Source organism: Mustela nigripes, chromosome 14 (assembly GCF_022355385.1).
Source record: "Mustela nigripes isolate SB6536 chromosome 14, MUSNIG.SB6536, whole genome shotgun sequence".
NCBI classification, from domain to species: domain Eukaryota; kingdom Metazoa; phylum Chordata; class Mammalia; order Carnivora; family Mustelidae; genus Mustela; species Mustela nigripes.
This window is the reverse complement of record NC_081570.1, coordinates 43,708,500-43,778,026: the sequence shown is the minus strand read 5'-3', so window position 1 is coordinate 43,778,026 and position 69,527 is coordinate 43,708,500. Positions and strand designations below refer to the sequence as shown.

At 53.8% G+C, this 69,527-nt stretch overlaps 2 protein-coding genes and 1 non-coding gene across 5 annotated transcripts; 2 read left to right on the top strand and 1 right to left on the bottom strand.

Annotated features, from left to right (window-relative positions):
* The first annotated feature begins 9,570 nt into the window (after window positions 1-9,570).
* FAM151A (family with sequence similarity 151 member A) lies at window positions 9,571-20,359 on the top strand. The gene is made up of 8 exons (XM_059374843.1): window positions 9,571-9,840; window positions 10,873-11,019; window positions 14,586-14,738; window positions 15,649-15,808; window positions 17,214-17,438; window positions 18,132-18,271; window positions 19,005-19,148; window positions 19,598-20,359. Exons 1-8 carry the CDS (start codon window positions 9,714-9,716, stop codon window positions 20,269-20,271), a joined length of 1,770 nt encoding a protein of 589 aa, XP_059230826.1. The 5' UTR covers window positions 9,571-9,713; the 3' UTR covers window positions 20,272-20,359.
* Window positions 20,360-20,420: 61 nt separating this feature from the next.
* On the bottom strand, window positions 20,421-69,023 carry ACOT11 (acyl-CoA thioesterase 11). Of its 3 annotated transcripts, none has more exons than XM_059374841.1 (16): window positions 68,774-69,023; window positions 41,649-41,856; window positions 40,742-40,811; window positions 36,049-36,109; window positions 34,853-34,951; window positions 34,259-34,394; window positions 32,217-32,373; window positions 30,757-30,876; window positions 28,671-28,815; window positions 27,294-27,349; window positions 26,430-26,496; window positions 25,991-26,074; window positions 24,595-24,728; window positions 22,065-22,196; window positions 21,295-21,421; window positions 20,421-20,590 (listed from the first exon to the last, which is right to left on the bottom strand). In XM_059374841.1, exons 2-16 carry the CDS (start codon window positions 41,785-41,787, stop codon window positions 20,435-20,437), a joined length of 1,683 nt encoding a protein of 560 aa, XP_059230824.1. In that variant the 5' UTR covers window positions 41,788-41,856; window positions 68,774-69,023; the 3' UTR covers window positions 20,421-20,434. The 3 variants fall into 3 exon arrangements, with proteins under 3 accessions (XP_059230824.1, XP_059230823.1, XP_059230825.1); XM_059374840.1 differs by lacking the exon at window positions 68,774-69,023 and adding an exon at window positions 63,316-63,433; XM_059374842.1 differs by lacking the exon at window positions 68,774-69,023 and adding an exon at window positions 56,706-57,016.
* Window positions 35,194-35,266, top strand: TRNAK-CUU (transfer RNA lysine (anticodon CUU)). The gene has a single exon. It is a non-coding gene; the product is annotated as a tRNA-Lys (tRNA).
* Window positions 69,024-69,527: the final 504 nt, after the last annotated feature.

The window sequence follows — 69,527 nt, the reverse complement described above, 5'->3', positions numbered from 1 at the left end:
GGGGAGGTTCAGAAACATACATGGAGTAAGGGAATGGATGGATGGATGGATGGATGGATGGATGGATAGATGGGTGGATGGATAGATGGGTGGATGGATGGGTAGATAGGTAGATGGGTGGTTTGATGGTTGGGTGGATGGTTGGATGGATGGGTGGGTGGATGGATGGATGGGTGGATGAATGGGTGGGTGGATGGGTGGGTGGATGGATGGGTGGGTGGATGGATGGGTAGATAGGTAGATGGGTGGTTGGATGGGTGGATGGATGGGTGGGTGGATGGATGGGTGGATAGGTGGATGGGGGAGGGATGGGTGAGTGGGGGATGGATGGGGGAGGGATGGATGGGGGGTGGCTATCTGACAACTCTTACTGGCATGTTAATTCAGACTATTCAGGAATCTAAAGTAATGTTTGCAAAGCCCCAGAAAATGGCAGTCAGAATTCAAATCCAGGTCCTCTCAACTGACAGCTTTTCCTACAACATCCCAGAGATTTCTGAGCCATGAATCACTCAGTAAAGCCACATCTCCCTGTTTCTCACTCCCCATTCCCGTTGCCACTTAGGCCCTACCCTAGCAGAGAAGTCCAACGAAAACAACACAACTCTCCTGATGCCCAGTTAAAATGCACCAGTCCAGGGCTTTGGGGTCAGCTGGACTGGAATTTGAAACCTACTCAGTCTCTCACCAGTGGTGTGAGTGTGGGCAGGTGGCTTCACCATGCTGAGCATCAGTCTTAATACTCAATCCGTAAGATTAGCATAGGGAATAAAATGGGTAATGTACATAGTGAGGATCACAACACCTGACCCCCAGTAGTTCCCCAGTAAATGCTCCTCCCCATCATCCCTCCCACCCCCCACCAGTAAGGATAGGGTGGAAGAACTTGAGATAAAGACCAAGTCTGGCTTCCAGGGTCTCTGCCTTCTTGCCCCCCTCCCCCACCAAGTCCAGTCTACAGCATTCCTTCCGGGGTCTTCTCACCTCCCCCAACTCCCACCCACCGTACTCTCAAAACAAGCCTAAATTTTCTCCACGGGCCTTGAGCTGCTGCTGTAAAGTTCAATGTGTTACCTCCACCTGGGGCATCCACATGGTTACAAAAAATTCAGCTTTAAGCCAAAGGTATGAAGTTCTAACTGTGGAGTTACAGCCAGGGGGAGACTTTTACCCAGGAGGGGTGAGGTCAAGGTGGTAAATGCCTTGTGGAGGCTGTTGAGGCTGCCTCCACCCCTGGGACTTTCCCAGAGCCACCCCTCAGCTTACCTAGTCTCCCCCTAGCCCAGGCTGGTGTTATGGTCTTTGTGAGGTCACCATAGCTCAGGAGTTCCCAGCCAATGAGGTTCCTCCTTTTGCCTATACAGTAGCTAGAAGCTGGGAGGTATCCTTTCAAAGAAGAACCCTTTACCACTACTGAGAAATGACCTTACTCAAACAAAGACCAGGTTCCGTGCCCAGCATTCAAGTGCCCCCATCAAAGCCCCTCACCATATGACCTTACGTATTTGTTTATCTTGGGGTGACTGATTCTGAGAAACATTGCAGGTTTGGGGTACAGCATACCTGATAGGGAGGCGTGGGTCGCAGTGTGAAGGGCTTTGGAATCAGGCAGTCCCTGTGGAGGAAACAGGAGACCCACAGAGGGAAAACCCTGGCCCAAGGTCATGACAGTCCCTTATCTCTTCCCTACTCCACCCTGCCTCCTCGCCCCAGGTACAGATACAGTGAGGAGCTGGGTGGGAATGAGGGCCGGGCCGGAAGACCCAGACCCTGAAACCTCGATTCCAGGAGAAGGCAATAAAGGCACTACTACTATGTTGAGTAAGATTACCAATGACTACACTGGCAAATGGCGCTGGGCACCATTTAAAAAGCTGTAGTGAAACTAACCACTAAGCTGTATTCCGGGTTACCCAGGTCAGTCTGGAAATCCTCCTCACCGCCCCCGCCCCAGGTCCCTGCCCCAGGCGTCTCAGTGCTCAACAGTGAATTCCCTCCTGCCAAGTCAGATCTCCTTTCTCTGCTCCCCCCACTCCCCCCGCCCCCGGTTCTGCCCTCTGTGCCCCTGCCCTGCCTGCTCCTGGCTCTGCCCCCCAACCCCTCCACCTTGCTGCCTCAGGGGCCTGGGCCACCTAGAGCTCCTACCACTTGCTTCTTCCACGTGGCCTACCAAGCAGTATGACCAAATTTTCTTTCTCCACAAAATTCTCCTGGGACAGGAACTCCTGTCTTGTCCCAGGAGCCCCTCCTCGTCCATCAGCTGCAGTGACAAGCCTCTTCCTAGAACCCCCTCTGACTCCTCCCTCCTCTCCCCTGACTTTATGCACAAAAGTCCTTCCAACTTTGTCCTGTCCCTCCAACCCCACACCCTCCACTCTGGCTCAGGTCCTCATCCCTGGAAACCCAGATTTTGGCCAGTCTTCTAAATAGTGTCCACAGGGCCAGCTCTCCCCTGGGCTAGCCGCCACCATGACGCAGCAAGGGAGCCTCCCTGACAACTCATTCCCACACCTTCCATGTCTCCCCCTGCCCACAGGGTACGTCCAAGCTTTTTGGTCTGGTGTCAAGGTCCCTCATAGTCTGTTCCTGCCTGCCCGATTCTGCTCCCTTTGGAATGTGTTAATTCATACTGTAACATAATATGCATACAGGAAACTGGACGTATCATGCCAATTCTGGTGAATTCTCGCCGAGCGCACCACGTAACCAGCACCCAGACCTAGAAATGGGACATCACCCAGACCCCAGAGACCTATCACTATCCCCCACCAAGGGTATCCACTATCCCAACTTCTAATACCATCATTTAGATTTGCCTGTTTTTGTACTTCGTTAAGTGGAATTGTACAGCGACCCTCTTGTTTCTGGCTTCTTGGTTGAATACTTGGTTGAATACTGTTTGTGAGATTTCATATATTTTTTCATGTGGTAGCTGCTCCTTCCAAATGCTGGCCCCCCTCTGATCTCTTTCTACTTTTTATCTCTTTCCAGAATCTTCAAGTAGTTGTTTTTCGGTTTTCTTTTTAAGTATTTTTTTTTTTTTAAGTTAAGTAAACTCTACGCCCAATTCGGGATGCTCCAAGAGTCATGTGCTCCACCAAGTGAGCCAGCCAGGTGTCCCCAGGAAGCTGTTTTTTATATTCTGTCCAGAGTTTACCGCCGTTATCTTTGGGATGCTTGTTTGAAAGGAGCTGCTTTGCCATTACTAGAAGTAGAATCTCGCCTTTTAACTTTTTTTCTTACTTTTCTTTTCCTTACTCGCCTTAGGATTTCTGAATTGGTCCGCCTTCTCGTACTCTGCTTTTCTCTCTTCTGCTTGGTGAAAGCTACATATTTCATGTCTATTACCCTAGCCCTGTGAACATACACACTTACTGGCAAAGTCTGAAATTAAGTAATAGCGTCATCCACCTCAGGAAAGCCAACCAATAAAAACCGAAAGGACCTTGCAAGAGTTGTAGTCAGCCACCTGCCAACTCTGATGCTATCACCCTTTATTTTAGCCCAGTTCTGCTTTCTAAACCCTGCCAATGAGACCCTATTGTTTTATGTGATCCATGTGGCTTAGGTTTAACCAATACCTTGGTTAATATCTGACATTTTTTTAAACTGAATCTCGGACCCTCCACCTGAAGAACGGCCTTCATTGGGACATCCAGGCAGCTCGGTCATTAGGCGTCTGACTCCTGATTGCGGCTCAGGTTGCGATCTTAGGGTTGTGCTGTCAAGCTCCACGTGGGGCTCTGTGCTCAGCAAAGAATTGGCTTGAGATTCTCTCCCTCTGCCCCTCCCCACACGCACCAGCTTGCTCTCTCTAAAACATACATAAATTTTTTTTTTTTAAATAGCCTTGGGGCTCCTGGGTAGTTCAGTCGGTTATGCATCTGCCTTCAGCTCAGGTCATGATCCCAGGGTTCTGGGATCAGCCCCACATCAGGCTCCTTGCTCAGTGGGGCATCTGCTGCTCCCTCTGCCTGCCTCCCCCGCCTTGCTTTCTCTCTCTCTCTCTCTCCATCACTTGCTCGCTCTCTGACAAATAAATAAATAAAATCTTTTAAAAAAAGAATAGCCTTGGTGCGTTTGGGTGGCTCAGTGGGTTAAAGCCTCTGCCTTCGGCTCGGGTCATGATTCCAAGTGTCCTGGGATCGAAACCCCATCAGTCTCTCTGCTCAGTGGGGAGCCTGCTTCCCCCTCTCTCTCCTTCTGCCTGCCTCTCTGCCTGCTTGTGATCTCTGTCTGTCAAATAAATAAAATCCTTAAAAAAGAAAAAAAGAATAGCCTTGGGGTGCCTGGGTAGCTCAGTTGCTGGGCATCTGGCTTCAGCTCGGGTCATGATCTCAGGTTCCTGGTATCCAGCCCTGCACTGGGTTCCCTACATTACAGGAAGCCTGCTTCTCCCTCTCCTGCTCCCTGTGCTTGTGGGAGACCTCTCTAGTGGTCGGTCTCTCTCTCTCTCTGTCAAATGGATAAAATCTTAAAAAAAAATAGCCTTTATCATTTCTTTAGTAAGAGTTTGTTAGTGGTGAGTTCTAGTTTTTGTTGGAAAAAAAAAACCTTCATTTTATCCTCTTTCTTATTTTTACTGTATGCAGAATTCAGGGTGTCTGTTATTTTACTCGAGAGCAGCAATGGTAATATCAATAGTCTAGGTCCGCCTAGCTCCATCAATGCTTTGAGAAGTCACTTAGCCAGCTTTGGGGTGACCAACCTATTATTTCCAGCTGCTTCTGAGATCTTTGACTTGAGTTCTGCAGTCTTTCTGTGACATATGCAGTTATACATAACTTTTATTTTATTTTTTCCTAGTTGGGATCCATGATGATTCCTCACGCTGGAGGTTGGTGCTCAGTCATTTGGAAGTTTTTCCACAAATATAAGAAAATAATTGCCTTTCCCTCTTTCTCTCGCAGTTCCTCTCCTGCTCTGACTACCCGCAGGCCAGCCCTTCTCCCTGTCTTCACCTCTCCCACTTCCCATCTCGCGGCTCTCTGGAGAGACCTTATGTAATTCGCGAATCAGCTGTGTCTATGCTATGTTAAGTCTTCCCATTAACTTTTTTATTTTAGGGGCACCTGGGTGGCTCAGTGGGTTAAGCCTCTGCCTTCGGCTCAGGTCATGATCTCAGGGTTCTGGAATCGAGCCCCACGTCGGGATCCCTGCTCAGCAGGGAGCTCTCCCCACCCCCCTCTGCCTGCCTCTCTGCCTACTTGTGATATCTCTCTCTCTCTCTGTCAAATAAATAAATAAAAATATTTTAAAATAAATTTGTTTATTTTAATTGTATTTTTCATTTCTGGAAGTTCTCTTTTGCTCCCTCTCAAATTCACTTGGTCATTCTGCATAGTCTACTGCTGTTTGTTCGTATTTTCAAGGTAGTTTTTATTTCTTTAAACATACTGCTTTATTCCATGTCCGGTTGTTTTGACTTCTAAATACCTCCCGGATCTGATTCTGCTGTTTGCCTTTCTGTCAGTTTTCACTCTTGGGGCCTTGTTTTCTTAGGAGTTTTGGGGTTGCAGACTATGAGCTGTTCATTTTCCTTGACCCTTTGCCTGGGAATTCCGTAAGTCCTGGTTGAAGCTATGTTCCTCTTGAAAAGATTTGTTTTTGCTCCTGGTGGTCACCTTGGGGTACCCCCGACTACCTTAAACTAAATTCTACCAATTAAGAGGTTTTGGACCACTTAGGGGGTATGAATTTGGACCAAGGACCAGTGTGAGGGACAACCTGTGGTTAATCATTTTCAGAGGAATTCATTATTTTTTTTTAAGTAGGTTCTGCACCCAATGTGGGACTTGAACTCATGACCCCAAGACCAAGACTAACATGCTCTACCAACTGAGTCAGCCAGGCACCGCCAAGGGAATTTTTTTTTAACTCACCAAGTGCCAATATCAAAACCAGCAAGTGGGTTTATTTCTCTTTAACCCTTATAAAGGGTACAGCCTTTGGATTCCATTTTCATGAAGGTATCTCCTACTACAATCCCCACTTTGGAGGGGAGTCCTAGGCTTTGTCCCTTGTCACCTCAATCTGTACAAGTACCAGAGTGGAAGTTCAGGGTCACCAGGGTTTGGCAAAATTCCTCAGGACCAAATTCAGCCTTGACAGTTGCTTCCCCTTCAGACAGCTACATGTCATCTTGCAGAATTTCCTATACCATCAACTGAGAGATGCCCTTTCAAAGATTATTATATTTTATCCAGCATTTAAGTTGTTTTCCCTGGGAGGCTTATACAGTGTGTGTAGCTCATTACACTGCTGGAACTGTGCCCCCATCTCCTCTCCTCCTGTCCCCTCTTACACAACTTCTGCTGTAGCAACACAACTCCAGACTCACAGGAATGGTCCTGGCCTCTCTGCCTATCTCTCATGATGGGCCCTCCACACAGAATCTTCTTTCCCTCCCACTCTGTTGCCCAAAACTGGGTTCACCTCTTGGTGGTGAACCAAAAGACACAGCCAAGCCCAAGGATAGGAAAAGAAAGGGTTTTACCAGCAACAAGAAAAGGAGCATCCCAGGGGGCTTTTAAGCCATGGCTGCACGCGTGGTCACCAAGGCGCATGTGCAGAGGGGAATCAGCATGGACATGGGGCCAAAGTCATGTGATGGTGACTGAGCCCAGAGCAGAATCTCAAGGCCTGTAAGGGTCAACATCACCAAGTCTCTGGCTCTCCAGTGGGTCTGCTATCTCAGTGTTCAGAGGGACTGAGATCCTGTGGAGGTAAGTCAAAATGTGTGTCAGCTCCATCTTCACTTCTGAATATGCTGGGTCTGTGCCCCGACCTTATGGTGACTGTTTGTTCTTGTCTTCTTTCACAAGACGGCTGAGGGCCTACCATGACTTTTCTTATGTCAAGAAAGCTGTGTTTGTCTTTCTTTTCCTAGGGGTCCCCTAACTCTTTCTGCTTACAGTTCCCCTCCCACTTCACCTGTCTAACTCCATCTATTGAAAGCCAATAGGCATCATCTCCAGGAAGTCCTCCATGATGCCCTCCCCACAGCTGGGTTAGGATGTTTCTCCTCTGCTCTTGCAGCAGAGCTCAGAACACTTCTGACAGCAAGCTGTAAATTTCTGCTCGTTAGTTTATTTCTCTCATCATCTGAGAATGTTTTAAGGACAGAGATGATGCCTTTTCGACTTTGCTTGCCTGGTACCTGAAGCCCGCCCCAGAGCTGGTACCCAACATCAAGACGTATTTGGGGAAGAAATGAGTCTTATTCTTACTCTGCGCCCCTCCTCCCCCGGCCTCACTCCCTGCCCCACGCTGTTACAGCAGCAACAGCAAACTAGCATACTCACTGAAAAGGCAAAACAAAGCAAAAATACTAATAATAAATATGCACTGAAATGACTGAAAAGATCTTCAATAAAATGAAAACAAATTATAACTGGTTAGTGGAGCTCATTGTTCATTGTAAGATAATGATAATTTCCTTTCTCCACATTTCTGAATTTCCAGTATCTTTCTTATACCACTTTTCTAAGGGGAAAAATAATCAGCTTTTATCTTCTCCCTAAGAGATCCTAGCCACTCTTCAAGGTCCAGATCAAACACTGCCTCCCCCAGGAAGATTCCCATAGATGAAGGTTTCCCACCCCATCCAGGTTGGGGCCAAGCTTTCCACCAGGGTGACCCAAGCCTCTCGGCTCCCTAGACCCATCTCCCCAAGCACCTCTATGCCACCTGGTGATCCAGTCACATGGCACGGCCTATGTCCCCCAGCAAGCCCTCTCCCACATGCCTTTGCTCACTCCCGCAAGCACCACTCCCTTGATCTGGAACATCTTTTCCTACTCCGCGCCCCCATGGTTCTCCAAGTGAACTCAGGCCATGCCTCTTCTGAAGATCTTCTAGTCCCCCTAGGATCTCGGGGCTCCTCCCCTGTGCTCCTAATCCCCTTGTGTCTCCCTGATTCACTAAGCTCCTCTTGGGGGCCATGCTGTGGGTGCCAGGTCTGACATCCTTACGAGCTTGGACTCCTCTCTTTCAACACCGGCCCTAGAATGGAGATAATAAAGCCTCCTGACAGCCCCTGGCTGCTTCTCTCCTACAGTATGTCATGGGGGGTGGAGCTTCCCAGAGCCTCGCATAGGGCTGCATGCCGAGTGGGGCTCAGCAACAATTAGTCATCTGTCTCATGACAAGTATCACTGGCAGTGGAGTCTTTTGGGGCCTGGTGTCCATTTTAGAGCCGCTCCACCTGCCAAAAGCCAGAGCTGGATAAGGTCCCTCTTCTCCAGACGTAGGCCCTAGAACCGTCAGAACCAAGAGAGGCAGGCAAGCTCAGGCCTCACTGGCATCTTTCCCAAGGATAATGAGATGATGCTTCTCTTTGCCTTTGGGCAGGAGATGATGCCCTCACCCTGTCTTTGGTCCCAAGCCCCAGATCTCTATATCCTGAGTCCTTCTGGGTAGCTCTGTAGGGATGACCCCCAACTCTGACTCCATGAGACCTGAACCAAACCTGCTCCCCATCCTCCAGATTCCCTCCCTCTGCCCATGTGGGCATCATTCATCATTCTAGATACTCTTTCAACACACACACACACACACACACACACACACTCTCTCTCTCTCTCTCTTGAATCAGTCCACCAGTCACCCTGATAGATTTCTCTGTGAGCATCAATAAACCAAAGTCCCTGTGTACATTCCAGGTGATTCTTGGACTCATTTAAACTCCAGGGTCCCCCCTACCTGGGTGGCTCATTTGGTTAAGTATCTGCCTTCAGCTCAGGTCATGATCTCAGGGTCCTGGGATCGAGCCCCACATCAGGCTCCCTGCTCAGCAGGAGTCTGCTTCTCCCTCTGCCTGCTGCTCCCCCTACTTGTGCTCTCTCTACCCACCCCTCTGACAAATAAATAAATAAAATCTTATTTAAAAAAAAAAAGATAAAATTAACTCGCAGGTCCTTGAAGTAGAGATAGGCTCTAACTTACTTCCCACACCAGAGCACCCAGGACACTCTCAGCACAAGCTAGTGACTCAGCCCCTTCCTTGTCAACTTGATGTCCCAGGAGTGGCCTGTGTATCCTAGGCCAGCAAGGGCGAGCTAGTGACTCAGCCCCTTCTTTGTCAACTTGCTATCCCAGGAGTGGCCTGTGTACCTTAGGCCAGCAAGCCAAGCCTATCATTCAATCTCAAGTAGATAATCTATCAACCACAATCTGGGATGGAAGGAAAATTCATAGCCTCTGGCAGATCTACTATGTCCTTGTCACTAACACTTGCCTGACCTTGGTAACTTCCTGAGACCAGGCAACACAGGGAAAGAACGATCCAGCAGCCACCTTCTGCACAGGAGGAGAACCAGGCTCAGGGAGAAGACTCCTCGTCCAGGTCTCAGGAAGGCAAGGTCAAGCTGGGTCTAGGTCCCTGGTCTTGGAACTCCCAGGCAGGAGCAGAGACAGGCAGCAGACAGAAGCTTGGTCCAACATTTTCTAGCCTCTCAATGGGCTCAAAGGTCATTTTGGAGGTGGTAGAAGTTGCCTGATTTGTTAAGCTCCTGGGAGGGTGTGGAATGAGGAGGAGGAGTCTCGGAAGCTATCTCTGCAGGAGACTTTTCTAACACTCGGGAGCTAGCAGGTCTTGGTGGAGTAGTAGATGTTGCACGGGGTTCCCACGTTCCAGTGGGTCCCAGCTACAGGGAGCCTTGGGGACCTTTGAGCCGCGGGGACTTGGGAGGCATTCTGCAGAGAGACTCATCATGGCCTGCAAGAAGATGTGCTCGAACAGTCGGACCAAGTGGGCCCTTCTGGGCAGTGCCAGCGTGGCTCTGGTGATCGCCATTGGATTGGTCCTGAGCTTCGTCCTGCAGCCGCATAGCCCGCCAGGTAGGGGCCCCTGTCATGCCATCTGGCTGGCTTCCCCATCCACCGCTCTGACTCCTCCTCTCTCTCACCCCACATCCCCGCTAAGACTCTCCTCATCAATTTTCCCCTCCCCCTCCACCAGGCTTGTTGCCTTCAGCCCAGACCTCCCTCCTGTGCTCCTGAATGGATCTTCCTTTTGAGGGGGTCCTATAGGCATCTCAGACTCAGCAGAGGCCGAGTCTCAGCTCAATTTATCCTTCCCCACATCCAGTCCTCCATGGGCCCTCTCTGGGTGAAGGGCCTCTCCCTTCCCACAGAAACCTGGGGGCAGCCTTCATTCCCCTCTCCTGCCTCATGTCTGTACCCTCAGGCCTGGTGTCTTGAGGCCTTTGCCTCCCCACCCTCTGTCCTCCCTATCCCCCAAACTCCCAGGCCTCAGGTGTCCTTAACTCCTGCTACAGCTTTCCTGCCCCAGTCTCAGTCTGCAACCTACTCTCCCAGCTAGTGCTAGCTCTGTAGCTCATGAGATCTTGCTAAACACAAATCTCCTTGCTGCCCTCAACACACGGCTAGCCCCTTTGCTGGCGTTCATGGCCATTTACAGTCTGATCACAAGGCCCCTTTCCAGGCCTGCCCTCTCCTTGTCTCCACTCCTATCTGCTATCTGTACCCGGCCAGTAGCTGTTCGTCCAGGTGACCACACTCTGTCCTTCCTTCCAGCCTTCGCTGATACCGTTCTCTCTGTCCCCCTTTTCTTTCAGAGTTACACCCTTCCTCAAAGCCCCCTTCAGTGTTCCCTCCTCTTCCTGTAAACTTCCTGACCACCCAGGCTGGTTAGGGGGCTCCTTGGGCCCAGGAGCCCACATGTTTCTCTCTCTCTCTCTCTCTCTCTCTCTCTCTCATAGGGCTGGTGTCTCTGGGGTCCCCATCCCTCTGCTAGATAGGGAGCCAGACATGCCCTGGGACCCCAGGAGGCCTCAGTGGGATGAACAGAGAGGAGTTTGGGGCAGAGGCAAGAACTGAGGCCAATAGCTCCCTTGGCTTCCATTCCAGACTGTGAGCCTGAGGAGGTCTGCCGCCCGGATGCGGACATGCTGGACTACCTGCAGAGCCAGGGCCACATCAGCCAGCGGGACGGCCTGCTGGTCACCTGGTACCATGCTGCCAACAGCCGGAAGGAGATGGAAGCTGCCCTGAAAGGTAAGTCTGGCTGCCAGGGCTGGGACAGGCCACGGTAGAGGTGAAGGAGACGGGAGAGCAGAGGTGGGGATGAGACAGATTCTAAAGTCACGGTGTCCTGCCCTCTGCCCCAGCTACCCCTTTCATGACCTGCCAGCTGCCAGCTGTCCCGGCTCGGAGGTCCTTGCCCTCAAAGCTAGTGGAAGCCAGAAGATGTGAATTTGAGGCTCAGTGCTATCAAAAATGAGCTGTGGAAAGCTGAGCAAATTGTAGAATGCCTCTGAGCCTCTGATTCGGAGCGATTATGGTGGCGCCTGGGGTAGCAGACCTGGTCCCATATCTTCAGGACTTTGGCCAAGAAGGCGGCTGAGGGCCCCAACCAGGCAGTGCCCAAGAGCAGGGAGCCTGGACAGGCACCCCTTAGCCTAGCTCAGGGATCCAGAGGCCCAGTTTGCTTCCTGGGGGTTCTACCCGGTATCTGCAGTATAAGGCTGGGGATAAGGCTGGCCCACAGCTGGGGTGGGGACCCTGGGTGAGACTCAGGGTTGGGGCCAGGCTGGTGAAGGCATCTTGGATGTGAATGAGCTTCCATGAGGAGAGGAGGAGCCAGAGCCAAGATCTGGGAGGCAGACAGAACTGGGTTCAAATCCTAACTTGGTCCTTTACTGTCACAGTGATTTGGGACAGGTGACTTCCCTGTCCGCAGTTCGTTTTTTCCCTCTGCATGATGTGGATTAGTAGAATTCCTGTATCATTAATCGTCCAAACCAGATCACGCTGAGCCTGCAGAAATACACTAGACTCTCCCAGGCAAAGGGGGGATATGGCTGCTCTAGTTAAGTGAGCCTATTTCCTGTGAATAATGATTAACACTTAATGAATGCCTAACCAGGGCTATCCTATTATTTTATTTCTTGTAAATGAGAAAGTGGAGGCACAGAGAAGACAAGTATCCTGCAGCAGTAACACAGATCACCTGTTTGCCGCAGGGCTCATGCCTGTGGTCTGGGTTCATGGGGGAGGGGTTGGGGGAGGGTGGAAGGAGGGCTCTGTAACTTCCTGTCTGTTGGTGGGGTTGGGCAGCCCTCCTCCTCCCCTCCTAGGGCCACAGGAAATGGATCCTTCCCTGTTCGCCTGTTGCTTCCTCACACCCCACCCCAAACATATCTACCTCCAGATTCAGCATCTGGAAGGCAAGTAACATTTCATGGTAAGAGAAGACTTTTCCAGAAAGAAGTTGGGCCTAGGTGGCAAGTGCAGGGAGGCAGGTTAGGGCCAAAAGGTACTTTCTGCTGGTCTACAGTTCGATTCATTGAGCATTCCCTGGGTCCCTGCTCCAGGTCAGTCTCAGGAGAAGGGTTTAAAAATGAGTGAGCTGTGACCTTGTCTCCAAGGGGCAGTTAGTGCAAGTTCAGCAAGGCAGCAGCATTGGGGTCACCAGGACTCACTCAGAGGGCTCTCCATGCACCCCAGTCCCCCAAGACTAGAACTGCCCCCCATTGGATGGGAACCATTCTCAGGAGCTACCATCTTACCTGCACCCCAACCCGGTTTCAGCCCAGCTTCTCTGGGCTTCACTGGGTCCCCGAGCCTTTTGGACCCCTCTCTCTGCATTCTGAAGTAACCATAAGTTAAGATGAGAAAAAGCTTTGCGCTCAAGTCAGAAAATGAAGGTTGCCTTCATAAAGACCTTCATGGTTTAACAACGTGTGTTTCTGTTCATGTCCTATTTCCATGGCCCCGGGGGGCCCATCATCACGGTGCCAGTAAGGAAACCTGGGAGTCCCCTGTTCCAGAAGCAGGATCCGTAACATTTGGAGGAAACAGGATGATGTGAAATGCTTGGCCCACTGCCAGGGACATCCCAGACCTCTGCTTCCTTCCCCTCCTGGAAATCCAGGCACCTAGATTTTAGGGAAATCTGCAGAAATTCTCTGTGACTTTGGCTGAGCTCGCTTTTACCTTTCCAGACCTAGGCTCTACTGAGCTTGACTTTCAGTCAGTCGGGTGTTCATCATTCAACAAACATTTTTGAAGCTCCTTTTTTAGGCCTGATACCATCTGGGTCGGGAAATTCAAGTGATGGTCACTTCAGACCCAGCTCCTGCACCCTGATGCCCACCTACACACAGGAGCAGTTCCGTGGGACAAAGCCCTCAGAAGGGTAGCCCCGAAGCGGATGACTAAGTCAGACTGGACCTCGGGTTCAGGCGTGGCCTCCCTGAGGAAGTGGTATTTTAAGCCCACGCTAACAGATGAGCAGGACGTAGCCTAGTAAAGCTGCAGAGGGAAGAATGTTGCCAAGGCAACAACCAGGAGTAAGAGCCCAGAGATGGGGGGACAGAAAATATTCAAGCCTCACTACTCAAAGTGCAGTCCAAGGCGCGGCAGCTTGGGCCAGGCTGGGGAGCTGGGAGATAACGTAGAACCTTGGCCCGGCCCCTGACCTGCTGATGAGAACTTGAATTTTAACAGTTCCTGGGTGATAGGTAGTAATGTTGCAGAAGCTGGAGAGGCCGGATCCTAGAGACTGAGGGAGAGGGGGACTCCAGGTGAGATAAGAAATTTTGTCAGGGCCTGGTCATGTGGGACCACCAAGGCTGTGGTAAGGAATTGGGGTTTGAGTCCAAGGGCAATGGCTGAGACCATTTTGTTTTGTTTTTTTAGCAAAAAGTGACACAAGCAGGTGCATGTTTAGAATACTCCTGTAGTTGCTGTGTAGAGAATGGACTTGGGGGGGCAGGGCTAGAGGTGAGAGTTTAGGAGGTGGTGAGTGTGAACCAGGACAAGAGGCCCCTTCTGACGCCAGTGTTGCAGAGCTGTTGCAGAGCTGAACGTGAGCCCTGGCTCCCTCCCTCCCCTCTTCCCTATGCTGCATATCCCAAATGCCAGTGGCCCTGGCAGGGCCTTCCAAGCCCACATCCACTGGGAAGGCCTTAGCTCCCTCCTAAGACCAAACTCTGAAGGACAGGGTTTTAAAAACTGAAATTAAAAAAATTAAAATAACAAGGCTCAGTGCTACAAAGGTGCAAGGAGATGGGCAAGCTTGTGTACTTCAGGTGGGAACATGAACCAGAGCAATTTTTCTAGACAGTAATTTGATAATGTGGGCCTTAACAGTGACCCCACATAGCCCTAACTCTAATTCCACAAGTAGGCCCTAGAAATAATTCAAAAACCAGAAAAGACTGTGCATCATTTATTAGTAGCAAAGAATTGGAAACTACCAAACTGCCTCAGGAATAAGAGGTGGCTCACAAAATCGTGGGAGCACTCTAACCAGAGCTTTTGTAGCCTTGATGAAAAAAGAGACCTAGATGGTGAAAATGTCATAATATTGAAGGAAAAAGATTAAAAATTATAAATGCAGTGTGGTCTCCACTGCATAAAAAGCATGCATAGACAAAAACGGAAGAAAATACATCGAAATGTGAACTCTGATGGAAATGTGGATTGAGTATTTTTCTTCCTGCTTTTCTGTATTTTCCAAACGTTCTTCAATAAATGGGTAAGACTTGGATGATGAGGAAAAAAAAAGAAAAAAGTCTTTCTTCAAAGGAGCTGATCCAGTTCTGCCTCTTGCCCAGACAATACCATGGTCCTGGAGGCAGATGTCATGGTAGAAGGACTCAACACAGTCAACGAGACAGGGGTCCCTATCATGGCGCACCCCCCGGCCATCTACAGCGACAACACCCTGCAGCAGTGGCTGGAAGCTGTGCTGGCCTCTTCCCGGAAGGGTGAGGATGCTCTGAGCCCCTTTCCAGCCCTCCAGGCCAGCCCCAGACTCAACTGCTCATAGCCTGGGCCCCACCCCCCACACACCCCCACTGCCCCTCCCCCTGCCAGGCACCCTGGCCCAGGGAATTCTAGGTGGGGTGGGGGATGGGAAAGGGCCGGGTACACTGTGAGGTGCAGACACGTTCAGATTGTTGCCTCCGGAATCCACCCCCCACCCCACCCCCACCCGCCCCTGTTCAAAACCCAACTCCACCCTTCCCTCCCAGGACCCTTTGCCAATTTTGGTCAGAATCCAGGCCTCACCCTTCCACCTCCCATCTGTCATTCACCATGTCCCGCCCCCGGACTTGGCTGCTCTGTCTTCCCTCCATCACCACCACCACATACATCTGAGTGAGCTTTCCCAACGCCGGTTTTTCACTCCCCTCTTCAGCCCTGCATGGCACCTCGTTGCCCTGGGACAGCATATCCTCTCCTTGGTCTGGCTTTCAGCTGCCTTTTCTAACCTCACAGCTTCATGCCCCTGCGGTTCCCCTGGTTGCCATTCATCCCCAGCCCCTCACTGCCTGAGTAGGACAGGCCTTTGTTCTCAGGGGCCTAAACCTGCCCTGTCCAAGAACCATGGTATCTTCTCTCTCATGCTTGACAGTCCCTGTGCCTGCCCAAGTCTGAGCCCTGGGCTGGCCTCTGCTTTCTCCCTACAGGGACAGGGCAGGTCCCTCCTCTGTGGTAGCTCAGCCTGTTGGAAAGCCCTCTTCACACCCAGCTGGAATCAGGGCCCTGTCTGCCCACCTCATCACCCACCCCACCCCAAACACTGCTCTCTGCTCCAGGAAGTCATGTCTGCTGGTTCCTTCTGCCCTGAGCATGAGGGGCCATTTCCCCAAGCCCTTTGGCACCTCCCCACAGGCATCAAACTGGACTTCAAGAGCATCAAGGCTGTGGGCCCCTCACTGGACCTCCTGCGGCAGCTGACAGAGGATGGGAGAGTCCGAAGGCCCGTGTGGATCAATGCTGACATCCTGAGGGGCCCCAATGTGCCCATCTCAGTCGAGGTTAATGCCTCACAGTGAGTGTCCGCTTCTCTCCCCCAGCCGTGGCCAGCGCTCTTCCTTCGCCATCTGGCACAGAAAGTCCTCAGGGCCCCTTTGCCGAGTTTACTTCCAGTCACACCATGGAACCAGACCTCTGAGCCTTTTCACATGCTGTTCCCTTCGCTTCGAATGTCTTTCCCCTGTTCCCTGGTGAACCTTTGCCCAGTCATTACCTCCTGCCACATCTACCCTAACATCCCAGGCTGCTGAGAGCCTTCATCCAATCCGCACGTCATCCTAACACAGCCCTGATTTCGGGGGCTGTCACAGCCAGATTACGGGTTTATAACCCCCTACTCCACAGTGGACCCCTAGAGGGCAGACAGGGCCCAGTCCTTTCATATCCCCAGGGACCAAGGCAGGGCTTGGCTTGCTAGAGAAAAGCCTAAAAGTGCTAACTCCTTCCCCAGCCCCCCTGAAATCCTAGCACTGCACCAACACCCACCCCCATACACCAGCTCATGGTACTCCAGTTTATAGTGAAGGGCCACACAGAAGGAGAAAATGTGTTGAGAGCATCTCCTGCCATGTTGCAGAAGGGAAAGCTGACAGTAATTGAGACTCAATTTGTTGAATGTTTATTATGTGCCCAGGCACTGTTTCCAAAAAGTACTTTAGTTATCAAGAGAATGAGGTAGGTACTATTATTTTCATTTTATTAACACAGGAACTATCGCATCGAAGTTAAGAGTGGCCTAGGTCTAAAAATGGAGAGCAAGGATTCTAAGCCAGTCCTTTCTGATTCCAGTTATCCATCTCTCCATCTGTCCATCCATCCAGAAAGCCAGCCAAACATCCATCCATCCATCCAGTACTTTTATGATTCTCAAACTGAGGTGCATTTGGAAAGCAGCAGTTGGAAAAATGTAGTCCGAGGCCCAGGATAAATAATGGCTCATCTTCTTGGAGTGTTGATTTTACTTGATAGTTTGGGGAGGAGAGGGTAACATTATTGCTCCATTAAAATTCCTACCAGGGAAAAATTTACATGGGATTTAAAAATAAAACCTGAAGCTTCAGAGACAAGTAGCAGAGTCTAGATCCCCACATCTGGGGCTCTGGCTTGTCTCCCCTTGTCCAGTTGGGGATGCTGAAGGGGCCCGGCCCTACCAGAAGGGGTAACATCTTTGAGACTAAAAGAGGTTGAATGAGCTACCCAAGGTTATAGAGTCAGGACCTGAACCCAGAACCCCCTGACTCCAAAGTCCATGCCTCATTTGTAGGACCTGAATAAGTCACTTCTGTTCTTCAGGACTCTGCTTCTGTCCTTACACTCTACATTCCATAGGACTTCCACTTCCTAGCCCAGTGATGGGAACCCAGGAGATGAGGAAGGGACCAGCAAGGCTCTCAAAGACCAGTGTCTCTGCTTTTCTGCAGGTTCTTGGCTTTGGTCCAGGAGAAGTATCCTGAGGCCACTCTGTCTCCGGGCTGGACCACCTTCTATGTGCCCATGTTCCTGAACATGACATACACCCGAGCCATGGTGGAAAGGATGCAGGGACTGGTGGGCGCACTGCCACAGAGGGTCACTTTCCCTGTGCGGGCTGTCATGGTACGGGATGCCTGGCCCCACTTCAGCTGGCTGCTGGGCCAATCCAAGAGGTGAAAACTCCCAGGCCCCTGCCACAGCCCTTGATCTTCCAAACCTGCTCCCAGGCACCAGTGCTCCCTAGGGAGATCCCACCCTCTTAACCACATCTGTCCAATAACCCACTGGTGTTCACATCCTCTGCAGCAGCCCTGCTCTCTGCTTGTGTACCTCTGGTGATGGGCTTCTCACTATCATCCGAAGCAGCCAGTCCATTGGTCGATAGCTTAACCTGGTGGCAAGTCTTCCTTCCTGGGAGCCGGCTGTGCCCAGGATCATCCTCTAGGGATTGAGGGACTCCCATATGTACTCGTGCGGTCTGCACCCAGCTGCCTAGGCCCACCTTCCTCGGCCACCTCCCACAGGAGTTCCAGAGCTGTCTCCTTCTCCCTCCACACCTGTTCTCCCCCACAGCGTGTACCCATCCCTTTCTATCCTTGTCCCGTTCCAAGACAGGACCAGAAATAGACACTCCCAGGGAGGAGGCAGGATGGGGCAGCCCCTCCTGCTTGATCTTTCTCTCTTCCTTCCTGAAGCCCCTGTGACAACTTCTGCCCCTGGGAAGGCAGGAGTAATTCTCAGGGAGGAGGGGCTGGTGGGAAGCTGGAGGCCAGCTTCTTGATCATCCCTGCGCAGCGAGGGTGCTGCTCTGGGAGGAGGCCGTTGCTGGGCCCAGGCAGGAGCTGAGCTGGCTCTCTGGGCCCCAGGTACAGCCTGACGCTGTGGCAGAGTGCCTCGGACCCCCTGTCAGTGGATGATCTCCTCTACATCCGAGACAACACCGCCCCCGACCAAGTCTACTATGACCTCTTTGAGCCTATCCTGTCGCAGTTCAAGCAGCTGGCCGGTAGGGAGGGGCGGGGAGCAGCCAGGGAGGGTAGGGGCCTGAATTTTGCATCGGACGGCATTTGGTGGAGATTAGAGCAGAGCTAGAGAAGGGAAAATTCTGGGTGGACTCTAAGCACATATTGAAGGCCAAACATGGGTATGGTGTGCTGTGTCAGCCTCAGATATCCAGGAAGCAGTGATTCCATTCTAAAGAGAGAGAAACTGACCTTCAGACCACTTAAGTAATCTGCACCAAGTCATTTGCTGTACACAGCACAGCCTAGATTGGAACCCAGCAAATCCCAAACCCCATGTACTTTCCCTTACAGCATAGTTTCTCAGAGCCTGTCCCCTCTGCACCAATGTACCTACTAATCAGTGACCCAGATGCTACCTGTTAACTTGTCCAAACCCCTTATTCCCTTGATCCTGGGCCTAGGAGAGCCTCCATTTAAGCTGGCTCCCAGGGAACCCGAGAGACTCACCATTCCTGCCATGGGACCCATGTTGGTGCGGGGACAGGGAGTTCCATCTTTGGGGCTGGGCAGACTTGGCTCCATCAGGCTCCAACCCCAGTAACTCTGTTGTTTGGCTGTGGGACCTTGCACCAGCCCCTCCTCGTAATCTCTGATGGTAGGACTTGTGCCTGGTGGGGTGCCTTGAGGCAGGGAGAAAATGTGTGTAGACATAGGGTGCAGAGAAGGTGCTCTGGGAATAGTGGCCCTTTCATCTTGACAATTTGGGCCCTGCAGCGAATGCCACACGGAAGCGAATTTACTACACGGGAGGCAGCCTGATCCCTCTTCTCCAGCCCCGTGGCGGGGACGGTCTGAGTGTGGAGTGGCTGGTTCCTGACCTCCAGGGCAACGGGAGAACAGCAACAGTCAACCTCCCAGGTAAGGCCTGCCTTCAGCCCCTGAGCCCCTATTGCTCCTAGCTAAACTCAGCAGCTGGGGTGGTGGGGGGAGGGGCGGAGTCCTTTGTATGGGGCAGGAGTCTAGGGCCTCTGTTACTTTGGCGGTGTGCTAGATGCCATGGTGGAGAGCCTAGGGCCCTAACCTTCAGTGCCCTTGAGTCCTGAGCTCTATCTGCTGTGGAAGAGGCAGGCCATGGCCTCAGGACTGAGTCCCAGTCAAAGGTCCAGAGCCGAGCTAGCTGCCGATCATGTCATTCTGATGAGTCCCAGGCACATTTATAAAGCAGCCTTCCGCTTGGAGCCCAGACCATCATCGACAGATCTCAGTGGATAGGGCACCAGCTTCTCCTTGGCTGCCCCCATTACCACCCCTGGATATCCCCTATAACCCCAACTCCTTACACTGTGGCCTCCACCACCCCCTTTCAGACAGAGAAGGCATGATCCTGCTAAACGTTGGCCTCCAGGAGCCTGGAGCCAAGGACACCGTGGCCATGGTGCGTGCCCCAGGAGGTCCTGTCCTGACGCTGGAGTCCTGCCTGTTGCAACTCGCTGGGCGGCCTGGGCGCTGGGGTATCTACCTGCACATAGCCGAGCCTTTGGCCCTCCGGCCGGCCCTGGCCACACTGGCCCACCTTTCTGCCCGTGGCCACCTGCTGTGGCCTGTGTGGATTGGGGCCACAGTCTCCCACGGCAGCTTTGTGGTCCCTGGCCACGTGGCGGGCAGGGAGCTGCTGACAGCCGTGGCAGAGGTGTTCCCCCACGTGACAGTGGCACCAGGCTGGCCTGAGGAGGCGCTGGGCAGTGGCTACAGGGAACAGCTGCTTGCAGATATGCTGGGCCTGTGCCAGGGTCTCTGGCAGCCTGTGTCCTTCCAGCTGCAGGCTGGGCTACTGGGCCGGGACACGGCTGGGGTGGTGGCCAGGCTGCTGGCAGCCTCGCCCCAGGCCACTGTCACAGTGGAGCACAGATCTGAGGGAGGCGGCTATGCACCAGTGCGGGAGGTGCTGCTGGCTGCCAGGGCTGTGGACAGGACCCGAGTCTACTACAGGCTGCCTCAGAGGGACCGCGAAGACTTGCTGGCGGACGTTGGCAGGAACTGAGCGCCTGCGGGGTCTGGGCCCGCGGACGCCTGGGTCCAGGCTTCCCACGGCAGAGACAGCAAGGAATAAATGCTCCTGTCTTCCTCGATGCACTGCCAATGTGTCCCTTGGGGCAGCAGGATGGAGGGGGAGTGGGCATGCGTTGGCCACTGTGGGGGCGGGGCTAGAGGGTCTGGAGGCTGGGGGCTAGATCACTCCGGTTGTCCAACAGGAACTGCTCACAGGCCTTGAAGGTGGTATAGAACTCCGAGGAGAGACCAGCCACGTTGGTGGTCACATAGTTGAGAAAGCCTGGGGTAGCCTGGTTGTAGTAGGACACCTGCCAGGTAGGAAGGAAGCCACATTCAGGGAGGGGTTACGGGGAGGGGATGGGGAGGGCAGCAAATCCGGGCCAGCACTCTGGGGCCCTAGGGGATGATGTGTGACCCTGGTGGCTGACAACCCCGCTTCCTTCAGTCAACCATACATGGTACTGCCAACCTGTGCCTCCCTTGTCAGATGGGGGAGGTTCTGGAGGACAGGGAAGGGGTGTCCCAAGCCCTGCACAGAGAAATGGTGCTCTAGGGTCATAGAAGGAAGTTAGAAATAAGCTCAGTGCTGAGATGGTGCTGAGAAACCCCTCACGTTACACATATAAAGGTAGCAAACACCAGCCTCCTTCCGGGTGCTGCCCCCTCCACCACACACACACTGGCCCTCAGCCACTTCCCTTACATTTTCAATTAGCGCTAACGCCTTGCTGAGTTTTATAAAGCCTACCTAGAGGAGAGGTAATACAAGTAAATAACGAGATGAACATTAGATCAGAACCCAGGCCTCTGCCCTCAGCATCCAGAGCTGTTTCGGAGACCCTGCTGTCCTCCTCCTCACAGATAAGATCCAGCCCCTGACACTCCCTGGCTCCCCCAAGCTAGAAAAGAGCCTGCAGGTGGGGCCCAGGTATGCAATTCACTGAGTCCACAGCACCAAGCTCTGGACGTGCATATGGCTTTGGGGTGGGGTGGGGGGGGACACGGGCCTCACCTTGGTCAGCTGGTCCCCCTCTCGCCAGAAGCAGAAGCCGGAGCAGAGGGTCTCCCCGCGCCTGTATGCTGGCGTCTCAGGATGTGTGGGCAGTGTAACTGACCTCAGCGCAATGACGTAGGGGTCCCTGGAGCAGAGCAAGGATGGAGGAAGTGAGGGCCTATTCCCCCAGCTCAGGCGCCAGAGGACCCTCCACACAGATGACTCCCCCAGAGGCTAAGGCACAGAAATGTTTAAAAGGGCCGACGGGCTCTGGGCCAGGCTAGAGAGGAGGGGCCTGTGTGTCAGCAGCCCCGTATTTGCCAGGAGCCAGCATGGCTTCATCACAGATTTTTCTGGAATAGCTGCTCCACTGCAGATGCTCAAAGGAGTCCCACATTTTGGAATTTTGGGCTTCACTTTTCTGTGCTTGTCCCCAACGGAAGTGATGCTGTGCATCCTGGCCTTGCCGCTCTTCAGTCAACATGGGGCCTTCAGAGGGTGGAGGCTAAGGAGGTGGCCCATGAGCAAGGGCCTGCCATGTCTGGGGGAAGGCAGCCTTGCTCCCCTCTCCCCTAGAGACAGAGACCACCCTGCCTTAGAGCACATGTAACCAGAAGGGAGCTGCAACCCCTCATTTTACCCATAGCAAGACCCCGGCAGCCCCAACAAATCAAGCAGTGCCTGGAGTCCCACAGCAAACAGGAAGAGCCCTGAGTTTAAGCTGCTGTCCCCTCCCAGGGAGGGAGATGAGCCCTGCCCGCCTCCGGTCTCCGCAACCTGGCACCCACCCATGGTCACAAGGCTTCCGCCGGGAGGCCAGGATCACAAAGTCCTGGGGCTTGGCATCGCCGCCGAGGACAGGGCTGATGACATGGTAGATGGCGTCGTCCTCGTCCACCTGCTGCACGAGCTCCACACTCCTATAGAGAGGGCCAGAGGTCAGGACTCAAGAGTCACGCTGGCTGCTCCTGGGACAGCCAGTCCAGCCCAGGCCCTCCCATGCTTCAGCCTTCTTAGGCAGAGTCTGGGGGGACACTTGGCCACCTCCACTGCTCAGCTGGGGCCACAGGAGGGCAGGAAGGCCAGACCAACCACGGGTGAACACATACACACGGGTACGGAGGCAAATGCACACAGACATGGGAACAAAGATATGCACAGATAAAGGCACACCCGTGAGCATACACAGACACAGGTCCTCCCAGTGCACACACGGCCCTGGACAGACGTGTGACAGTGTCCGGGTTATGAGTGCCTGCCATGTGCCGGGCACTGTTCCGTGGTGCTTTCCATGTACTGTCTCATTTAACCCCACAGCAGCTGACGCAATAGGTCCTCTTGGTGTCCCCATCGTATAGACAAGGGCCTGAGACTCAGGGAAATAGCCTGCCCACAGCCACAGCCCCTCAGGCCCAGGCATACTGCACATGGGTACAGGGCATAGGGTTACACCAATACGCACGCACAGAAACATACATGACCATGTCTGACCCTACCACCTCCTCCCCTGCTCTCCCACCCGCCCTCAGAGGCTGCCTCACGAACAGGGTGCTAAGGGCAGGGTGGGGGGAAGCAGCTAAGGGCTCCCTTTCCCCTTGGGACACTCTCCTGCCCCAACCCCATCAAGTATCAAGATCTGATTTTGCCTTCAAGGCCCACATCAGCCTGCCTCCTCCAAAAAGCCTTCCTACCATATGCCCAATGCCCCCAACATCCACCACCAAATCACCTCCCAGCTTTGTAGAATGTCACTACTAACAGGCTTGGGGTCACCTAGACCAGGGCTTTTAACTTTTTTGTTTTTTTAAGATTTTATTCATTTATTTGAGAGAAAGCATGCGCCCGCGTGCACACATACACGCACACATGAACAAGCTAGAGAGGGGCAGAGAAAGAGGGAGAAGCAGGCTCCTTGCTGAGCAGAGAGCCTGATGGTGGGTGAGGGCTCCATCCCAGGACCCTGGGATCATGACCTGAGCCAAAAGCAGCCACTTAACAGACCAAACCATCCAGGCACCCCTGACTTAGGCTTTTTAAAGCAATGGTCTTTTGTGCACCAAAGCCTTTGATTAAACAGAAAGCCTGTGTGGAAAGAGCCATAAGTAGGCCTGCTCTGGTAAGATAGACGGAGGTAGGAAGAGGAAGGCAATTTGTCAAAACTCAACTTGCCAGACAACCTGCTCACTGAATTCCCACATGCACGGATCCTCCTCATGGATAGACTTGGGAACATAGACGCCTCTTAGAGCAGCCACAGGAGAAATGACGGAAGTAAGGTGTTGGCACAACAGAAAATGACTTTAAGGGAACTGGGACAAAATACCAGTTTCAACTTTAACATTCTCATATTAAATACTGAAATTTTGGCTGTTTTCCTAAGAACAGCTTTATCTTCCTTGGCTAAATTCAGGAAGAAAATATTCACATGGAGAATCAGTAAATTCGGGGAACAAATGTATTCATAGGAGTAACATTTATATTCAGTAACTCACTACATTCAAAAATAACATATACGTGCACATTTCCCTAAGAAGAGCTGGCAGACTGGGTGAATTCATCAAACTGGCCGTTCCATGCATTCCCCTGAAGCTGGGAGGGGGCCACCAGGCCCTCAGCATTATAACCCCCACCAAGTGGTCCCCGAGCCTCCTATGGGGACACAGAATGCCATAGAACATGGTCTGAAAATCACTGATCTAGGAGCACCTGGGTGGCTCAGCTGGTTGAGCGTCTGCCTTCAGCTCAGGTCAAAATCTCAGGGTTCTGGGATCGAGATCCACAGTGGGCTCCCTGCTTCTCCCTCTGCTCTGTCCCCCCCCCCCACTCTCCTGTGTGCGCATGCGCACTCTCTCTCTCTTTCAAATAAATAAAATAAAAAGAAAGAAAAACCAAACATAGAAATTTAAAAGACAAAAAAAGAAAAAGAGGAAATTTTTTTAAAAAATCACTAATCTATCCCAGAGTGCAAATGCATGACCCATACCTCAAGTACCCATTTAAGAGAAGGAAAACTGAAGCCTACAAAGGAAGGGACTTGCCCAAGGTCACAGAGCCGGTTGGTCCAGAAACATGACTTAAACCCAGGCCTCTAACTCCAGTTCAGGCTCAGTCCCTCCGGAGGGCTCAGAATAACCTCGACTCTGACACCCGCCCAACACGTATCTGCACTTTCCCTCACACTGCCACCCCCCACGCTCTGCTAAAAGCCAGCAGGGGCTGAGCGTCAGGGAGGACAGCTCAGCAAGGGACACCCGAGGGCCCCGCCTCCCCATCAGGCCTGAGCAGAGCGCAATGCCCCACCCGCACCTCGGCCCTCACCGGTAGTGCTTGTCCCACTCCGGCCTCCGAAGCAGGTCCGAGAGCAGCAGGAAGGCCTGGGTGGCATCCACATGCACCAACATCTCCATGTGGAAGGACAGGAACTTGTCTTCCTCCAGAGTGTACAGGCGGACCTGCATGGGACAGAGGGCAGCCTCGGTCCCGCACCTCCTCCCCGGGCTATGCTAGGCCATGGGGTGAGCTGCCTCCACGCTGGAGGCCAGGGCTGGAAGCTCAGGGCTGCCACTGACTTGCTGTGTGACTGTGAGAAAGCGATTCAACCTCTCTGAGCCTCAGGCTCATCCCCATGGAAATGGGCCGCTGGGAGAATCTGGCACAGGTGGACAGGAGGGTGTATTAGGAAGCAGTGATTAAGGCAACAGCAGAAAGAGTCCTCAGAGCCATGGACCTGGTGAAGCCCCTAATGTCACAGATGAGGGGCAGTGACTCTCCTCAGGGCACAGGCAGAGCTCATGTCTTCCCTCAACCCAGGCTTGTCCTGGCCCTTTCTGTGCAGGGAGGAAGGAGCAGAGAGAGGAAGGAAGCAGCAGGGCAGAGAATAGCAGAGATGAGGGGTTGGGGGCTAGATGGTGGGTGGGCAGGAGAGAAAGATTTGGGGGTTCTCCACTCCAGGTCCTGTGAGAGCATCGTGTTTCTCTAACTGGGATGGTTTCATGGGAGAAACCAATTCCTTTTAAGAAGGTCAGTTAAGGGGTGCCTAAGTGGCTCGGTTGGTTGAGTGACTGCCTTCGGCTCAGGTCATGATCCTGGAGTCCCAGGATAGAGTCCCATATTTGGGCTCCCTGCTCAGTGGGGAGTCTGCTTCTCCCTCTGACCCCCCCGCCATGCTCTCTCTCTCTCATTCTCTCCCTCTCAAATAATATAAATAAAATCTTCGGGGCGCCTGAGTGGCTCAGTGGTTAAAGCCTCTGCCGTCGCCCCAGGTCATGATCCCAGGGTCCTGGGATCAAGCCCCACATCGGGTTCTCTGCTCAGCTGGGAGCCTGCTTCCCTTCCCCTCTCTCTCTGCCTGCCTCTCTGCCTACTTGTGATCTCTGTCTGTCAAATAAATAAATAAAATATTTTAAATAAATAAAATCTTAAAAAAAAAAAAGAAGTCAGTTGAGCATCTGCCTTCAGGTCAGATCATGTCCTCGGGGTTCTGGGATTGAGCCCTACATTGGGCTCCCTGCTCAGCAGGGAGTATGCTTCTCCCTCTCCCTCTGCCCCCTCCCCTGCTTCTGTGCTCTCTCTTGCCTACTCTCTCTCTCAAATAAATAAATTAAATATTTAAAAAACAAAAAGAAAGAAAGAAATCCCCTTTGGACATGAGTGGTTTGAGAGAACTTCTGTGGCTTGAGGTCAGCCATCTCTGCTGGTGGGTGGGGCCAGCTACCTGGTTGATCTCGGAAGACAGCACCCAGTTGTCCTTGGCCACCAGCATCTTCAGGGAGGAGACATTGTTGTAGCTCAGGTAGACCTGGACAGAGCACACAGAGAAGCCTCACCTTCTCCCCTTCCTTGGAGGCTCTGGGCCAGGAGAGGACATTGGGCTGTGAAGGGGTGAGAAGGGGGGGTAAGTGCCAGGGCCTCAGGATAGAAAGCCCAGCCTTGGGAAGGCTCTCTGTGTGACCCTCTTCTCAGGGCCTCAGCTCCCTCCTGCAAAATGGGGACAGAGGAAAGCCCTTTGCTAACTGCACCAATCTTGAGTCATGACACAGTATCCTGTCCCCCTCAGGCCTACTTTCAAACCCATTCTGACAAGAACAGAGAGTCAGGGTCCCCCCACCCCCAACACGGGCCTGAGGACTGTACCCTCAGAGCAGAGGCCTTACCTGGTTGCTAGGGTCCCAGGGGACAGAGAGGGGCATTTCTGCCTGTTTACAGGATACGATGTACTTCCTGGGAGAGGGAAGAGAACCACTATGGTCCCTGGGAAGCCCACGTCTTTCAGAAGACTTCGCTCCCAGTGCTCAGGCCTGCAGCAGGGGAGGGACTCCTGTCCAGCCACGTAGACAGGCTGGGCACCCAGAAAATGGGAGCTGAGAGCATATGAACTCATCCAGAAGCAGAGTGAGGCCAGGGGCAGGGTGCTGGGAAAAGGCTCGCTCCCCGTGCCCTCGCCTAGCAGATGGCCTTGGCTGAAGCAGCTTTGCCCTCGAGCCTCAGTGGGCTCCTCCGTACAGTGGGGCTGGGCGTTGCACCTGCCTCATGGGGTCATCATGGTGGGGAGGATCGGCCATGATAAGTGCTCTGTAGATTCACACTTCTCCTGTCTGCACAGATGGCAAACCCCAGTGTATTTCCAGCACTTTCCAGCGTGGAAAGTGCTTCAGCAGCCGTGGGCCACACCAGGCTGTACATCTTGAGCAACTGCCTCTGCTTTCGGGACCTACCTGACACTCATGATGGTCAAGGGAAGGAACCCAGGATTCAGAAGTGGCCAGACCCCGCCAGGTTCAAAGTCTCACTCCACCCATCATTCCCATCTGTGTACCCACGGCCGCCTAATCCCTCTGCTCAGTGTCCTCGCCCAGACACTGGGTCAGGAAGACCACTGGCTCGTAAAGCTGTGTGGACGTGAAGGCCCCAGCCCAGTGCCCAGCACAGGGGTGGCACTGAAGAAATGCCAGTCCCTGGGGCCCGCGGAGCAGGTGGACAGCCCTGAACCCGTGTCCCTTCCCACCACCCGCACTCACCTGTCCAGCCGGATCTTCTTCCTGGCACTAGCCTCTCGATAGCGCCGCTCGCCATCCTGGGGAGAGACGCAGGGACAGACTGTGCTGCGGGCCAGACGAGCGGCTTGTGCCCTCCTCCCGGCTCCTGCGCCCACATTACGGTTGCCCCCGCCCAAGGCCCAAGGAGGCCCTGCAGCCCTGACGTGGAGCTCAGGTCTCACGGGGGCAGCCCAAGGCAAAGCAACCTGGACAGGAAAGGGCCGAGTCTCTGAACTTCAGCCTCTGCTTCCCCCAGACTCTCTGAATGACTCTGGGAGCACCACCTGCGCTCACTGGGCCTCAACATCCTCCTCTCCGCAAGGGGATCGCAAAGGGCACAGACGGTGCTAGTAAGAACCCACGCTTCCTGGGCACCTACTGCTACCCGGCATGCTTCTGAAGCGCTTTCCATGCAGATGTCAAGCCTTGCCACAGCCCTCTCAAGTTGGGATTCATCTTACCCTCATTTTACAGAGGAGGAAACTGAGGCACAGAAAGGTGGGTGGCTTACCCTAGGTTGTAGATGTAAGGAGTAGGGCCAGGAATGGAACCCTGACAGCCTGACCTGGAGTTCAGCCTCTTAACCACTGCTTCTGGTGTCTCCCCACTCATGAGCGTTACTGGCCCAGGCTGAGAGCGCCTCTGATCTAGTCACCACTCCTCCTCTTCCCCTCCCCCGCAGAAGCCCAGCTGCGGAGTGGGGGTCTTTCACAGCCAATGTTTGGCCCTGTGAGGTAGACAGGGTGGAGGACCATCCTGGAGAGAGGGAATGCCTCTCCAAGGTCACCCCTCTGCATCCCCAGAAGGAAGCTCCAGGTGATCCAAGACAGCATTTTTTAAGAGACGGGCTTTGAACCCAAGCCCCTGACTCTGGTCTCTATGCTTCTTGCTCTCCTGTCACCTCCTCATAATGGTCACCATTTACTGAGTACCTATGGGCCTCAGCGCCCCTCATATACCCCCCACATCCCCGGAAGGCAGGAGTGCAGACACACCTGCTGTATGGGTGGAGACAGAAACTGACAGAGGGTGCCCGCTAGAACACGGCAGAGGGGGCTTCCAACCCACATCTGACCCCAAAGCCAGCACTCCTCTGACTCTGCAGGCTCGCTGAATGCCTGCTAACACCTAGCTGAGCTAGGCCTATCCACGGCGTCCTGTTCTTGCAGGCAGACCAGGGCTCCTGCCTTGCACAAGGAGCGTCTCTGCGGGTCACGGGGCAACGTAGCTGGCTGTGCCCCCACAGAGGGGCAGGGCTGAGCCCATCACTCCCCCGCTGCATCAGGGGCTAGCAGGCCCCACCACCCCTGGGCAGAGAGGGAGGGGAAGGGAACTGGTGGTGGGGAGAGTGGCACTCACCCCCGGCTGGGGCCGAATCCAGGGCAGTGTCCGAGGCTGGTCATCCGCGTCCAGGACCACGAAGGTCATGAAGGCACTGTTGATGTGCCGCCGATGGCTCTCAGCCTCCTGGCGGTAAGCCTCCACGCACACGCCCACCTCCATGCTGAAGGGGAAGGACGGCTGCTTCCATGCTGGACCCACCTTTCTGAGCCCATGCCCCCTCCCCAACACACACACGTGCACGTGTGCACACACACACTCCTGTGGCTCTCCCAGCGGCCCAGATCAGAATCCCTCCGGTAGGAAACCCAGAACTGTTCCCTTCCATCCTGTTTACAGAGCACCTACTATAGGCCTGGCCCTAGGCTAGTCACTGGGGCCCCAGAAAGGAATACACTGGTTTGGTCCATGTACTCATGTGCTAACAGCTGGGGAACAGGGCACTGAGCAAGTATATACATACATGTATGTACATGTCTATGTATATATACTATGTAATGGAATAAATGTATATAACACGTACATACATATACATAGATACATACATATCATGTATATAAAACATGCCATGTAAACTGCAAAGGATTCTGGAAGGACGTGAGTACTTTTTCCTACTTGGAAATAATGTCCCCTATACACATCTTCACGAGGGCCCTAACAGCCATGCTCCCAACAGCTCACTCATGGCTGTTTTGTGGATTATGAAAAGCAGCCACCCCTGCGCCCCACTCTCAGGAAGCTTGATGATCCCAGCATGTGGATGTTATGCAGAGGGTGAACCAGCACCTAGGACAGGACAGTCACTGGGCCAAGGTCCCACAGCAGCCAGGAAGGGAAGCTGGGCCGGACTTGCAGTTGCTAGTTCAGGGCTCACCACCCCACCTCCCCACCCCCAACCCCCTGATCCCTCCACCACCCCTCCCCCGCCACAGCTGTGTGGGTCAGACCGTGAGCAATGGCCAGAACAGTAATAATAATGCTGCCCAGCACGGTTCCTCTGTCAATGTGCCAGTAAGACTGAACTCAGTAAGTACTGAACCCTCACAACTGTGATGTCGTCATGCTGAGCCCCATTTCACAGGCCAAAGAACTGAAGCTAAAGTGGGGCGCCTGGGTGGCTCAGATGGGTGAGCATCTGACTCTTGATTTCTGCTCAGGTCATGATCTCAGGATCATGGGGTGGTTTCCCGTGTGGGACTGAACACTGAGCACAGAGCCTGCTTGTGATTCTTTCTCCGTCTGCCTCTGGTCCTCCCCAGACCCCACCCCCAACCCACCCCCTCCAACCCTGTTCTGCAGGCTCTCTCTCTCCCTGAAATAAATGAATAAACAAACAAACAAACAGCACAATTGTTAAAAAGAAAAAAAAAAACTGAAACTCAGGGATGTTGAATAACTTGCCTAAAGCCACACAGCCAATAAAAGGTAAGCCAAACTTAAACCCAGGGAGCCTGGCTCCCTCACTTTTTTTTTTTTTTTAAGACTTTATTTATTTATTTGAGGGACAGAGAGCATGAATGCGGAAGGGCAGAGGGAAAGGGAGAAGCAGACTCCCCCCTGAGCAGGAAGCCTAATGTGGAGCTCGATCCCAGGACCCTGGATCATGACCTGAGCTGAAGACAGATGCTTAGTGGACTGAGCCACCCAGGTGTTCCATTGTTCCCTCACTTTTAACAACTCCATTATGATCTTTGAAATCATCAAAGATACATATTTAAAGTCAGCTTTCTCAAAAGTATCTGATTCATTCCAAATTAAGGACTCTGGGAAGGAATTGTTGTTTTAGGAGAAAGGTAGGGAAAGACTTGATAAACGGCAGAACACTGGCAAGAGAGGACCCTATGATGTGAGCACAGCCCAGAGGCAGGAGCCAGGAAGAGAGACAGAGACACACGGAGCATAGGGTATGATTGGAGACCCCAGGAGCCACAGGGCTGGAGAGCCCAGAGCAGGGAATAGCAGAGCTGCATCTCGGTCATGGTGAGGGTGCCCTGCTGCTGGGCAGGCTTTAGACTTCATGGGCCTTTTATCTGTGGCACTGGCAGCTTTGCGACTAGGTCCAAAAGAGCCCTCAATCCCAGGGGGCCCTGGTTCCACTCCTTACCTATGCTTGAAGGCGTTGTTCACGATGGCCTTGAACACCAGGCGGTCCCCAACCTGGGAGGGGCCCCGGAAGTGGAACATCTCAATGGCCTTCAACGTAGGGTGGGCACGGCACAGCCGGCTGGAGGAGGCAGGGGTTGGGGAGACAGGACAAATGCCCCAGTGCTTCAGCCACAGGCCTGGGCCAGCCTTTCCCCCTGCCCCCAGCCACAGACACAGCCCACATGCACTGCCCTCTGGTCCACCCACTCCCACCCAACCTGGGATGCTTCTGCCCAGGGGAATAGAACTGAAGTCCTATTTCACAGCTTAGAACACTCAGGTCTATGCACCACTAGCAAGCAGCTGAGCTTGAGGTGAAAGACGAAAGGACAGGGCTTGGGACTAATTCCTTCCCCATTGTTCCCCAACCTTTACACCCCAGCACCAGCTGCTTCTACTATCTAGAAGCCCTCCCCTTACCCGAAGCTACTTGTCATTCAAGGCCCAGCTGAAGAGCTTTCTCCAGGAAGGGTTCCCTGACTATCTGGGCTGTGACCCTCCTCTGAGATCTTCTCACACATGCACTGGGTCCCAGGGGGTCAACACAGGGGAGGGACCGTGTGGGCCAGGCTCTTTAGAGGTGAGGAATAATTCCTCTGGCTCAGGAAGGTGTGGGTTGAGGAGGGCACTCCTGACAGAAGATAGGTAGGATGAGACAGGACTGGTAGGACAGTCACAGGAAGCAATGAGGTCTTGGCTTAAGTGGAGCTGAGGGCAAGTAAAAGATCAGCACCAGGTCAAGCTGAATGGCCAGCCCAGGGCCCGGATGCTACACTAAGGCATCCAGACTAACCTAACTAACCTAACTAACATCTGGACTAACCCTGGGGTAGAGCACACTCCTCGCAGAGGGAACAGAAACACAAAGCCCTAGAGGTAGGAGGGTCAGGCAGTGAGTGTCAGTTATCATAGCTATAAAAAAATACCCCCATATTTAGAGAACAAACCCCGGACAAGTGCAGAGATTCTAGAAGAAGAAAGGAATTGTTCTCACCTCTAGGGAGAAGGGAACAGTTAAAGAGGCTTCCTGAATTTTAGCAGATCAAAAGGAGAGGAAGTGGCCAGGAGCAAAGGCAGAGAATGGGAACAGGGAAGGGCAGATGGCTTCAGGTGCAGCGAGCATGAGATACTGGAAGAAAGCAGGCAGGACCCAAGCCAAGAGGAGGCCGTAGCGCTGGGCGAGGGGCGTGGCATTTCCCACGCAGGTGATGAGTACTGTGTGGAGGAGGGGGCGGCCAGTTCACAGAAAAATCACTCCTCTCTGGCTCTCAAAGCCCTAGGTTTCCCCTAACAGAACAGCCAAGCTCCCGAAGCCTTGAATGCCAACTCCAAGCTGGGGTTTCTGCCCCCAGAGGGAGCCAGCCAAAGAAAGGAGGGAGAGAAAGGAGGGGAGGCAGAGGCAGTGCACTCTCTCCTCACCTGGCTGCGATGGTGGCCACGTTCTCCATCCAGGCCATGATCTGGCCCCCAAAGGTATTGCCTTGGTGATTGGCATGGGGGGGCAGGACCAGCTCCACGCTTTCCACACGGGTTTTCTCGGCTGGTACCATGCAGCTGCAGTCTCTGCTCTCCAGATCTGACCGGGGAAGGGCAGAGGGAGGGAGTGGGAAGGGGAAAGGTTCTCAAGGGCAGACCCTCCCACAGGGCAAACCCAGGGACCCCTGCCACCAGCACTCCCAGTCACCCAGAGTCTATCCACTAAGCACCAAGAGTGCCAGCCTCAGCTGAGGAACAGGAGGGCTCAGGATGAGGGAGGTGAGGTCATCCGGGGGCAGGGGGCAGGACACTGCCCCCTGTAGAGAAGACACACCTGGACATAACTCGGACAAGTCAGGGAACCTCTCTGACCCTCAGTTTCCTCATTGGTGAAGGGGTATGTCAGACCCAACCCACGAGGTTTGTGAAGATGAAGGGAGATCGTGATTCCAGAGAGCTTGGCACCAAACTCAGGAGACAGACTTTCAGAAGGATAGTTCTTCCCTCCCTTTGCCCTGACAGGCCCTGTCCGTCAGGGGCAATGGCATCGGGAGATCCTCAGTAGGAGAGGCCCAAGGGCGGGCAGGGCCTTGGGGGTCAGAGGAGCAGATGCTGATATGACATCCCCCCTCCAACCCAAGGGGGAGCCATGCATCTCCCATCAATCAAGAAGAGAGACCTCGTCAGGGACAGCCCATCAAAGAGGTGGCCATTCACTGGCAGGCTGCTCCGAGATGCCACAGACCAGCACAAGGGGAGGTGGAAGGGGGCCTGAGCTGAGATCTGGAGACAGGACAGGTCGGACAGTCCTAGGAAGCAATGAAGCCTTGGCTTAGATGGAGCCGAGGGCAAATAATAGGTCAGCACCAGGTCAAGCTGAATGGCCAGCCCAGGGCCTGGATGTCTCACTAAGGCATCTGGACTAACCCTGGGGTAGAGGGGCTGTCGTGACAAGAGGAGTTTGGGAGGGCTGCAGTGGATGGATGGCTCTAGGGGGGTCTCAAAGACAGTAGGAAGAGCCAGGCCTCCCCAGCCACAGCCCCCAGACCCCACATACATAGACACATGGAACTGGGAGCCCCTCTCGCTGCTTTATGGGGCCAACTGCTCGCACCTGCTCTCTCCCACTCTGGGATGCTGAACTACATTTGAATTGTCCTACAGTTGCCTTGTCTAGGGTGCAAGGAAGACTCCACATCCTATTGCTCTGGAGATCAGTGAGTGAATCCAAGGTTAACCCTTTGCCCAGCCTGTGCTCTCCATCAGGAAAACCTTTCCTTGTCTCTCCATCTGTCAAAATCCTACCACTCCACAGGAGATCTTTGTGTGATAGTATAGAACAATCTCCAAGATGTACTCTTAAGGGGAAAGAAGTAAGACACTGAACCGTAGGTACTGTCTGTTCCCTTTTGGGTAAAAAGAGAGGGCTAAATAATACATGGTATGCTTAAGTATGCAGGGAATCTTCTGGAAAGGTGCCCCAAAATGAGTAACTGGAGGGGACCCAGGTTCTGGGTAGGAGAGAGTCTTGCTTTTTATTCTATATGTATATCTACATCTATATTATTTATGTATGTGTGTATATATATCTATATCTGTATATATATGTGCGTGCATATATTTATATATATATAAAGCATATAGACAGATAGATGGATGGATAGACAGATATGCTTTTTTAAAAATCCTATAGTCTTCAGCCACGCTCAGTAGTACCTTCCCAAACACCCCTAAACCTAAGATCCAAATACAGTCCGTGGTTAACAAAGGGTTCCTCACATCCTAATTCTATCCTCATGGCTCCTGGGAACTGAACAAGATGCCCAAACACGCCTTTCCCTGAAGGAGACCTTGAGACAAAAGGGCCATCAGGCCAGTGAGTAGACATCCCAAGGAGCCTCTCTTCCTCCCTTTGCCCAGTGGGGGCTGAAGACAGAGGAGGGCATGCAGGATGCCAGCTGCACTCCGCCCCCCCGGCTGCTCACCGTCCTGAATGACGCAGTTGGCCAGAAGGTCCTTCATGGTGTCCGCGTACAGCAGCCGCATGCGCCGGCGCTCGGCAGCCACACTGTGCTCTGTTTTCTCCTCCTCTGTGCGTGGCGTAGTCTGCTTCAGCTTCACCTGTGGGTGGGGGACAGCAGGGGCGATGCTCAGGACAGGTCTCCTGAAGCAGCAGGAAGGGCTGTGCCCCATCGCACACCTGGGGCTGCTGCTAGATTGTTACAAGTCATTGTCCCCTCTCTGTCGCTGTCCTCCTGTCTTCACGCTGGCTGATCTGTCACTTTCATCCTGCAAATGTCCCCAGTCCCCTTTCTTGGGCAAAGGCACAGAGGATGCAGGGGGTGGGAGGTCCTATAGCACACGTAAGGGAATGGTGAGATCTGAAGACTCCCACATGAGACGCACAGGGAGAGGTGGGGAAGAGGAGCGAGGGAAGATGCCTGGGGTCTGGCCACAGCTGCAGGGAGCTTCCTCTGTGAATTCCCTGAAGTGCCCCTTCCTCCATGCCTCTGCCAACCCCCAGCCTCACAGCCCCAGTCCCAGCCTGCCACGACAAGCACCCAGGTGTAGCGCCCTACCTTGGAGAGCTCCCGGTGGGCCACAAAGGTGGCCAAGGCCTTGCACACGGTCCATTGCTTCTCAGAGCACAGGTCCTCAGAGGCCACCTGGATGCCCACCTGGAAGGGAAGAAAAGGCGGGAGGAGTGAGGAGGGGGGAAATGGAGCTCCCACCCTGAGGCTCCACAACTCGATGGCCCAGGCCCGGCCTTGCATTCCTGTATCACCTACTGAGTCTTGGAAGCCAGAAACCTGAGATAGGTTCTGCTTCTACTCCTGGATCCCTGGAAAGCCTTGGGCAAGTCATTTCTGTCCTCTGGTCCTTGGTTTCCTCATCTATAAAATGGGAGTGAGCACAAGGTGCCTGGCTGGCTCAGTTGGTAGAGCATGAGACTCTTACTCCCAGGGTTGTGAGTTCAAGCCCCACGTTGGGCATGGAGCCTACTTAAAATATGAATGAATGAGTGAATGAATGAATGAATGACAGAAATGGGAGTGAGCATACCTAGGAGAGAATGAAAATGAGACTGTATCTAGGAAAGCACTTAAAGTGGTAAAATCTTGCCTACAGTGAAAAGACAGGCATCTGGGGGGTGTCCGGGGGTACCCAGAGGCAGTCAGGACTCTGTCCTCAGTGACCCCTCAGTAACCAGTGTCCTGGCTAAGGGAAGCTGCCCAGACCTGCTGTCCACAGGTGGAAAAGACAGTCTCTCCCCCAGAGCTCACAGAACTCACTTAAGAACCCCACAGCATAGGAATCGTGCTCCCATTTCACAGATGGGAAAACAGAGGCTGCAAGAGGTAAGCTAATGCAATGAAGTCCAGGGCTTCCCCTGCTGCAGCCCTGCTGCCTCCAGGGTCAGGCCTGGTGGCTGTCTTCCCCACTTTCCCATGACTACCTGGCTGCTGAACAGGGTTTGAGGGGAGTTGTAAAGACCTAGGAGGCTGAAAGTCAAGTCTCAGGTTGGAATTTATGTGACCTGGTGACCTGAGGCAAGTCTCTTCCCCTCCGTGGGCCTCAGATTTCCCTTCTGTGTTATTAGGTATCAGACATGAAGAGCCTTAGGATCCTCCCAACCCTGCCAGCTGTTTCAGAAACCTACTGCCTCCACCAGGGCCCCATGAGTGTGAGTGTGCCCAGGGGGCTGAGAAGGGAGAAGAGGTAGAAACCCCAGCCACCCACCTACCCACCGCCAGGCAGCAACCACCCCACACACCTCCATGCTGGAGTTGAAGGCCCGGTTCACCTTGGCCTTGATATTCACCACTTGTCCGACACTGGGGAGAGAAAAGCAGGAGGTGGGCCTTCCAGAGGGGAGAGAGGAAAGGAAGAGAACTCCTGGATACTTGCAGGGCCTCTGCTGAGGGGACCCAGCAAGGCAATGTCATGGCTTACAGACCATGGTCACATCAGCAATATCACTGAGTCCTCAAAGCAAGCTGGCAAGATAGTGTCAGCATCTCACTATACAGGTGGGAAGGTGGAGGCTGAAAGAAGTGGAATGACTTCATTCATCTCCCCTTATCCCGTGAATGCTAGAGCTTCTCTTGGCTTGTGGCTCAACAGTCCCCTCCTTGGGGGCCCCTGCCCCACCCCTCTGTCACTCAAGAAGTTTCACTCTCCGACACTCTTTCTAACAGATGGGCCTCTGTCTCCCCCACAATCCGGGGCCAGGATCACATCTGTCTTGCTCCCCCTTGACCATTTGAAGCCTAGCACACGGCACAGGGTCGGTCCTCCAAAAATAGTGGCCTACTGAATTAATGCATTCCACATCTATTGAATGCCTACTAAGTTCAAGGGACTATAAACAAGAGGGTGAAAAGAAAAATGGGAACGTTTAAAAGATGCCTACTCTGTGCCCAGCACCGTGCATTGCCTCATTAGAGCCTCCAAATAAACTTGACAGGTAGGTTTAGGGGCACTGAACATCAGAGAGGGCAAGCTATCTGCCCAAGATCACCCAGCTAAAATATAGCAGAGCCAGGGTTCTCTGGATTACGGGGGCCCCACTCTTTCCAGCTGCAGGGTTCTGTGGACTACAGGGGCCCCACTCTTTCCAGCTGCAGCCTGTCCCTCTGGAATAATTCCCATGTCCAGATAAACAGTCAGAATCCCTACAGGAGCCACCTCACCCACTCTGTGTATCTAACTGGAGGCAGCTGAGGGTGCCCCTCTGAAAGACAAGGAGGAGGAGCCAGACAGGGACTGGGATGAGGAGGAGGAAGTCCTTTCATCCTTGAGCAAGTCCTTTCATCTCTCTGTGCCTTGGCTCACAAACCTAGAGAGGACTGTGCGAATATCTTCATCGAATGCACAGCCTCCTCCCCAAAGCTAGGCCGGGTCCCTTCCAACAGGCCTGCCTTTCAAGGGGCAGCAGTGGCCACAGTGAGAAGAGTCACAGGTGCCTGGTTCCAGTCCAGCTCTGGCATGACTGTCACACTACGGAGCTGTGTGACCTTGGATGAGTTGCTTTGTGTCTCTGAGCCTAGCTCTTTGTCTGTCAAGTACCAAAATGAGGGTCAAGTGAGAGGGGATGTGACAGAGCCAGTGCCAAGCCTAGCCCCACAGTACGAGCTCCATAAATAACAGAAGCTCACATTTGCCAAGGACTTGTCCATTTCTGTTTATTTTGCCCTCAGTCCTAATAGGCATGGAAGGACTGTCATTTCTAGGAGATACGTGCTGACACGTGGAGGGAAGAGGTGTCATGATGTCTGTAACTTAGTTTCAAATACTTGAGAAAAGAGAGAGAGAAATATGTGTATCTATTTTCCATATATAGATAAAGCATATTGAGAAAAAAAAAGTTAATTCTTGAATCTCACTGGTGGTGATCATTGCACTATTCAAGTTTTCTAGAGTCTTGGAAGTTTTCATAAGAAATTAAGAAAAAACTTCCGTGATCCTTAAAATAAAATAACAGTCTACTTTCTGTGGTGCTGAAGAGGTATTTGTGTCTCTTCTCTTCCTCCCCCTCCTTCTCTTCCTCTTCTCCCTCTTCCTCCTCCTCCTCTTCCCCCTCTTCCTCTTCTTCCCCCTCCTCCTCTCCCTCCCATCCCACTCCTCCCACTACCCTCCTTCTCACTAGCTTTCCCCAAAGCCAGGCAGACACCCCTTTGAACTCCGGAGTTTCTCATCCCTCCTGACACTCTTCCATCCCGCAGCTCAGGCCAAAACTGGCTCCTTCCCCGGGGTCACTGCCCAGCCTCCTAAGGGGCCCCCTCCAGCCTCTGGGTGTACTTCACATCCCACAGAGGCAACTCCCACAGTCTGAGCCCTGTGCAAGCCCTTCAGGACCCAATTTACTGGTGGGGGACAGAAGAACATATTAAATGACACCGCAGTGATGCTAACAGCAGAACCCAGATGGTGGAGAACTTGAGAGGGCAAAGAACCAGGTCTCCTCTACAAATAAATTCTGAGGGAAAAAGGAGAGAGATGGTGAGGGGGCAGGATGCTGGGGGAGGGGAAGCCCCTATAGATAAAAAAGACTTAAGAGAACACAGCAACCAACTGCAACCTTATCTGAATCTTGACTTGAACAACAAAAATCACTATAAATCAAAATAAAAACAAAATCAGGAGATGGTGTGGGCTCCTGCATACTGACCAGATATTTGATGTTCGTGAGACATTACTGCTAGTTTTGTTTAGGTGTAGCAATGATGTTGAGGTTATGTTTAAAAGGAGTTCTTATCACTGAGAGATACATTTTGAAATATCTTTAAAGGGCAAAAACAAAAATAAACCAAAAAAAAAAAACCTTCTGCAGGTTTCCTCAGGGGCAGCTAGGCCTTTCCTGGTCACCAGCCTTGCTCCAGACCCATCCCTAGCTGGCCCTCCTTCCCAGGATCTTTTCTGGCTTCCCCTTCCACCCACACCCTCCTTGGCCCAGACTCACCTTGAGTCTCTGAGTCCTGCAGCAGGTCCATCCATCACACATGCCCACTCCCTACCCCCAGTCCTCTCCTCCCTAGCTCCTCAGGGTGACAAAAACTGTGTTGACAGCAGAGACTTAGAACTGGCCCAGACACCGCTCCCCTGGCTTTTAGAGGGGTACTACATATGGTGTTGATGGTATTGAAGCCAGCTTGAACACCTCTTCCAGGAAGGCCCCTTTGTCTACCTTTTATGCCATCACACTCACCCCCAGACATATAGGAAATGTGACCTCTTCGTTAAGGACAAGAGCTCTGGGGCTCCGGGGTCCTCTGCTATCTGTATGACCTTCAGCAAGTTATTTCACCTCTCTGTACCTCAGTTTCTTCATCTGTAAAATGAGGATACTAATAGCCAGAACCTTGTAGCATTGTTCCGTGGATTAAATGAATAATATATTAAAAAGGTATTACAGGGGCACCTGGGTGGCTCAGTGGATTAAAGCCTCTGCCTTCAGCTCAGGTCATGATCCCAGGATCCTGGGATCAAGTCCCACATCAGGCTCTCTGCTCAGCAGGGAGCCTGCTTTTCCATTTCTTTCTGCTGCCTCTCTGCTTACTTGTGATCTCTGTCTGTCAAATAAATAAATAAAATCTTTAAAATATGGGGGGGTGGGGGGCGCCTGAGTAGCTCAGTGGGTTAAAGCCTCTGCCTTCAGCTCAGGTCATGATCCCAGGTCCTGGGATCAAGCCATGCGTCAGCTCTCTGCTCAGCAGGGAGCCTGCTTCCTCCTCTCTCTGCCTCTCTGCCTACTTGTGATCTCTGTCTATTAAATAAATAAATAAAATATTTTTTTTAAAAAGGTATTACAAATAATGCCTCAATATTAGTTCATTCACAGTGACAAAGGTGCTGTACTAATTAAAATGCTAGTAACAGCAGAACTGGGAGTGAGATATGTAGGAACTCTCCATATGATCTTCTGAGATACAACTTCTTTGCAAATCAAAAATCAAAATAAAAGTGTTACAAAGCTCCCATATGTGAGAGATCATTATTAGCAAGGCATGTACCCCTTTGAATTGAAATTATGTTTCTACATCTGCCTCCCAACAAACAGGACCTCCTGGGGCACAGGGCCTATGCTCTAGTTGACTTTGCATACCCCAAACCCAGCATGGGCCTTGGTCCAGAACAGGTGCAAGTGGTGACAAAGGACCAAATAAATAAAGACAGGGACTGACCAAATTTCCTCCTTAACCACAACATGCTGGGTACCCAGAAAGCTCTGAATCAGCCCTTGGCATCTGCTGTCCTAGGCTCTGACAGTGAGTTTAGGAGCAGGCCTGAAGGCCAGAACACTGTGTGCAGCCCCTGTGGCCTGTCCTGGGCCAAGGGCTTGGAATGCTCCATGAGTCCCAGCAAAGCTAATTGGAGGCAAAGCTCAGCACAGGATGATGAAGAGTTTTGAAACTAGTACAGACATTTTAGAAAGCAACCACAAAACAAAAAACTGATAGTAATAAACTCCTTGTTCCTGGGGGTATGTGAGCAGAGGCTGAATGGTCCAAGTTTCTGATTCAGGCTTTGCCGGGGGAACTTTCCTAGAAACCTTTCTACAATACAGTGACCAATGGCCCACAGACAATGTCCAAGTTCCAAAGGACATGCACCAATTAAGTCTAATCCCTTCCATTTGGCAGATAAGAAAACTGAGGCCCAGAGAAAGAGACTGACTTTCCCAGAGTCACACAGCACCCCACAATGCTGCCTCAGCAACGTCCAACTGCAAACCTGGCTGCGGGAATCCACCCCACGGCACCCAGAAGCTGGCCAGCTCCAGTCCATGGGTCTCCCAGAGCCCCCGCAGACAGGTCTGTACCTGCTCCACAAAGGCCCTTGGTCAGTCGAGTTGGGTTCCAGGGTTCTATGCAGCTCACAGGCCGACCAGGTGGGGAGATGGGGGAGGGACCCTAGCTTCGTGGTGGGCAGACCAAGAGGACCAAGAAGCAGGTGGGGCCACTTACCTAATGGTGTGCTCAAAATAGATATCGTCCATGGAAGCGGTGACGCACGGGCAGCCAGCGTGCCTCTCGGCTGGCATCAGAAGAAAACCATACATTAGCAGCGTCCCCATGTCACCAGGCCTCTGAGCAAATGTCAGGTGTCGCGAGCTGAGGCTGTGCCTCCTGGTCCACACCCCCACCTTCCTCTACTTTCTCCACCTCACTCACTACCCCCAACCCTGTTTGTTGATCATCTGTCTGGCATCTCTCCCTGCTGTGAGACTGAAACTTTAGGGCCCCAGGAGTTCTGTCCCTCTCGTTCACTACTGGGCCCCGGTCCGGGAATGGTGCCTGACCCGCAGGTGGCCCAGGGGAGACCCCCAGTGAGCAGCTGTTCAATGACTGAGTCGTCAGCCTGGGCTATTCTACTTCCCAGCTCTCCCAGGAGCCACGCCTCTGCCGTGGACATCAGCAGCGTTTCCTTGTCTGAGTCATTCTCACCCTCGGGACTATGCTCGTGGCCACGTTAGTCCCCCCAGAATCCCTCCCCTGCCCCCAGGGCGGGGTCAGTGCCCAACTCTGCCTTGCCCAGCCCCCATCAAGCCGTGCTACAGGGCAGGGAGCTCATGGCACCCTCAGGCCAGTCTGAAGCAGCCCCACTGGAGGTGGCCCTCTGTTGGAGCAGAGACCCAAGGGTGCAGGTCAGCCCTCAGAGCTGCGCGCACATTGGGGGCAGTGGGTGGGCCCGGGCTGAGCATTGAGAACTGGGAAGGGGCATTGCAGACAGGTGTAACAGCATGAGCAAAGAGCAGGATGAGGAACGAAGGCGGTGCTCAGAGGAGACGGTGACCATCTCTGATCATGGGGACCTCTCGTCCAGGTGGCGGGGCTGCCCGCGGGAGGACACCTGTGCCCGGCAGAGCCTCACCGGACAGGCAGGCGGTGGTGTCGATCCATTTGAGCAGCTGCCCGACACTCAGCTCGCCACGCTGGTTGGTGTGGCAAGGCAGCACCAGCTGGCTCATCTGCACCTCCGTGGGGTTCCTGTACTCCCCGCTGTCCCCCATGGCCCTGGCGGTCTCCGCGCGAGAGGAGGACTTCCGGGATGTGCGGTTCGAGAATACAGAGGCGATGCCCTGGGAAACAGTGGGGACAGAAAGGTCAGCTTGCTGCAGGCTCTCCCAGGCCCACCGTCCCAAGACCTGAGTGCCACAGGGGGAGCAGAGACACCCCAGGGGCCACCTCCCACCAGCCCCCAACTCTAGCAGTGGCCACCCCCCTCCAGCCTAGGCTCTCAGAGCCCAGGGCGCTCACTGGATGCCATTTCTGCCCAGTTTCCCTCTGGCCACCAACTCCGTGTTAGCAGGACCCTGGCTGAACCTGAGGGAGGAGGAGGGAAGTTCAGTCCTCCCGTCTGCTGGAGGGCCAGTTGGCTAAAGTTCTTCCTCAGACTGATCTTCATTCTTGAAAGGTCCCCCCTTCTCCACGCAGGGAGGCCTCTGTTCCCAATCAAGTGTTCCCAGAAGCAGCTCCTTACATCTCCCCCAGCGCGCCCTTCCTCGGGCTCCCTTGTTCTCCAGATGACCTCAGAGGTGGCACCTTCGCTGGGTGTTCGTCTGTCCCTAGCACTTGGCTTTCCTGACCGGGAGGGCTCCAGGCCACCACCGACCGGCTGTCCGATCCAGGCCAAGCCTGCCGCAGCTGCCAGCTGGAGGAGCCGCCGAGGAAGGCCTCAGACTCATGAATTGGAGGTGGAGTTTCTACCCAGGGCCTGGCTTGTCTGTCCCCAGGCAGAAAGGATGGGGCGTACAGGGCGGTGCCTTGGATGGGCTGGGATGAGGAAGGGGGCCTCCTAGCTCTCTGGCCTATTCTCCCTAACAGGCTGTGAGTGAGAGCTGAGCACCCCTGCCTGTGTGAGAGAAATGACCCAAGTCCCAGCTCTTGTGGCTGGGGTAACAGTAGCAGCGAACATTTCTATCACATTTACTAGGCATCAAATACTCTGCTAAGCACTTGGCATGTACAAATTCCACTGAAGCCACACGACAAACCCCTGAGGTGGGTTCATTGCTACCCTCAGTCTGCAGGTAGGGCTCCAGGAAGCGGGGAGCACAGCTGTGACCCAAGGTCTGGCCACAGAGCCTGAGGTCCTACCACCACACTGCACTGGCTGCTCCTGGGGCTGAGAAGGCCCAGTGCCACGCCCCAACACTGACCCTGCCACAGCCCCAGAGAGGGGCAAGGACAGCTCTCTGTGCTGGGGTCTGTCCTCCTTGGATAATTTCCCCCACGAGGCTCCCACAGCCAATTCAATAAATTCAAAACACACCAAGGTGACTCATTCAAGGTTGTGGACCCCCCAAGCAGCAGAACTGGGATTCGAACCAGGCATATCTGACCTAGAACAGCTTCTGGGTCCCTGGAGAGGCAGCGCATTCCAGAGAGCCCCCAGGTTTGAGGTACCATGCTCCATGTCAAGGAGAGAGTGAGGGCAGCCCCAGGATCGCTCAGCCTGGGAAGAGGCCTGCAGGGTGCCAGGCTGCCAGGATTGCGGGCTCCTGCCGGCATCTGGCAGGCCACTATGGTGGCCAAGCAGCAGGACCCATCACCATGGTAACCACTGCCAAGGCACTTCCGGCCTGTTGTGCACTGCAGGCCTGCATAGATGCGGCTGCGCGGTTGCCTTTCTGGGTGTGGGAGATGGCAGAGGGAGGAGGCAGGCAGACTCCAGTCCCCTGTACTTTCCCCAAACCCGTCCCATGACAGAGGTTCTGGGCAGAACTTTCCAGAAAGAAGCCACAGAGCATGCTAGGGAAATGGGGGATGCAAGATGTAAAGGGTAGGTGGTCAGAAGAAAGGGAGCAGACCAGGTGGGATTTCTGGGCAGTTCCAGGCATGCACACAGGAAGCCCGACACACAATGTCCCTGCTTCACAAATCGATTTTTGCATTACCACCTCATCAGGTCCTCACAAGGAAGGCAGAGCACGAGAACTATTGACCCCATTTTACAGATGTGGAAAGTGAGGATGGAAACAGCAGTAGACCAGCAAGTGGGACACCTGAGTTCCAGTCCTCTCTCTGCTTCCCACCCGGTCAGTCTCCACTCCCACCACCAGCTTCCTATTTCCTGTTCCATGAAAAGGAGTCACTCCCCTCACCTTAGATTCTACAGGCCCGGAGGAGGCAGAATCTTTGCCTTATTTGTTCATTCATTCATTCACCGAGCACTTCCCCTGTGCCCTGGACCAAACATTGAGAGAACAAAGATAAACTGGTCTATTCCCTCTGAAAAGCCCCTACTCTACTGCTCATGGTTAGAAGGGCCTGGCACACGGTAGGACCTCATCAAAGGTTTGTGGAGGGACGAGCAGAGACAGACTTGAGTTCAAATCCTAGCCCTGGCCCTCCAGTGCTTGGTGATTCTGAGCACGTCCCCGCCCCTCCTGAGCTTCATCGGTCACTCACTGGGCAGGCAGGGGCAGGGGAAGACTGCCAATTCCTAAGGCAGCCCCAGTCCTGCTTCCAGGATCAGACTCCACCCCTGCAGGGCTCTCGCAGGCCCAGCTGACATTTCTGTTGAGAAAGCTGGGAGGTCCTGTCACTCTGTCAGACAGGCAACCTCGTGCTCCTTGGAGCAGGGCTGAGCTCTTAGGCAAACTGAGGGACAAGACCCATGGTGGCCATCCCCTGCTCTCGTCCAGGAGAAGGGCACAGAGCCCCGGGGCTGGAGCATGAGTGAAGGGACAGAGCAGCGCCACTGCCCCCAGGCATGGCCTCTCGGACTCCAACTCCTTCCTTGGCTCAAGGCAGTCTTGCCCACGTCATGGCAGGCCAGGCTGGCCCGCCTCCTACCCCAAGGTGGGCAGGCAGCCAGCCTGGGAGGCAGGGGCGTGTGCGGCCCAGACAAGGTTCAGCCAATGGGGCCCCAGAGCCAGGCCACCCCTCCCAGGGCCAGTCACGGGGAGAGCAGAGGCCCCAGATGGAGTCAGGGCCTGGAGCAGCCAGGCCAGGCTGAGCCAAGACAGCTGACAGGGAGGGCAGAGCCCGCTGTGAAGGTGGGAAGGGCATCTGGGGGTCAGAGACGTGCCCTCTCGGATGGCAGATGTGCCTACACTGGCCCCAGACCACAGCAGACCTGGCCAGATTTGGTCATCCCAGACTGGCTACACCATGGGCTCTGTGTCCTTCTTCCTGGGCCACAGCCATGTCACAGACCTGCTGGGCCAGGTCAGGAGGGGCCGTTTCACCCAGTCCCCTCAGAGCTAAGGAGACTGACGCACACAGAGAGAGAGGCTGGCCCTGGGTCACACCAGGGAACCAGGATGAGCCCTCCTGTTACAGCAACCCCACACCAACAGACTTAACCTTGACTTCCTCTCTCTTCCAAGTCCCAAGTCCCAGGGACCCACCCCCCTAAACTCTCAGGCGCTCCCTTTACTGTGACAACTCGGGCCCCCACTAGGCACTGCTAGCTCACTAGACTGTTCCTGTCCACAGGCCTCCATGCTCTCCACCTTCTTCTAGCTTCCAGCACCAGGCACACCTTTCCCAATAGCAAATCCACCAAAACAACAACCGTAACTTTCCGTACCCTGCCTTGCAGGGACACTAGGCCCAGTCTTTATAACTCCCTCCACGGTGGGACTTCATTCTGTCCCTTAGGACGGTACAGGCCTTTCTGAAGAGCAAGCCTGACCAGATACCTCCCCTGCTCAAGACTCCTCAATGGCTCCCTACTACTCAGAATCGAGGCCCCACTCTGTGGCTCCTGCAGCTGCTCTCATAAGCTCCAGGCCGCACATCCGTCCTCAGAGCACCACTCTCACCCAGCTCCATCCCCCCACCATGGGGGTGCTGCTTCTGCCTAGGATCCCTTTATCTGCCCTATGTGCTAGGTGAGCCCTTCCTCTACCCACTTCAAGCTCCCACCACCGCTTCCCCAGAGAGAGTTAGGGCCTCCCTGGCCCCACACCCTCTGCTGCCTCTATCACAGCCCTAACCAAGCAGTGTGGTCACTGTTTTGTGAGCTACCTCCCCCATCAGACAGGCATTCACACAGGACAGGGACAGACTCAGGCCTGCCATGGAGCAGGTGCCGAATAACACCTATGGAGAAGGAAAAGGAAGGAAAACGTGAGAGATGGCATGGCCCTAGAGCTGAAGCTCAAAAGACGAGGCAAAAAGGACATAAGAACAGCGGAAAGGAGGAGTGAAATGACAGTGGCTTGGGGGACGTGACCCATGGAAGGAAGGAAGCAGGTGGGAGGGCACTAGGTGGAGTCAGGTGGAGAGGAGCCCAGGAGTCTCCAGGAACCACAAAAGACTCCTAGAGAAGAGTGTGGCTCACACTGATGAGCCAGGAAAGGAGACCAGCCAGCGGATAGATCTCAGTGCCTTCAAGAACCATCTGGAACAACAGGCCTACAGCAGAGGAGACCCACCTGTCCTGGCAGGAAGGAGCAGCCTCACGTGACCTCTCAGCCGACCCATCATGACATGAGGCTGTCTATACACAGGCCTTAGGTGTCAGCCTGCCCTGGTTTCGAGTCCAGTTCCACAACTAACTTGTGTGACCTTGGGCAGGCTGCTCAACCTCTGTGGGCCTCAGTTTTCCCATCTGTAAGAATGGGATTATTATAAGACCTACCTCTAAGTGTCATTGTAGAGATGAAATTAAACAAGAGTGAGTGTTTGAGGCTCTTAGAACACACCCATCTTAGGGTGAACATTGATAGAGCACTTAATGTTAGCAATTTAAAGCTGAGTTTGGGCTTTCTACAGAAATAGAGCCGGGAGAGACCCAAACATAGTTCACATTGAGTGTGATACTTTCTGACCTGGGTTCACCAGAACTTCAGGGCAACCCAGTGAGGGGACAAGGTTGTGAGCCCCTTTGAGAGGTTCTGTGAGAATTCAAACTAGTGACAGTGGAACAAAAATTCCACCTGGATAGGAGACTGCAAAGGCCCTGTTCCTCCCTCCCCATTTCCTGAGGGGGTGGGGATAAGAAATCGGGCCTAGGGGCGGTGGGCGGTCAGGCATGGAGGAGCACATTTGGGCCACTCTAGGAGCCACTGGCCAGGCCCCATGAAAGACCTGATTGTCTGAGCCAGTCCACTCTGAGCAGTGAAAGGAAGCTGTCCAAACTAGATGGCCTGTCCCCACAAAGGGGGAATCCAGCCTCTCCGAGGAACCAGGGTGTCCTCCTGACAGTTTCCCCACCAGCAAAGCCGGAGCATGTGTCAACCTCCCAAATTTCCCTTCAAGCCTACTCCCTACCTCCCTCCCAAAAAAGGCTCTGAGGCAGCCTGCACTGCCACAGCACACAGACCCCACAGGCACCCTGAGCCAAAATGCAAACAAAGCCGGGGAACCAAACAAGGGAAGAGAGGATTATGTTAGGAACTCAGTTGCTCAAAAAGTCTGTCTGCCGTGGAGTACTGCAAATTTGTCTTGAGGTTCCCAGCAGACGAAACAAGGCGGGAAAGGGTAGCAGTGGGTACCAAACTCAGAGATAAAAAGAAAGAGCTCTCCTCCAGGAAGCCAGCCTAAGGGCTGGGAGAAGGGCACCGGTGGGCTGTTCCTGTTCCGTAGGTTTCTGATGATCACGTTACATCAGATCACACCTGCATTCTATAGGATAAATAATGGTCCCTGGTGCCCTCTGCAAACATCCTCGTTTTACTTCTGGCTACAGGCCCTGTTGGCACTTGACATTTGTCAAGATTCTGGGGTGGGACAGGTAGAAAATTAAGTCAGTATTTTGTAGGAAGCACCTCCTATGTGCCATTCACTCGGGTCGACCTTTAGGGAACACCTGCTATGTATGGAGTTCTTTGCTAGGACATTTCCTACGGATTATCTCAGTAACTTTTACATCTGCCCTGTGAGGCATTGTTATTCTACCCATTTTACTGCTGAGCCTACTCAGATACCTTGGAGCTGGGGAAGATGCAGGAAACAAATGACTCCAAGTCACACAGCCAGTCAGTGACCAACGAGAACAGAGGCCACGACCTTGAGTCTCTGTCCAGGGCTCACAGTCTGGCGTGGGCTGACCAGGCACTTCTGACAGCCAGCTGTTACGCTCTCCCAGCATGAAAGAGGGGGAAGGGAAGGCTTTTGGCCTTCTAGTCCTGCCCTATGAGGAAGGGAGAAGGGATACAGGGCATAAGAGAAACTCTGAGGTAAGGACAAGCTTTCCTCCGGGTAGCCCCATCCGTCCTTCAGAAGCAGAGTCTCACAGGACATTTTCAGTTTAGTTGTCTTATGTAAACATAAATGGAACTTTTACCAGCTCGTCCTTCCCAGAAGACCTTGGAAAAAGTTATTTTACCTCTCCATGACTCAGTTTCCTCATCTGTCTAAAAGATACATAAAAGAACCCGAGCTCGGGGCACCTGGGTGGCTCAGTGGGTTGAGCCGCTGCCTTCGGCTCAGGTCATGATCCCGGGGTCCTGGGATCGAGCCCCACATCGGGCTCTCTGCTCAGCTGGGAGCCTGCTTCCTCCTCTCTCTCTCTGCCTGCCTCCCTGCCTACTTGTGATTTTAAAAAATAAATAAATAAATAAATAAATAAATAAATAATAGAACCCGAGCTCACAGTAAGGATTCTAAAAGACAGCAACCCACTAGAATGCCTAAAGCAAAATCATGGACAATACAAGTGTCAGCAAGGGTCTGGAGAACATGGTATGCTGCTGCGGGCGGGGATAGAAGATGTTGGAGCCACTATGGAAAAACAGTTTGTCAGGTCCTCAGAAAGCTGAGCACGGAAACGCTGGAGGACTTTGCAACTCCATTCCTAGGTAGAGACCCAAAGGAACAGAAAACAAGGACTCCACAAATTAAGCCGCACCCATGTTCACGACAGCACTACTCACCATAGCCAAAAAGGGGAAACGGTCCAAACGTCCATTGGTGAATAAATGGATAAGCCCACTGTGGTCTTACATACAATGGAACGTTAGTCAGACATGAGAAGGAACAAAGCAGCCATACGTAAAACATGGCTGAATTTCAGAAACATCATCCTGAGTGAAACAAGCCCAACACAAAAGGTCACCCATTGCATGGTTCCGTTTATGTGAAGTCTCCAGTACAGACAAAGCAGACTGGTGCTTGCCAGGGACTGGGGACGGGAGGACAGGGGAGAGACTTCTTAAATGGTAGGGGGCTTTACTTCGTAGTGATGGAAATATTTTGGATCTTGACAGAGGCGGTGGTGGCCCAACACTGTGATGTCCCCAGTTCCACTGTTCTGTGTACTTGAAAATGGTGAATTATACATTATGTGTATTTCACCTTGATAAATTACTTTTTTTTAATTCTTAAGAGAAACCATATCAGATAGGTCTGCTAGTTTAACATAAATTAAATGTAAAACGCCAAATATGTTAAAAAAAAAAAAAAGATACTGGAAGCAAGCATGTTTGGCATAGTAAAAATGATAGATTTCATTCTTAGATGTGTAGGCCTCAGTTTCTTCATCTGTCCAGTGGGATGTTAACTAGATAGTCTTCAAGACTATTTCCAACCCTGAAGGGCGTGACTTCCAGGAAGAACTCCTTACCAAGGCTCAGGCAGACCCACAGAGTGTGCTGCCCTGCCTCCCACCACAGGCCCTTTGCCCATGCTGTTCCCTGTGCCTAAAGCACTCTTCATCTCTGCAAAGCCTACTCACCTCTCAAATCCATTACCTCTGCCCCACTCTCATGCTTCTGGCACCACATACCTCCCCTCTCTAATGCTGTCCACCAACAATGTTCAATAAACTGTGTGAGTATTTGGGTGGCCTGGATCTGAAGACCCACCAGGAAGGAGCCCTGTCTCTCCACTCCTGGTGTCCGCAGGACCCAGCAAAGTGCCTGGCTTGCTGTGGACCAAATGAATGTTTGTTCAGTGGGTCCCCAATCTCCACTAGTGTCACCCCATGTAGGCTGGGAAGAACACCAGCCACGAGGTCAGGGGAGGTCTCCATCAGAGGCCCAACTCCCACCCCTGCCCCCTCACCCCATTCTAGAAAAGAGCCTAAACATCACCTGCCACCCTCCACCCCCAAGTGTAAAAATAACTTCGTCTGAAATCTGACACCTACCCACAGCCCGGTCATCTTGAAAACTCCCCCTATCCCACTGAGAAGGCTGCCTGGAGCCAACCAGAGTAAGGAGGGCATTTTCTGAATGCTTTCCCATTCTTACCTCATCTGTCCCATGGACAAATATTGGAGGCAATGTACACAGACGACCCGAGCCCAGAGTAGTCCCAAGTCCTGTCCACGGCCCCCCAGCTCTGAACCACAGAACACTCCCCTCCATCTACACAACAGACCCTTCTACCACCACGAGAGTGGGAAGGGCTTCGAGATTGATCACAGTTGCCTGCTTGTGTGGATGGGGAAACTGAGGCACAGGTAGATCTCTGTCCAAAGGTCTTTAGAGTCAGGCAGACCTTGGGTAAGTTACTGAGAAGTTGTTTCCTCCTTGGGGGGAACAGGGGAAGACAAATACCTCCACCCCACCTCCATCCAAGAGTAGAGGTGAGGATTAAGGGAAGTCCCCAAACCAAGGACCCGGCTAACTGTGAAGTGCTGTGCCTTTGTGAGGGGGCAGTTGGCCGGACAGGGACTTGTCTTTCCTAAACCACCACCAATGCCAGCAGCCTTTCTTCCTCACTTTGGGGAAATAGAAACATGGGGCACGAAGGCGGTACGGGCCAGTGGGTTCTGGAGGCAGGCATACGGCACGTGAGTCCCGGACCTACCCTCAGACATACAGAAGCCCCGGAACTCGCTTCCTCCCCCTGCCCCCATTACTCAGGTGTTCAAAAGAGCACACCACCCCACCCCTCCGAACCTGCTCCCCCATCAGATGAGATTAATGAGATGAATGAGTGTGTGGGGAAGCTGAGGACCAAGGACTAGCTCTGTGCAGCCCCTCAGCCGGCACCCCCATTCCCACCCCTCCATACTGACTGGGCGCTGTCCATGTGGTGTGCCCCAGACTGGAGACCTATGGGAGGGGAGCATGTGTTTTCATCTCGCTGGCCCCAGTTTCCTTGTTTTTAAAGCTACAGGGGTAGGCATGCCAAGGAGATTGAGAACAATCGCCAACCCCCTTCTTTAAGTATTGACTATACGCCAGCTACTGCGCTGAGTACGTCGTGGGCGTTATCGTGTTATCCCTTTTCATCTTTACACAGCTCCAGTCATCAGCTTTGCTATTGCCTGCAGCTTATAGACGGGAAAATAGAGGCTGGGAAAGGGTCAGGAACTTGTACACACACACACACATTCAAGCACATAAGCACAAAACTGCCCAGCCAGTAATGGCAGAGTTGGGACAGGAACTCAAGTCTGTTTCCCCCAAAGGCTGGGGCTGCTTGGCAGCTTGGCTGTAATGGCTTCTCTCTTCTGCCAGGCAAGGTAGTTCCTGCTGCATCACCATGGGCCATGGGCCCTTCCAGAATCCATATGCATAAGCTCCCCTCCCCTGACTCCCTCTGCAGGAAACAGCAAGGGTCTCTGTGCCCCTTCCCGTGATGTCCCCTGGTCAGAGTACTTGGTCCCACAGAACCAGCAGCCCGGGAGGGAGGGAGGGGGGTGGCAGCCCCTAGTGAGGGAACAGCAAGCTCTCAGAGCTGAACACTGTTCTCTGTAAATCCTCAGATCTCTGGAGTGCAAGGAAACCTCAGGTCAGCAAGATTTCCAGGTCTGTGATCTCGGCTACCCCACCCCTTCAGTGGCCGTCCAGCAGGAGCTTGCTCAGTCCCAGAGACAGGCGCTCACTCCTTTCTGACAGGGACCCTTCAGGTGAGGAGCTGGGTGAGGAGCCGGGCTGCCAGCCAGAATCCCCACTACCCCACCTCCACCCCCCACCACCACCCCCCCCCTCCCACCAAACACACTGGGAGCTGCCTCCCTGTAGCTCCCCGCCTCCTGGCTGCTTGCCACCTCCCTCCCCAGCCTCCAGCAAACCCCAGGAAGAGGCAGGAGGGACCGGAACACAGGTAATCCAACACCCAGTATGACTGGCCCACACGAGGTAGCTCCTCAGGGAACACGCTCAGACAGCACCCAGCCAGAGACCCACATTCATGGTCCACAGCCCCATGCTGGAGCCCCTGGCAGTGAGGTGGGCACTTCAGGGACTGGGGAGAACAAGTCCACCCTCTCCCCTCAGCAGGGCACCGCCCACCCTCTCCCCTCAGCAGGGCACCCCCCCCTCCCTGCCAGACTTCCAAAAGCGCCTCCCATCTGCCTCTGGGTCACCATGGCAACAGGCACCCACCATCCTGCGAGCAAGCCCGCTCACCTTGGAGCTGGGCACAGTGGCCACAAGTACCCCAAGCCCCTCCAGGACAGCAAGGGGGAGAGGGAGAAAGAGCCAGAAGAGGGACGTGGGGAGAAGAAGAGAGAGGTTACACAGAGGCTGGTAGGGAACAGAAGAAGAGAGGAAGAGGGAGAAGTAACAGGGCAGGAAGGGGCCCCCTCCTACCTCCCCTGCTGCACACATTCCTCAGGCTTGAGCTGCTCTCAGCCCCTGCAGGAGGGATTCTGGCCGCACAGCCGGGACTTCCTGCCCCAGGAAGCTGGCAGCCCACAGTCCCTCTGAGGCCCCAGCTGCTTCTCCAGCCCCTGCAGGCCCCTCGTGCTGAGGGATGGGGTCCTATCCTCCAGGGCAGGCGTGGCCCCTTCTCCCACACTTAGGGAGGAGGCCCCAGATCCCCCCCATTCTCCCGCCCTCCCTGGGGTCCGCAGTCCTCTCACCCCTTCCCTCCCACCTCTCCCAGCTGCCCCTCACAGAGCGTACCAACTTTTCCTCCCCAAAAGTATTCAAGAAACCATTCCTTTATATAGATAAAGCTGTGACTTGATCCACGGATGCATTCTTTACACTGGCAAGGAGTGCACAAGGCCTCAGAATGGGCCTCGCAAAGGGCCGCCAACTTCAACAGGCTGCTTCGAAGGCCTGACGGGCCAGGTGGGAAGGTCAGAGCCACGTTGCTGGGCCTGGGCTCTGGTAGAGGCTACTGCCCTGAGCAGGTGCACAGATGGCCAGGAGTGCACGGGGGCACCCCACACTCCACGGCCTTCCCTGAGCCCCGAGTTCTCCAGCTGCAAGGTGACCTTCTCAGAGGGATTCAAGAAAGGCGTGTTGAGGAGAGGGTGAGCAGGGCAGAGAGAGGATGAAGAAAACAGGAAGGCCAGGGAACTGACAGGAAGGCTGCAGAGGGGCCCAACAGACAGAACCCGTGTTGGAATCCTGGCCCCTCCTGTCTCCCTGGATAACCTGAAGCCCTTTATTACTTCAGCCACCGTAAATCTCACTTTCCATGGGCATGATAATATCTCTGACAGGATTCAGTGAGATTTTACATGCAAGGTGCTTAGCACAGACTCCGATCCAGAGAAAGTAATTAAAAAGTGTCAGCCCTTCATGTTATTACAAATCCAGAACCTGATTAGCGACCCAAGAAATCGTCCTGGCCAGGGGGAGACTATGCAGTCCCTGGGAGTAAGAGATGCCTGCGTGACTGGCTAGGGGGCCTTCTCAGAGCACACACAGAGCATGAGCTTTGGCAGGAGAGGAGAGGGGCAGGGAAGCTGCATCAGCAGGGACATCAGACGGGCCTCTCGGCCCTGCTCTGTGACAATCCCTGCCAGTTGAAGCCGCCAACTGTCTACCAACTACCAGAGCTTCACTTCAGCCACAAGCCAAGATGCTGAACGGGCAAAGTCTGTGACCCTCCACAGAGGCCTCCCACGGACGTCTACACGCAGCTGAAGCAGATGCGACGGTTGCCAGGAGACTTCCTTTCCCAGGCCTCTGAAAGTCTCGAGACCCCTCCCAACGGGACAGAAGGCAGCGATCCCTGGAAACCAGCTCAGGTTCACTGGGAACACAGCATCCCAGGCACAAGGGAAGAGATCATGAGGCAGGAATAGACATGTTCTGTGCAGTCTGCATTTGCACAAACCCAGAACATTGTAAACCCTCAGTAAAAACATGAAAACATGTTCGACTGAACCTGGAGGGGTCTCCACTGGGGTACCACATTTGTCTGTTCCGTTCAGCATGTGATCAAACGGCTAGGATGAAGACAAGACTGGCTGCAGACGCCCACCTGAAAGGCGGTAACATACAAGCACAAGACCAGGCAGGTGAAATGGACAAGATTCATGGTACCTGCCTGCGTTTTTGTCTTTCTGTCGCCCTCACTTTGAAGGGATAAGGCTGCTGGGGAGGCTCTGGCTTAATGGCTGGATCTGCAGAAGCGGCCTCACGATCTGCCGATGCCTGCTGAGTCGGCTGAGCTGCGGGTGGGGACATGTTTCGGGCAGGAACCACGCAGTGACAGGGAGGAGGCGGGCGGCCACTGGGGTGTGGTAGGCAGCACAAGCCCCAGCCTTGTGAGCGGCAGCTGAGGGGAGGGGTAGCATGGGAAGACAACCAGGCAGGAGGGGGACAGTTAGGGAGTAGGGCTACGTGTGGCCTAGTGACAGGTCTCCACGCTGGCTGGGTCAGAGGACAAGAGGGTTCAGTACGAGATAAAACCAAGACAACGAGCATTTAGCTGGCTCAGTCAGGAGAGCATGTGACCCTTGATCTCAGGGTTCTGAGTTTGAGGTACACGTTGGGGGTAGAGATCACTTAAAAAATAAAATCTTTAAAAAAAAACAAGAGCAAACGGGGTGGCCAAGGCTAGAATGAGGCCCCTGATTCCTGGGGATCAACATCAATCTTTTTAAAACTCCCATTCATTCCTTCCAGACACTGGGAATACAACAGTAAATGTGTTCTCTGATGGATAGACAATAAACAAGCAAAGGAACATGATCATTTTAGAGACTAAAAAGTGCTGTAAGAAACAGCGGGTAGGATGAAGAGAGAAGTTGGTGGCGTGGGAGATGCGAATTCAGCCCAGGTAATAAGGAAATTCAAAGCCCAGATCTGAATGAATGAAAGCAGGAGTGGGTCACAAAAACTCCGGAGGTACAGGGTTCAGGCAGGGAAACAGAGGGTGCAAAGAGCCCAAGGAGGATGTGGGATAAGCTTGGCTGCCAGAGGAACAGCAGGGCGGCCAGCGCCAACTAGGCCCAACCCCCGACCATTCCCGCAGAGGGACCAGATACCAGGGACGCCATCTTGGATTCCCTAGGCCAGCCCATCCACCCGCTGAATACCACCAAGTCAACTCCACCCCACCCCAGGGAGAGCAGACCAGTCACCCCACCAAGCCCTGCCCAAACTCCCGACCCACAAAAATCTCAAGATACAGTAAAACAGTTTAGGTATGGGGGTAGTTTTTCCTGCAGAGCCACAGTGGACACAAGAGACATCGTCCAAGGAGAGAGCAAGGACAGAGCTCTTTTAGAGGGCGGTGGGAGTGAGCAGCCTACAGGGGAAGAAGAGGGAGCCAGGTGAAGCGGAGGGACACTAAGGTGGGGCTGGTCTCCAGGAGGGCACCTGCTGGTCAGGGAGCTGAGCAGTCCTAGCAGATGGGCAGAGAAGCTCTAAGGGGGTGGAGGGAGGGCAGGGAGAGAAGTCACGGATTAGGGACAGGGTGAGAGGTAAAGAAGTGGAAGCAAGGACCAAAGAAAATTCTTGCGGAGATTTTTCTGGGAAAGGAGAGCAAAAAAACCAGGAAGTAGTTGGTAGAGGCACAGGGAAGGGGTCTTGTTTGCCTCAGAGGCTGGGAGATAATGGAGGTCTCATCTGGCTGCTAATGGGACACAGCCAGCAGGAGAGGGATCTCCCCAAGCCAGAGAGCTGCCTGCAGACAGGGGCCACCCAAGAACTGGCCCAACAGAAGCTTGAAGATGCCGTTTTAGAAATCCACGGCTACCATCTATTGTGCATCTACTGTGTGCCAGGCCTAGTCCTTGGGGGTCCTTGAATTCTCTAGTCCACTCTGAAGCAGGAGTCCCCATGTATAGCTGAGGAAAAGGAAATTCAGAGATGGAACATGGAAAGAGCCACTGAACAACATGCAGCCAGTAAAAGGCAGAGGGGTGGGGCACGTGGCTGGCTCTGTGGGAAGAACATGTGACTCACGATCTGAGAGTCAGGAGTTCGAGCCCCACGTTGGGCATAGAGTTTATTTTTTAAAAAAAAAGAGGCAGAGGGGAGAGTGGACTTGGGTTTCTCGGACCCTGGCCATGGGGGGAACACCAGCTCTGAGGCAGATTAGATCATATAGCCCACAGGACTTCTGAGGCCGAGCCTGACATTTTGGAGACCCTCCATGGATTGCCTTCCAGGTGATGTAGAGAAAGAGCTAGAAGTGTGGTGGTCTCTGACAGTCCAGCCCACCTGCACCATAGGGATCTCAGCATCCCAACCAGCATCATCACCCCCACAATGGCCTATCCAGAGGGCCTAGTGGACTCAGAAGTCCATCCCCGTCTCCTGCCTGCCTTGCTGAGAACCAGTTTTCATGGTGAGACACACCTTCTTCTCTCAGTCTTAAGCAAGGGGGTGGGATCGGGGAAACTCAGAGTCCAGGGAGGCTCTAGCGGGGGGTGGAGGTTGCTGGGAGCAATGCCGGGCTTGCCCCTTCCCTTGCCCCAAAGTCATTTCGTTCTTGGGTCCCTTCCTCTTTCCTGCCCCCTCCCCCATGGACCCCACCACCCTCCAAGCCTATAGGCACACCACTCAATCTGAACACTCGTCTTCTCTGTGTGAAGGGCCGGCTGGGTACTAAACTGCTTGCCCAAAGCAGTCTCAAGTGGCCAGGCCCATTACTACCCCCCGCCCCACGTTACAGACAAGGAAACTATGGCTGAGAAAAGAGTAGCCAGCCACTGACTAGCCAGGAGCCCAGAGCCAGCCAGACTCAGTTCTGGCTCCAGTCTGCACAATCCCCACCCCCTGCCCCTCTGTCCCTGCCACCGTTCACACCAGGTAGTATCCCCAGAGAAGGACAGGAGGTGGGTCTCACCACACCCTCCCTAAGAAATCAAATGGAAATTGAGACCCACCTGGTTCAGCTCGGCCCTGGAGAATGCTGGAAACCTGAGGCTGCTTTAGGACGGGTTTAGAGCCACTCCCCTTCTCGACCTCTGACCACTTTCCAGGCTTGGGAATGGGCCACACCTGGCAGGGCCGCACCCCCGGGGGCAGATTGCAGCCTGTTCTGGAGGTCACAAATAGGACACCGGCAAGGAGTGGAGAGGCTGAGGCTCAGCTCCGTCACGGTGCAGTGAACATCCATCCCTGGGGACGGGCCTCTTGGAGCCACAGCACAGGTGGCACTGGTGGCACTGGTGGCAGCCTGCCGACTTTGTAGAGCACTTCCCAGACTGTAAAGCGGGTGTAGACAGAGGAACTAGGAGACTCCTTGAGCAAGGGACCAGGTCCCATGGCTCCCTAGAGTTCCAGTGATTGACAAATAAAAGTAGCATATATTCAGATCACACAAGATGATGTTTTGATATACATATGCATTGTGGAATGATGACCACAATCAAGCTTATGAACATACCCATCACCTTGCAGTTACCCTGTTTGGGGCGGGCGGGTGAGGGGGGCAGATGAGAACACCTGAGATTTACTCTCTTAGCAAATTTCAAGTTGGTAATACATCGCTGTTAACAGTGCTCCCCATGCTGTACACCAGGTCTCCAGAACTTACTCATCTTCTAACTGAAAGGTGGTACCCTTTGACCCACATCTCCACTTTCCTCCGACCTCCCCGACAAAATTTTTTCAGGACCTACCATGTTCCAGGACTTTACATACATTGTATAATGGCTTTGTATCCATAATATCGTGTAATCCTCACCAAAACCTTACGAGGGATAATGATTCCTACTGAACAAGAAAGGAAACTGAGACCCGGCCTATCTGAAGGACTTGCCTAAGGGCGCTTGGCCCCGGGGTGGCGCTGGGATTTTGCTTTCCTCACTACAAAAGCTGTATCTTCAAAACAGATGCTTAATGTCTGCTGACATTCATTAATTAAGACTCGATTTGCTGAGGGTCAGTTATTACCGTGGAAGAAGCCCTAGGCAGGACATACATATTACATGGACAAGAGGGCTGGAGAGGGCCTCCTCGAGGAGTCACTACCACACTCTCTCCCCACTGCTAGCGGAACAAGCTCAGTCCCACATTTCAGGCACGGAGGCCTCAGCCTGGACCAGGCTTCCTGACCCGAAAACACTTCCAAGGCCATGCTAACCCGTCACTTCCCCCAGGAAACCTGCCCTGCCCCCTAGGCTGGTGAAGGTCCACCTCTGGGCTTCCCTCTGTCACATCCTAGCCGCACTCCACTGTCACCAGTGTTCTGTATCTCTCCCAGTTTCCACATCAGTTTGGGGGCACCTGAGGACAGGTCCAGTCTGACTCACTCCGGTGTCCCCAAAGTGCCAGACTTTCCCTCGCCGCCCTGAGGCCAGCTCCTCCACACAAGGAGGCTGCTCCTGGATAGTGGCCCACAGCCAGGGAGCTGGCAGAGCACCATCTGTCCCTGGAGGCAGAGGACAGAGCAGGCACAAGGCAGAGGGGTCACTCCGTCCACTTAGCCAGGTCAGCCCAGGACAAGGAGAAGAGCCATGGCACCAGGGCCCCTGCCCCACTGTAGCTTGGGCCCAGATGAGACTAAATTCTCTAACCAGCACAAGACTTTAAATTCTCTAACCAGCTCCAAGTGGCTCGGGGCTAGAGCCTTGGTTTTCTGATAGGTAAAGCCAGATGAATCCAGATGAAACGAAAAGAAAAGGACCCATATCTACCATGGTCAGTTGTATGCCAAGCTCTGTACTCCTGCAAAGTCATTAACATTGTCAATGACCCAGCAAGATCTAGAGGAACAGCCGAGGTTCACAGAGGAGGAAACGAAGGGTCAAGGGCATTAGTATCTCTAACACAGGTCTCTAGACTCCTGAGCAGCTGTGCGGAGGTGCTGAGGAGGCCGGCTCGGCCTGGTCTGGCCCAAACACAGGTGGAAGGCAGTGGTACAACCCCAGTAGGTGTGAGGCAGGGGAGAAGGTGATGGCCCTAATCTTCATTGTCAGCCGCTAAAGGTGGGCAGATGCAGCTGCGATGGGGTGGGTCTGGGTATGACAGTGAGGCCATTCTCTAGATGCACAGAGGTTCCAAAGGTCTCCCTGGCCAGGACAGGGGCTGGGAAAGGGGTCTCGGCCTGGCAGTTAGGGATTCTAAGTGTCTCACCAGTTGTACAAGCCCAGGCACATCATCTCACTTTTCTGTGCCTTGTCTGCACCAGGGGACTGAGTCTATCACCCACCTGCCTGATGTGAGGGGTCAGGGAGTGGAGGGGAAGATGGCCGGGACCTTCCTCATGCTGGCCATACAGACAGGAACCATGATGATGTGTCTCCCTAGGTCTCTGAGCTTCTCTGAGCACAGTGTACAGGGACTGTGTACCTTTGCACTAAGCCTGGGGACAGAGCATCCCCACGCACCGCCCAGTCTGGCGGGCAGGGTAATACAACCCCTAGCACTCCACACCCCAAGCCCTGCTGCAAGGCCCAGACCCCCAGCCTGCAGCCCATGGTAGCATTGTCTCCGCCCCTCCCACCTGCTCCTGTCCCAGCCACACCCGCCTCCACTCAGTAGCTCCAAGTCACCCAGCCCTCCCAACACCTCGGAGCCTGCCAATGAATGCCATTCCCTCTGCCCGGAATACGCTTCCAGCCCTTCCTTTGGCTGTCTCCTTCTCAGCATTTAGGTTTCTGCTCAGTAGTCACCGGCTCAGAGGGCCTTCCACTGACCTCTCTCATTATTCTCTCACAGTCTCTAGTTCTCCAGCAATCTGAGTTCAACGTCAGCTGTGCCACTTAACAGCTGTGTAACCTTGAGCAAGTTACTTAACCTCTCTCAGGTTCATCTTCAACAGGGGCATAGTAATGTTATCTCCTACACAGAGTTGTTACAAAGGCTAAATGAGTTCATGCATGCTTGGCACACAGGGAGCGCTTCGACGGCGTCTACGCTCATGGTCATTACTGTTCGTGGCACTTAGCACAGGTTTTGGTCCTGTATTTATTTGACTACTTTCTCACTGTGTCTCCTTCATTAGCCGGCAGCTCCGCATGGCAGCCTGGGTTCATCACAGGCTGCTTAGCACCTGCCACAGGCTAATTCCCGTGCAGGGAAGAACTGAAATCAATATACTATCGCGAGGAGATGCCATTCATTCCGGAGGCAGGCAAGATGCAAATGGGCCGGGGGGATGATGGCTGAGCTAGGTTTTGAAGGATGAAGGCGAGTCCTCCAGACAGACTACAAACACTAAGGGTGTCTCTCCATGCCTGAGACCAGGGTTCATATGGGGTTCCTGAACACGCTGAGGCTATGTATCTAAGTCGTGCCTCTTCCTCCAGGAAGCCTTCTGGGACGACTTCAGCATCCTTCTGAGCTCCCATAGTCACTCATTCATCCAGTAGTTTTTGCACTCATACTATATGACAGGTGTGTCATTTTAATCCTGTTGGTCTCCCCTCCTCTACCACACAGCAAGGTTCTCAAGGCAGACAGGCCCTGTCTTTCATGGTCAGGACCAGCCTCAAGATGGTGCACCAATGCTTCCTAAAAGTCCAGACCCCCAGGAAGTCAAGGCTGGTGGGGACCTCAAAGAACACTCAAAGAGGGGGAGCACCTGGCCCAAGATTATATATGAGCAACGGAGTGAAGATAAGATGTTAATCCAAAGAGGGGCCAAACACTGTGCCTGAAACCTCCTCACACTCTGAACTAAGCCCTTCATGAGGCTGGGTGGCCAGGCTGGGGAGAAGCTCCAGCTGTCCCCAGGTTCAAGGTGAAGCAGTAGGATCACTGCCAGCAGTCAGGAGTAGCATGTCCATCCGTAGATGTGCAAGCATGTGCGCAGATGCCTGTGGCTGTTCCTGACCTTCCAGCCTTCTGTCGGCCACACGGCCAGGGTGCGGGGCTTCTCAGGGAACCTGGGATCGACAGCCCCATTACCTTTCCCAGCGTAAATAAAGTACTCCGGAGGTGCCCTTGACCTGGCTAACACCAAGGCTGAGCAGAAGTTCCCAGTCTCCCACTAGGGACCAGCGGGCCCCTTCTAGCCCAGGAGTACGGGACTCAGGACCCAGTACAGACTGACATCTTGGGCACTGAGAGAGGCAAAGACTGAGACAGGACAGCAGGCCCTTTCCAGCACCAGCAGACAGGCAGTCAGTGCCCCCCACACACACACCTTGCTCCCTCAGCTTGGCAGGCTGACCTCCTCACTCTCATTCACATGTTCTGCGCCTTGCTGGGTGCAGGGAAAAGCCAGAACCATTTGCCGTGCCACGGGATATGGACGAGGGCTCTTCTCCTTGTCCTGGTATACTGAGGGCTGTGGGTTCTCTGAGGGCCCCTGCCTGTTCCCAGTTAACCTGGCTTTCTGCGTCCCCAGTGAAGAGTGTTTGGTGGGTTTTTTTTTATTTGCTTGCTGTTCATTAAAAACAGCTCTGGTAACAACTCAGAAAACCATCCCAAACTGTCCTATATTATTGGGGGATGAAGGGAATTCAGGAGGAAACGGGGAAGTCCAAGGAGGTCTACCATGCAGGCAATGGACCACAGGTGGCAATCCAGACCAGAGTGTTCTCAGCTGGCATGAGGTCACCCATGTCACCTCATGGGCCCAATTCCACCCCCACATCTACATCCGCACCCAGACTTGGGAAAGGGGGCTGGAGAACAGGGAAGTAAAATGCTGCCTGGGCTCAGACTCGGATCCTGTGGCCTGGAGTCTCACTCAGCTTTTGCACTTTTCGCAGGGCAGAGCCTCAGTTTCCCTAAGAGCTCAGACTCTCTGCCAGATTGCCTGTGTTCAAATCCCAGCTCTGCCACTTCCTACTAGTGTGATTCTGAGCCTGGGCAAGTCCTCAACCCCTCTGAGCCTCAGTTTCCTCATCTGGGATATGGGGATAATAACTGTACCCACCTCACAGAGAACTGAATGAATTAATATATACAAAGCATTTGGTGCAGTGCATAGAGTGGTCAGTGTTATATATGGATTTGCCACGATTCTATTGTTATCTCTGCAAAATGATGATAAGGACACATCCTTCCCCTACTGCCTTCTCCCCCAGTTATCGATGGGAATCAATGGGGGAAAAAATCATGAAAGGCACAAGAGAAGACACAGCCCCACCTGGAAAAATCTCTCTGCCCCAAGCTCAGGAGCTGGGAAGCAAGAGGCCCTTGCATTCATTAGACAGTGTCTGGGGCTCTGACCATGCCCAGCCCTCTGATGGGCACACCAAGAGCAGCCTCATGGAACTCATTGGCTGGTGGAAAAGATAGATGTGCAAGTCTACCACACAGTCCAGTGTGAGAAGGAACTAACAGAGGCTCTCTGTGCCCTGAGAAATCTAGGAAGTCTTCCTGGAGGAGTTGGCATCTGAGCTGAGGGGGAGGTGGAGGAGGGGACGTGGGGGTGGCTAGGAGCCACCCAAGCAAAAAGCACAGTAGGGATCATAGCACAGAGGAGAGAACAAAGGTGGTATACTGAGGCAGTGGCAAGCAGTTCACCATGGCTGAATCTATTGGGGTGGAAAAGGTGGGATGAGGAGAGAGAAGCAGGCAGAAGATTACCAGGAGCCTCTTGTATCAGGTGAGGAACATGAGCACTGTACTGAAGGCAGCTGGCTAAGCAGGTGCGGGATAACCCCGTTTCCCAATAGGTAATAAGAAGCATCTAATAAGAAGCATCCCTCCAGGGAAGGGGACTGGGAGGGGCTGGATGTGGAATGGGGGAAGCAGGGAGAAGGTGCCCTAGACGTGGGAGGGTGCTGAGGTCTGAGCTGAGTGGCAGTCATACAGATGAGGGGATGGGGTCAGTAAGAGATTTACTTGTCCCTGTCCCCTTTAAAAAGGCTTTTCCTGAGAATGTCCTCAGAGGACACCGACTCTGTGCCCAGCACAACCTCCACCAGTCTGTCCTGCACCCTTCTCCCGTTCACCAGATCAAAGGCCCCCGCCAGGCAGTGATGAGCACTTGGCTCCATCCCATGTCTCAGCATCTAATCTCAGCTCCAAAGTCCCTGGTAAGACACTCCAGGGAAACGTGGGTTGTAAGGCCACCCTGCAGGACACCTGTCCAACAGCCCATGCCTGGTCCGGAGCTTGCTCTCTGAAAGAGGTTATTGCTCCCGAGAATCCCGGGCTGCCACACCCTCACTCACCCACTCACAGCCCCCACCCCCAGCCCTGTAACTTCCATCAGGGTCCAAGCCCTGAACTCCAGCAGGAGCCTTGAACTCCAGCACGCCACAGAGGCACCGAGCTCTGAAGTCCGGCAGAAGCACTCGCCGGACTCGGCGGGGAGAAACACGCACCCCCAAAATAGAACTCCAGATGCAGAAAACTTCCCCTCAGCATGGCCCCTGGGGCTTGCTTCAGGATTGTTGCCTCTAATAAACCAGCCTAGGAGTTCTGCAGTTCCTCCTTCCAGGGAGATCTAGGAAATGGCCCAGGGAGAATGAGAGAGAAGACGGAGAACTTCTAGCTTAAAATGGAAACTTCAATTCTCTTTCAGGATCCCCAGCCTCCAGACCCCTCCCCTTGGCCTCCAACCAGCCTCCTCACACCCACCCTGCATACCCTTCGCAGGTGATTTCCGACATTCTGGATCATCGCGGCCAGGCCGGTTGGCAGCACCCTCTGAGAGAGACACTGGTCACCTGAGCAACAGGCAGGCTCCGGCTCCAAATGAAGCCGGTCAGCCTCTCGTCTGCTCCTCCTCCCGAGCTCCCGCCCCTCCTGAGCCCAGCTGTTATCACTGAGTCCTGCCTCTCCTGGCACCGCCCTCTGCCCCCTTCTCCCAGAGCACCCCCCTCCAAGGCTCCTGGGCCTGCCTGGCAGACAGGACGGAGAGAGGCTGCCAACTGGACCCCAGCCATGTCAGGGGGCCCTGTGCCTGCCCGCTGGGCACCTCTCGGGACACTCGCTTTACTTTCAGCCACAGCTAAACTTAGTCACCCCCACTGCCAGCCCCTGACGTCCTGCTCACGGGGTCTCTTGGCTCTGGGGTCCCTCCCAGGGGCCGGGAGTCTCCACCTCACCGGCCCCAGCCAGTTAGACTGGCAAAACGGTCACCAGGCTTCCATCCATCCACAAGGGGTCAGGCCAGAGGTGGCAGGAAGCCAGGGAGCAGCCAGTGGCCTCCCAGAGAGACACCAGACCCACCTGCTAGGACTCTTCACCCTGGGGAGTGCTGCCCCCAAGTGCAGCCCAATGCCAGAGGCTGGCCAGGGACAGGGAGCACCCCCTCCTTCTTAAAGGACTTCTTAAAGTGACACCTGCCAAATCCCACCCCAGGCACTCCGTAGCTACCACCGACTAAGAGAACACCCAGATTTTCTCTTGTCGTTCTTGCTTCTGGAAGAGGCTTCACAAGGGAGCCTTGACACTGACACTTGGGCTTTTCATGATGGGCCAATAATACAAAGTCCTTGGTGGTTAAGAGTAGAAGGCAGGGCAGAGCCAGGCAGGGGGAGCCAGGGTGAGCAAACGGATCAGAAGTCATAATGATCTCCTCACAATAACCGAACACCTGCTGTGTCCAAGGCCTAGTGCTGTCCTCACTCCAGCCCACTGGAACGTCCCGTGGAGCGGGAGGGGAAAGGTGACATGGCCCAGGTGGCACAGCTGCTGAGTGCAGAGCCATGCTGGAACACAGGTCGGCCCTATCTGCCCTTCATTGCCTCAAGCTCACTCCCCACACTCCTAATGATGTCTCCCCCTGAGCCTAAGACACCTGGGTTCTGGGCATGGTTCTCTCTCGAACGGAACTCCATGTGCCTCTGAAAGGATTCTCATGTCTATTCCTGTGAGCTCAAGTCTTTCCCTGAAAGAGCTCAGGGGTCTTCAGCCGTTCAGTGTCAATGAGTGAGAAATTAAAATCAAGCCTTAAAGACAGCAAGATGGTCCAAGGATGGCCCTGAGGAGTGGGGCAATCGAGGAGGCTTCGTGGAGGAGGTGGTGCTTTCTGGCCTGAAGACTGAATGGGCCTGGATAGTTTGAGAAGAAGAGTGAGATGGAAGGCCTAACAGGAACAGAACAGGATGCTCATCTTGCAGTAAAAAGCTGGGAATCTGTTGAGGGCCTCAAGTGCCAGGCCACCGGGCTGAGGCAACAAGAAGCTTCGAAGAATGAAGCACATGCCCCACGTGACAAAAGCCATGCGAAGTGAACAGGACAGGGATCATGAGTCCTCCCCTGACTGATAAGAAAACCAACCCAGAGAAGGCACAGCTCAGTGCACAGCATTCCAGCAGACAGGAAGGCCAATTTCAGGGTTCCATGGTACAGAGACCCAGAGAGTTTCTGGTCCCCAGCCTACCCTTTCACCAGTGGCTTACAATGTCTCAGACACACTAGACTCAGTCTAGTACCCCTATCTTACACAGGGGTACCCTGAAGCCCAGGGATGAGAGGCAAGCTACCCAAAGTCCATGAGGAAGTTGTCTAGAATCGCTACTCCTAACCTCAAGCCTAGAGCCCTGTCCACCTCACCCCACAGCAAGGCACAAAACAAGGGAGGCTTCCGTAAGACTTAGGAGAGGACTCCCAGCAAGGTTGAATCAGCATCCTGTCAGGAACAGGCCACAGAGGGGGTGCCTGGGTGGCTCAGTGGGTTAGGCCTCTGACTTCAGCTGAGGTCATGATCTCAGAGTCCTGGGATCGAGCCCCGCATCGGGCTCTCTCCTCAGTAGAGAGCCTGTTTCCCCTTCTCTCTCTGCCTGCTGCTCTGCCTATTTGTGATCTCTCTCTGTCAAATAAATAAATAAAACCTTAAAAAAAAAAAAAAAAGGAACAGGCCACAGAGATCCAGATCTTTCTGCAGAAGGCTCTGCAGTCCACAAAGTTCTCTCTCCTCTCTGCTCTTCTTTGGCAGCTCTGTGACTCCAGTGAAGTCACAGACTCCACTCTGGTGTCTCTGTGACTCCAGTGAAGATCTCCATGGGCATCTGCCTCCCCTTCCCAACTCTCCCACAAGTCCCCTAAGGGCTGACACCACATCTTATCATCTCTGGCCCCTCTCCCCATCAGCCAGCCGACCAGGGTCCTAAACGTAGGAAACACACCGCAGCCCCGGGTGAATCACAGTCCTGGAAAGGTGGGTAGAGACCCGGTCTTAAGTGAGAGTGAGGCCGGTGGTCTCCAAACTTCAGCCTGCATCAGAACCACACGGAAGGTGGCTTAAAATGCAGACTGCTGAAAGCAAGGCTCCCAGAGAGCCCAAGAATTTGCATTTCTAATAAGATCCCAAGAGATGCTGATGCTGCTGGTCCAAGAACCATACGGTGGGAGCCAGTGAGCTGGGGACACAGGTGGGGAGAATGAGACCCAGAGACGGTTGAGATGGCTTGTGACTGTCCCTCACTCTCATGGCCACCATCACTGTCATTACAGCTCCTCACATACACGCCCAGCCCCGTGCCAGCCCCTCAGGTATGGTACCACCTCTGAGCCTCACCCTTTGAGGAAGGCACTAGCATTATCACTCTGCTCCAGAGGAAAACTGAAGGCAAAGTGTCATGTGTCCAAAGTCATGCAGCTGATAAGACTTAGCGTAAGGATTTGAACCCTGATCAAAGTCCAGAGCCCACAGGTGTAACCAGCACTCTGTGTACCCTCTCACAGCTCATGTGGACCAAGGATTTCTCTAGGGCTGCCCAAAACCCGTAGGCTCATTGCTGACATGGGATGAGCTTGTGGTGCCCGTAGTCCAAAGGCCTGGTCCCTAAGGACACATCTAGGGAGCCCCATGAGTCAAGAAAGCCTGCTTCTTAAGTCCCAGACCCTGAGTATTTTTCCCCGAAAGCGCTTCGTATATAATATCCTTCATACCCTAATACCATATAATACCCATATCCTAATACTCATATAATATCCTTCAGCTGGAAGACATACGTCTGCATTAATTCTTCAAGCCCATGTCCCAGCTGTGTCACCCCACTCCGTGAAAAAACACAGCAAAGTAGCCTCCATTTATATGCCACAGAGATACTGGGTTGTCACTGTCTGGCAGGGGTCTGTTTCCCCTATCAGACTGGGAACTGGCACAGACAGGGAGTTCATCTGAGTCATCTGAGTCCTCAGCATGGGGTCTGCCCAGAACAAGGGTATAGTGAGTGAGAGGGAGGAAGAGGTAGAGGATCAAATGAGGGAGTGAGTACGTGAATAAATAACCAAACTCCCAGGAATTCCCTCGGCTGGGCCTTTTAGCCTTTTCAGGACCACAAACTCCGGCTAGCAGGGGACCTCCGATGTCATCCACTCCAACTCCCACTTTCAGAACAGCCCTAGCTGAACCCCTCCATGGGTCAGAACCTGTAACTCTCCCCCACTAGACACACACACACACACCATCCCAGCCTCCACTTACATACCTCCGAGATTGAAGGGCTCAGTCCCATCTAAGGCTCACTGAAAAATTAAAGCGTTCTAACAGTCACAAGGGTCTTGCCATTAGCCCATGACCATGGCTCTGGGTCACCCAGAACAGGGCTGCTCCCCTGGCCTCTAACAGAAGGCAGGGAGATAGGAGCACATGCCTGTCCTCTTCCCCATCCAGACTCGTTTCTTCTAATTGTCTCAAACCATGAACAGAGCTTGCAACTGTTTCCTCACACACCTGGAGTTTTCTTTGTTCCCGCTCTTCCCTCTGTCCTGATGCTTTCTGGTAGCTCTACATCCCAATCCTGTCCCCATTCAAGGTCTGGCTCAAACAGCATCACCTCTGAGAAGTCTTCTGTGCCCTTCCTAAGTGACCCTTCCTTCCTCTTCCTTAGTCCCCTCTGTTCCTCACAAGTAGGCAGAGAGGCAGAGAGAAAGGAGGAAGCAGGCTCCCCGCGGAGCAGAGAACCCGATGTGAGGCTCGATCCCAGGACCCCGGGATCATGACCTGAGCCGAAGGCAGAGGCTCAACCCACTGAGCCACCCAGGCGCCCCCTCATTTCCCCTTCTTGATCTTGAACAGTGGGCAGCAGGAATGCAGCTGATTCATCAGAGTATCCTGCCACCACTCCCACCTAACACTCACGGTCTTGAACATAGTAGATGCTCATTAAGTGTCCCAAGAATGAGGGAAGGAGTAACTGAATGGGAAAGAGTGAGTGAATGGGAGTAAATATGTGTGTACCGGAATGATCAAACGAATGAATCATCCTCTCCTGTTCCCCAAGCTGAAGACTCCAGTTCCTTCTGGGGGCCCCTTGGGCTTGGCATGGCAGAATAAAGGAAGTTGTGGGATAAATAGAAAGGGGGACAGGAGGGAGGAACAAAGGAAACAAGACAGGAAGCAGAGGTGACATCAACATTGCTCCAAGGCCAGGCTCCCCTCAGAGAAGCTGCCCTTTACAGAGAAGCTTTACAAGGAAAGCAGTGGGAAGCCTGCTCCACTGTGCAGAGGAGGTAAGACACAGGTGGTGGTGATGGGGAGTGAGGGGTACCAACAAGCCCCGAAGGCCCAAAGCGGGATGCATGAGCAGAGTACTGGACCTGCCCAGCCAATCCTGAACTCCATCCCACCTGGCAGGCTCAGACATGACTTGCCTGCTCCTCTCTCACCACCTGCCTCTCCCAGGGCTGGAACCAACTCCTGGGCCCAGATGCTGCCGGTCTGAGCCCAGCTGCTGGGGTTAGGACCCAGCCTCACCTCCTAGACCAGACCCTTGCCTGCACAACAAGGGCTAGTGCTCCCTCACCCACCCCATGTCCCAGTGAGTCACACTGACTGCACCCTCTGGACTCTGAGTCTTGTGTCCATAGGCCCTGACCCTGACCCAGGGCCAGCCTCCCCCATCCTACTGAGAGGCAGGCCCATCTCTGCTCAAAACCCAGGATGCTTCACGCCTCAGCCTGCCCAAGCAAGAGGGCACTCAGACCCCAGGCAGCTCCTCTGGCACCGCCTGTTGTGGGCTGCGTAGAGGAAGCTCCGCCTAAAGAAAGTGCTGGGACAGACCAGGAGGCAGGAGCACGAGGATCCTAGAGAGTGTGTGGTCCTTTGCAAGATGGGAGGCGGGGGAGGGACTGCAGGAGGCCACGGTCTTACCTAAGAGGTAGGCCCTCTAGACCCCACAGCTTGCAGGGCAGAGGCCCGGGGGGGCCTGCTCGGAACGTCGAAGAAGGAGCTCGGCGGGGAGACGCTCAGAACCAGGCGTCTGAGCAGTCTCGATCCCAGACCAGAGTCTGATGGGGGAGGCTGCGGGGAGGCTGCGGAAAGCCTGCAGCAGGCGCCCTAAGCTGCCTCGCAAAGGCACTGGCTGCAGCGGCAGTGGGAGCGGCCTGGGCGAGTTCCTGATGACTCCCGTCCCCTCCCCGCCCCTCCTCTCCTCTCCTCTCCTCTGCCCTCCCCTCCGCTGCACGGGTGGGGCGGCCTGGCCTGCCCGCGCCCCCGGGCGACTGCAAAGGGCCAGGGCACCCCGGCCGGCGCCAGACACCCCGCCCCGCCAGGCGTCCATCCCGGGGCGCCGGGCAGAGCCCGGAAACGCGGTCGCCGGGCCTGGCAGGGTCCACGTGGAGCAGAACAGGCGCCAGAACGCAAACGCTGCCCTCCCGTCCTTGCTGAACCCACTTCTCGCGGTCTTCGTTCACACCTCTAGGGAGCACCTGCTGCGTGCCCAACACTGAGCCTGATGCTGCGACGAGCTTCCGGCCCGCTATCTGGGGCCCGGAATATACACTATCTGGCCCGCGTGCATACGCAGAGAAAAATGTGACGACAGACAGTTTGGAACAGAACAAAGAAAACTGAATACCGTCCACAGTCTCTTCCCTCGGAGAGAATCACTGTTCATAGTTTAAGG

Coding starts and splice junctions, on each gene's coding strand:
- FAM151A (XM_059374843.1), top strand. CDS start 9,714: ATGGCCTGCAAGAAGATGTGCTCGAACAGTCGGACCAAGTGGGCCCTT. Junction 14,739..15,648: donor GCTGGCCTCTTCCCGGAAGG/GTGAGGATGCTC, acceptor ACCTCCCCACAG/GCATCAAACTGGACTTCAAG. Junction 18,272..19,004: donor GCAGTTCAAGCAGCTGGCCG/GTAGGGAGGGGC, acceptor TGGGCCCTGCAG/CGAATGCCACACGGAAGCGA.
- ACOT11 (XM_059374840.1), bottom strand. CDS start 63,348: ATGATCCAGAATGTCGGAAATCACCTGCGAAGG. Junction 34,952..36,048: donor CCTTCAACTCCAGCATGGAG/GTGTGTGGGGTG, acceptor CTTCCCTTCCAG/GTGGGCATCCAGGTGGCCTC. Junction 26,497..27,293: donor AAGAAGATCCGGCTGGACAG/GTGAGTGCGGGT, acceptor TCCCTCTCCCAG/GAAGTACATCGTATCCTGTA.